Source organism: Peromyscus eremicus, chromosome 7 (assembly GCF_949786415.1).
Source record: "Peromyscus eremicus chromosome 7, PerEre_H2_v1, whole genome shotgun sequence".
Lineage (NCBI taxonomy): Eukaryota > Metazoa > Chordata > Mammalia > Rodentia > Cricetidae > Peromyscus > Peromyscus eremicus.
In genome coordinates, this window is record NC_081422.1 from 2,791,077 (window position 1) to 2,863,165 (window position 72,089).

Below are 72,089 nucleotides of genomic sequence, written 5' to 3' on the forward strand. Positions count from 1 at the left end.
TATCACAATTTTTGGAAGTTGCTTGCTTGCACTTCCTACTTGCTCAGTTAATATTATTTCTTTCTCAGGTCTCTGGTGTTGAAGACTAGATAGTTATAATTACAGTTTTCCTTGTTAACAAATTCAGAAAAGAAATTCACTAAAGATGTGTGAAGTATATAAGGTTGACAGACATCAAAAGATAGTTTTAGATGGTAATACAAGTGAGGATAGATAGAAAGTGAATTAGGCACAACACTTTGGACTCACCAAAATAGGATAAATAAATGCAGTATTTTCTCTGAATTTATCAAGTGTTAATGGACTAGACATTTTTGATGAAATTATTGCCTATTATGTATATAGCTACTGTACTTACTGTACATAGTTTAGTATTAAGGTAAAGAGAGATAAACTTCTGCTGAAATCCTGAATTAGTGGTCTCCTGGCAGTAATATTAATTTTTCTACATACATAATGTGAATAGAGACAGTTTATATTTTTATCCTTGGAACTATCTTAAATGTGGCTCCATGAACATCTGGTTATTGCCTACTATGGTGTCCCCTTCAGTGTACTCCACAAACTACACTTTTGGTGGTTGGGTTGTTTTGTGGCTGCTATCATTTTTATGTGTTTGTTTTTATTTGAGACTAATTTAAGATTCAAAACAACCCATACATCTCAATGAGAATTCTCCATGAATGAACATGTCCTGTTAAGCATGTGCCATATTCCTATGGAATAGGTAATTTATTTAACAGTCCCTTCATCATGTACCCCTAGTGTTTCCACACTTACTTTGTTTTAAAAAAATGCTAAAATTAAAAGATATAGGTATGCACAGTTCATTTAATCTGATGAAAATGTGTGATGAAGTTTTATGGACTGGAAGTGATGACAAAAATTAGGTAGCTTAAAAAGAATTTACCTTTTATCTTTAATTTCTTTACGATACTAATTTATATTGCTGTTAACAGAGTAGTTTCTCTTAGTAGAACAGGAATCTAGAGCTTAGACATCAAACACAGTGTCCTGTAAACAACTGTGAAACTGTGTCTCTTATCTGCTAGTCTCATGAATATTTGTCTTAATCGAGTCCTTAAGCTTTCATATTACCTCGAGACACTGTTCTTTTTTATTTAAATACATTCTCACATTATCTAACCATACCCTATCCCTGCTTAAATGTCTTCTCTCTTCCCTCTGAAGCATATGCACAAACATAAACACCTGTGTAGTTGTGTATGTACACACATAGGGAGAGAGAGAGAGAGAGAGAGAGAGAGAGAGAGAGAGAAACACACACACACACACACACACACACATACATAAAGATATTGGAAATTTTATTTATTATGCTATCATGACTAGCAAACTATTTAAGTAGATGTGATTGTATTTTAAATAATCATTTCAAAATGTTATCATTAATAGGTATATCAAACACATAGCAAAAAGTAATATATAAAAATTAGACATGGATACTGTATGTTTAGCAACTTATTAGAGATGTTGTATCCATTGTTTTATTTAATTATAAAACAATCAAGCTGACTCCATAGAATGGCCATGATTGTTTTTCCAATGAAAAATTTATATCAAAGTTAGCCTTTCCCCAAAACAGTTTGTACCCTAATTGAATTGGAAAGATTGGAATCCATCTCTTGTACTTCTCAGCATTATTTTCTCCTACTTACTAATTTATGCAATACTGAATTCCTTAATAAACCAAACACTCTGGTTTTTCTGAATACAAGTATTCTGGAGTACAATGTTAAAGAAAACCATAGTGTACGTACATTACTACATGTTTAAATAGATATAATATGTATTATTAATGAAAATTAGTGGGTGATGTGCATATGAGAAATAAATCTTTTTTTCTAGGATTAGTTAGTACATTTTTTTAATTAAGAATTTGTTTTCATTCATTTTACATACCAATCAAAAATCCCCCTCTTCCCTCCTCCCACCCTACCAGCCTCCCCCTCCCAACCCATCCCACACTCCCCTCCCACCCCTCACGCCCCTTCCCACAAAAAGGCAAGGCCTCCCATGGGGAGACACATCCAGTACAGGCAAGTCCAAGCCCTTCCCCCTGCCTCATCATAGGTAGTGGGCTCCACAAAGCCTGCTCATGTACCAGGGATGGATTCTGATCCTACCACCAGGGGGCACCCAACAGATCAAGCTATACAATTGTCTCACCATGCAGAGAGCCTAGTCCAGTCCCATGTAGACTCCACAGTCATTGATCCAACTTTCATGATTTCCCACTAGTGTGGTTTGGTTGTCTCTGCAGGCTTCCCCAAATCTTAGAAGTAAAGTTTTCAGGCAAAGTCTTCATCATTGTCCTACTATTAAAAAAAGTCTACATCTACAACACCACTTTTACCCTCAAGGACCAGAGAACATTGAAAAAGAGGAGCTGGAAAGATTGTAAGAGCCATGAAATCTGCTTTGAGACAGTGTCTTCTAGATATGACAGGAAAGTTACATCCATGGGCTTTCAAAACAAAGTAAAACCAAACAAAACAAAACAACACAAAAACTACAACAAAACCAAAAAAAAAAAACAAAAACAAAAACAAAAACAAAAAGTCATGCCTAAAAAGACGAGAACAATGACAATACATGAAGGGGAAAAATCTCATGGGAATCCACCCCTCTATGAAGAACTACAGGCAATCAATGACTGCTGTGAGAGGGAGAATCAGTCTTCTTCAGAGATGAGCCTAATTAGCTATCCAATAACAATTAGTCAGCTCTAAAAACATATACATAGAGGAAACACAAACTCAGCAGCTTGTATGTATGTATTTATACATATATTGTAATAAAAAAATTAAAGAGCTCATGAATTAGAAAAGGAGTGAGAAATGATGAGAGGGAAGAAGCAAAGTGATGGGGAAATTATATAATTATAGCACACACACACACACACACACACACACACACATATATATATATATATATATATATATATATATATATATACATGTATATATATATATGAAAACAAGATTAATTTAATGGACAGAAAGAAGCAAAACAAAAAAAAAGTGTTTCCACTATAACAAGTTCACCAGACAAATGGCCTGAGAACAATGCCCTGTTAAGGAACATCAGCTGCTGTGGGACATTTGTATATTGTGTGAAGATGTATTGCTCAAATTGGTATAATAAAAAACTGAACAGCCAATAGCTAGGTATAGGCAAGATTTCCAGGAGGAGAAAGGAAGAAGAGGAGGAATCTAGGCATGCAGGAGATTCCAATGAGACATGGAAGGAATCAGACATACAGAAAGAAAGGTAGTAGGCCATACGATAAAATGTAGATTAATAACAGCAGGTTAATTTATAAGAGCTAGTGGAACAAGTCTAAGTTAAAGAACACACTTTCACAATTAACAAGAAATCTCCATGTCATTATTTGTGAACTGGCTGGCAGGACAGAAAAAAATATCATTATGTATGGCATCCATTGTAGATGCTCAAATATCCAATCATAGGGCCTGAGAAAGCTAAGAGAAGTTCTGGACAAGGAACCAGCTATGGCTTCCTAGTTCTGCAGGCAGGCCAGTGCTCAGCATACAGAGTCTCAGCTACCAGCCACTGCCTGCAGGCTGGAGCCACTCATCAGCACCATGTGCCAACACCATGTGCTAAGCTGGGCCACATGGCGGCTGATATGGAGGTTTAAGATTTGTCTCATATGGTCAGAGAATACTGCAAGTGTTAAGTAAAGCCAGGCCCAGACACAGAAAATCTCTAAAAAGGTACAGTATGTTTAAAAATGAGCTTAGATGCTGAAGAAAAACAGAAAGAAATGGATATAGTCATAGAAAAAAATAATTTAAAAATAATAAAATAAAGTCTTTAAAATAATATAAAAATATAAGTCATTTAAAGATGGAAAATACACAGGATGTCTGGATCCTGTGTGGTGCTTTGTTGACTTTGAATCTTTTAAATGCTAATGTACAAAAACAAGAGCTGCTGAGAGACATTATATTGTGGTAATTACTAAATTAAAACAACCTATATATTTTAAAAAGTGTCTTAACTTCAAAATGGAAGTCAAAAAATATATTGTTTTGGTGGAGAGGTTATATCTTTGTTTCCACAGTAAATAAAAATGTATGATTATCTTCAGAATTAATGAAAATCAGATTTGATTGGTGAAGACATCCTGAAAATCTTGACTACAGACAAGAAAAAAGAAACAAAAAAAGACTACAGTACAGATGACGTGTATGGTGATCCCTCTACATGGGAACAGCTCTGAGACTGGTAAAACATGATGAATCTTGTTGGCTACAGAGTCTTCATGATTTATTATTACACACCATTCTTTTATATAACATGGATAGAGGTTTGGGTATGCAGTTCAAACAGACTCATAAAGTTGACAAATACTTTTTACCTGATCAAACATACAAAAAAATCTTTAGCTGACTTGTACACTGTACATTCCATTCTTGTGTTATCACAGATATATATGTTACCTTTAAAAGTATGTGTGTTTTCAGAAAAAAAAAAAAAGACCAGGCAACAATGAAAACAAGTAGCCCAGGTGATACAGCCCCTCAGAATTCCTCTGTTGCAGTTTCCTCAACATTCCATATCCAAAACAACTTCAAAGCTACTAGTTGAGATAGTCCAACCTCAGAAATTACTCCAGCCAGGATTTCAGATAAGCTCTATACTTTCTCATTACACAGAGACCATACAATTATTGTTACAGCTAGTTTCCCTAGGAGTTGGCCACTATCTCAATTTTCTCAGGGTCCCCTAAAGATGCTATCACCCCCAGACAAGAAGGAGTAATTTTAAGAATATAATACCCACGTTTCCAGGAAATAGGGTGGGTGGATTTTGGTTGTTTGGTGGGTTATGGATTGTTTGTCATCATTTAGGGGGGTTGGTTACAAACTGTTATTGGTCATGGTCAGGGGAAAAGTTGAACAAGGTAAAATAGATTCAGGAATCTTGTTCTGAAAAGAAAAAGGGGGGGATATAGAAATGATAGGATAAAAGAGCAGTTATTGAATCAATAAAATCACTAAAAAAGATAACTACTAGTCTCATGGGAGGGATTTGAAGACTTCCATGTTCTGTCTATGTATTTGTGAATTCTTAAATAAGCTGGATAGCTGTGGGATGGTCTATATGTCAAGTGTGTTGCTGATTGGTCAGTAAATAAATCACTGATTGGCCAGTGGCCAGGCAGAAAGTATAGGTGGGACAAGGAGGAGAATAAAGCTGGGAAGTGGAAGGCTGAGTCAGAGACACTGCCAGCCGCCATGATGACAAACAGCATGTGAAGATGCTGGTAAGCCACGAGCCACGTGGCAAAGTATAGATTTATAGAAATAGATTTATAGAAATGGATTAGTTTAAGATATAAGAACAATTAGCAAGAAGCCTGCCACGGCCATACAGTTTGTAACCAATATAAGTCTCTGTGTTTACTTGGTTGGGTCTGAGCGGCTGTGGGACTGGCAGGTGAGAGAGATTTGTCCTGACTGTGGGCCACACAGGAAAACTCTAGCTACAAATGGCGCCCAACGTGGGGCAAGAGTTTCCACCTAAAACCTGAGAAAAGATTCTAAAACAGAGCTAAAAATAGCTTCCTAATTGTCTCTCTTAAATGAGCGGCAGCCTGCCAGTTTGAGCTACTGGTGGGTTCCTGGTGTATGCACTCGACCTGCAGTATGGTGGAAATGAGGCCTCTGTAAGTGGCACATTAAGCTGCATGGTGGATTTAGCCTTTGCTAGTACAAAACAAAAAAAGACATCTTGCCGGGCGGTGGTGGCACACGCCTTTAATCCCAGCACTCGGGAGGCAGAGCCAGGTGGATCTTTGTGAGTTCGAGGCCAACCTGGTCTACCAAGTGAGATCCAGGAAAGGCGCAAAGCTACACAGAGAAACCCTGTCTCGAAAAACCAAAAAAAAAAAAAAAAAAAAAAAAAGACATCTTGTTCAATTTCTTTCTTCAGAGACTTAAAGTTCTTATCATACAGGTCGTTCACTTGCTTAGTTAGAGTTACCCCAAAGTATTTTATATTATTTGTAACTATTGTAAAGGGTGGTGTTCCTCTGATTTCTTTCTCAGCTCCTTTTTCATTTGTATATAGGAGGGCTTCTAATTTTTTTTGAGTTAATCTTGTATCCTGCCACCTTGCTGAAGGAGTTTATCAGCTGTAGGAGTTCCCTGGTAGAATTTTTGGGGTCACTTATATATACTTTCATATCATCTGCAAATAATGAAAGTTTGACTTCTTCCGTTCCAATTTGTATCCCCTTCATCTCCTTTTGTTGTCTTATTGCTCTAGCTAGAACTTCAAGTACAATATTGAATAAGTATGGGGAGAGTGGACAGCCTTGTCTTCTTCCTGATTTTAGTGGAATTGTTTTGAGTTTCTCTCCGTTTAATTTGAGTTTGGCTGTTGGCTTGCTGTAAATTGCCTTTATTATATTTAGGTATGCTCCTTGTGTTTCTAATCTCTCTAGAACCTTTATCATGAAGGGGTGTTGGATTTTGTAAGGGGTTTTTCAGCATTCAATGAGATGATCATGTGAGTTTTTTTTTAATTTCAGTTTGCTTATATGTTATTACATTGACAGATATTTATATGTTGAACAATCCTTGCATCCTTGGGATGAAGCCTTCTTGGTCATGGTGGATAATTTTTTTTTGATGTGTTCCTGGATTTGGTTAGCCAGTATTTTATTGAGTATTTTGCATTGATGTTCATGAGGGAGGCTGGTCTGTAATTCTTTCTTTGTTGCATCTTTGTGTGGTTTGGGTATCAGGGTAACTGTTGCCTCATAAAAAGAATTTGGTAATGTTTCTTCTGTTTCTATGGTGTGAAACAATTTGAAGAGTATTCATATTAGCTCTTCTTTGAAAATCTGGTAGAATTCTGTGCTGAAACCATCTAGTCCTGAGCTGTTTTTTGGTTGGGAGACTTTTAATGACCATTTTTATTTCCTTAGGGGTTATTGGTCTATTTATATAGTGTATCTGGTCTTGATTTAACTTTGGTATGGGGTACCTATCCAGAAAATTGTCTATTTCTTTCAGATTTTCTAATTTTGTGGAGTACAGGTTTTTGAAGTATGACCTGATGATTCTTTGGATTTTCTCACTGTCTGTTGTTATGTACCCCTTTTCATTTCTGATTTTATTAATTTGGATGCTCTCTCTCTGCTTTTGGGTAATTTGGATAAGGGCTTGTTTATCTTGTTGATTTTCTCAAAGAAGCAACTCTTTGTTTCATTGATTCTTTGTATTGTTCTCTTTGTTTCTATTTTATTGATTTCAGCCCTCAATTTGATTATTTCCTGGCATCTGTTTCTCCTGGGTGAGTTTGCTTCTTCTTGTTCTAGAGCTTTCAGTTGTGATGTTAAGTCACTAGTGTGAGATTTCTCCAACTACTTTATGTGGGCATTTAGCGCTATGAATTTTCCTCTTAGCACTGCTTTCATGGTGTCCCATAAGTTTGGGTATGTTGTACATTCATTTTCATTGAATTCTAGGAAATCTTTAATTTCTTTATTTCTTCCTTAACCCATTGATGATTCAATTGGGCATTATTCAGTTTCCATGAGATCGTAGGCTTTCTACAATTTTTGTTGTTGAAATCTAACTTTAAGCTTTAGTGGTCTGATAAGACACAGGAGGTTATTTCAATTTTTTGTATCTGTTGAGATTTGCTTTGTGACCAAGCATGTGGTCGATTTTGGAGAAGGTTCCATGGGGTGCTGAAAAGAGGGTATATTCTTTTGTGTTAGGGTGAAATATTCTGTCAATATCTATTAAGTCTATTTGAGTCATAATGTCTGTTAGTTCCCTTATTTCTGCCTGACAGACCTGTCCATTGATGAGATTGGGGTGTTGAAGTCTCCCACTACTAGTGTACGGGGTTTGATGTGCAATTTAAGCTTTAGTAATGTTTCTTTTATGAATGTCGGTGCCCTTGTATTTGGGGCATAAATATTCAGAATTGAGACTTCATCTTGTTGGATTTTCCCTGTGATAAATATGTAGTGTCCTTCCCAGTCTCTTTCAATTGATTTTAGTTTAAAGTCTATTTTATTAAATATTAGGATAGCTACACCAGCTTGCTTCTTAAATCCATTTGATTGGAATGTCTTTCCCCAGCCTTTTATTCTGAGGTGGTGTCTGTCTTTGAAGTTGAGGTGTGTTTCTTGTATGCAACAAATGGATGGATCTTGTTTTTGTATCCATTCCGTTAGCCTGTGTCTTTTTATAGGTGAATTGAGACCATTGATATTGATGGATATTAATGACCAGTTATTGTTAATTCCTGTTATTTTTTGGTGGTAGTGTTGTATGTTTCCCTTCTTTGGTATTTCTTGGTTTGGGGTTATCTATTGCCTGTGTTTTCATGGGTGTATCTAACTTCCTTAGGTTGGATTTTTCCTTCAAGTGCTTTCTGTAGGCCTGGATTTGTGGAGAGATATTGTTTAAATCTGGTTTTATCATGGAATATTTTATTTACTCTGTCTATGTTGACTGAGAGTTTTTCTGGGTATAATAGGCTGGGTTGGCATCCATGGTCTCTTAGTATCTGCATAACATCTGTCCAGGACCTTCTGGCTTTTAAAGTCTCCATTGAGAAGTCAGGTGTTATTCATATGGGTCTGCCTTTATATGTCACTTGGCCTTTTTCCTTTGCAGCTCTTAATATTTTTTCTTTATTCTGTATGTTCATGGTTTGATTATTATGTGGTGAGGAGACTTTTTTTTGGATCCAGTCTATTTGGTGTTCTGTAACCCTCCTGTATTTTTATAGGCATTTTCTTCTTTAGGTTGGGAAAGTTTTCTTCTTTGATTTTGTTGAATATATATTCTGTGCCCTTGAGTTGGTTTTCTTCTCCTTCTCTATCTTTATTATTCTTAGGTTTGGTCTTTTCATGGTGTCCCAAATTTCTTGGACATTTTGGGTCATGACTTTTTTGGCTTTAGTGTTTTCTTTGACTGATGAATCTATTTCTTCTATTGTATCTTCAATGCCAGAGATCCTCTCTTCCATCTCTTGCATTCTGTTGGTTATACTTGCATCTGTAGTTCCTGTTCATTTGCTCAGATTTTCCACTTCCAGCATTACCTCAATTTGTGTCTTCTTTATTGACTCCATTTCAGTTTTGAAATCTTGAACTGTTTCCCGCACTTGTTTAATTGCTTTCTCTTGGCATTCAAGGGATTTACTGATTTCTTCCCATTTTTGTTTGACATTTCCTCTATTTCTTTAAGGGAATTTTTCATTTCCTCTTTTAAGATCTCTAATATCTTCTTAAAGTCATTTTTATGGTAGATATCTTCTATTTCTTCTGTGTTGGTATGTTCATGTCTCCCTTATGTAGGTTCTGATGGAGCCATCTTGGTTTTTATGTTGTTTACTGTATTTTTGCACTGGAGTCTACTCATTTCTTTCTCCACTTGGTGCAAGCAGTGCCTGTGTCTGAGGGAGCCTCTCTAGGTCTGATTGATACTCTTGATCCAGTGAGAGCTCTTGGTCTAGTCGATTCTGATGGACTTTTTGTCTTAGGGAGCAGCTCTTAGTCCAATTGGTGCTAGTCAGCTCTGTCTCAGGGTGTAGCTGCAGTCTTAGTGTGTGGTAGATGGTGGTAATCTGACCTGTCTGCAGGAGGTCTGCCTGCCAACTGGCCTCTTAGTCCAGGTGGGTGCTGGCAGGCTCTGTCTCAGGGAACAGTTGCAGCCTCAGAGTCTGGGTGGGATTTGGGGGAGGTGGGGCTTGGGTTACAGGGTCTGATGGGGATGGGGGTAGTCTGACCTGTGTGCAGGAGGTCTGGCTGCCAACTGGCCTGAAATTGAAACTGCAGTGGGTGGTGGTGCAGGGCACAGGGTTGTGCCCCTGGGCCCAAAGCCTAGGGGCTATGGTGTTCAGGTATGAGGATAAAGACTCACCTCTTAGTCCAGTGAGGTGCTGGCAGGCTCTGTCTCAGGGAACAGTTGCAGTCTCAGAGAGGTTATTTATTTTTAATGTCATTCTTTCTGAAAGCTGGGTAGTACTCATATTTTCTCTACATACTTATATAATCATGCCCTCACCAACTGGCTTTTCATCTGCCATACACAATGGTAATTAAAACTGTTTCTCTCCAGGTTTCAGTGACAAAATATTTTTGGTTGAAACTTCTACATCTTGAAGTCAACAGGATATAGTCTGTCTCACTGGGAATGGCTCCAGCATTTATGAGACCTCCAAGTCTGCCTCCACAGTGACATACTTCCTCCAACAAGGCCACACTTACTAATAATGCCACTCGCTATGAGTTTATGGGGGCCAATTATATTCAAACTACCACACCCAACTACCTCACCCAGTGTAGCAGACAGCTACAGTGTGAGAACTGCGGCCAATTCTTCCACTCTCATAAATTCAAGGTAGGCTCTCCTTAGTTTCCTCCAATAAGGTCAGCTCTGGTGTGCTGCCCAGGCAAGGTACCATGCCCATTCTCCCATGTGCTACAGCTGATGATGAGCAGGACTAGTTCTCCCATTCTTGTGGCCTACTCTCTTACCTGCAGCAGATGACAAGGAGCGAGGGGAAGAAGGGTATTTTTTTTCCTCCCCCATGCCACTAAATGGCAGGTGGAGAAGGCAGAGCCAGTCCTCCTTCTCTCATGAAACCAGGGCCAACTCACCTGCACCCTGCCAACAGGGTCAGCTCTATTGTCCGACCTAGGTTGGTGAGGTGCAGGGCCTGTTCTCCCAAGTGCTGCTGCCAGTCGGGGACAGTGCCAACTCTCCCATCCTCATGAACTCAGGGCCAGCTCTCTCACCCACCACAGGGGGGGAGCAGTGGGAGATAGGGGAATCACTTCTTCCTCTCCCTTATGGTAGATTAAGGATGGGGCCAGATCACCTGAACCCCTGTCAATGGAGTCACCTCTACTGTGCTGCCCGGGTCAGGTTCAGGGCCCATTCTCCCAAGTGCTGCAGCCAGTGAGGGACAGGATTGCTTTTCCTGCACTTATGACACAAAGACCAGCTTTTCCTACCTGCAGTTGTGAGGGTTGAGGGGCCAGGGGCAAGGAGGCTATCTCTCCTTTGCCCAGGCCACTATATGACAGACCATGGGGCTAGCTCTCCCACACTTATGTCTTTAGGGCCAGCTTACCCACATCCCCTGCCATCAGGAATAGTTCTACTGTATTGCCCTGGGGAGGTGCAGGGCCTGCTCTCTTGAGGGCATGCAATTACTGTAGTTGGTGAGGGGCAAGGACAACTTTCTTTAGTGTTGCAGCCATTGAGGTGTGGGGCCAACTTTGTGCAGCCCTATCCTCACTGCTTTTGGTCATAACAGGAGACACCCACATCAACAGACATGGTCCCTGGCAGTAGACCTGGTACAGATAACACCATGACCCTGGGTCATGTCACTCAGGTCTGTGTGGGCCGAGCAGAGGCTCAACCCTCTAACACTAACCTGGCCCTAAGTGTTGGCTCTGACCCTTGACATTGACATGTCCCTTAGTGGCACTACAGGCCATTGGCATCAATACAGACTCCAGCTGTAGTTGGACCATGGGCCCAGACATGGTGTGTGGCAGCAGCCTAGACCTGGATGTTATCGTGGCTCCAGCTGGCAGTGCAGGTCATGCAGATTGGCATGGACCCAATAGCAGCATGGCCCTTGAAACCCCACATGGCCCCAGGTGTGGGCCTAGATCCCGGGCATATGCACAGCCTTCAATGGCAACACAGGCCACAGATAATAGCACAGACTCAGGCTGTGATAAGAATGGACCAAGACTGGAGCTTAAAGTTTTTCTGTATCCTGTCCAGTCTGCAGCCACTCATACCCAAGTAAACACACGGAGGCTCATATTAATTAAAACTGCTCTGGCATTAGCTCACACTTACTACTGATTAGCTCTTACACTTAAACTCAGCTCATTTCTGTTAATCTATATGCTGCCACGTTTTTCCCATGGCTTTACCTGTGTACCATTACATGCTGCTCCCTAGATGGCAGGATGGCATCTCCTGACTCAGCCTTCCTCTTCCCAGAATTCTCCTTGTCTGCTTATCTTGCGTATATTTCCTGCCTGGCTACTAGCCAATCAGTATTTTGTTGATCAACCAATCAGAGCAACATATATTCACAGCATACCGAATGACATTCCACAGCACTTCCCAAGTGCTCCTGGCAGCACCGATTTATTTCAAAGAGAAAGATGGGCATCAAAGACACTCCATATGGAGTTTATCTTCCTTTTGGCAAAAATAGCCATTTGAGCAAGAAACTGTTCTTGCCTGGACTGCTTGACAAAATTTATTGACTGGACATGCAGGACCCATAGGAAGGTGACCACTGAACTTTGCAAAGAGAGATGGTCCTTCAGGTTCCTGCTTTGCAGAAAAACTGCCAGACATTCTAAAGGACACAGAGAGAAGCAATTGAGAGACTCTAGGCCTATAGGCTGAAGAATGGATGCCCCAACATTACAGAAGAACTAGATTTTTGGAAGTTGTTTACAATGCTCTTTCTCTTTACTTAGGTAATATTATATCCTTCTGGGGTCTTTGATGTAGTGGAAGACTAGATAGTTACAATTTTAATTTTCCTTAGTCATGATAAAAGATAAATTAGATATGAAACTTTAGACTCACAAATATAGGATAGAAAGAATATATTCTTTAATTTTGCCAAATATAAATAGACTAGAAAATGTAACTATAATTCCTGCTTGATAACTGTTCTAGTATATATAATTTTACTATGTTAAAGTTAAAACCTTCCTTTTTGATTAGACAGAAAAGCAGAAATGCTGTGGTATGTCATTCTGTATGCTGTGAATGTGTGTTGCTCTGATTGGTTGATAAATAAAATACTAATTGGCCAGTAGCCAGGCAGGAAGTATAGGCAGGATAAGCAGACAAGGAGAATTCTGGGAAGAGGAAAGCTGAGTCAGAAGTCACCAGTCAGACACAGAGGAAGCAAGATGACAAGTCAGAACTGAGAAAAGGTACCAAGGCATGTGGTTAAACATAAATAAGAATTATGGGTTAATTTAAGTGTAAGAGCTAGTCAGTAATAAGTCTGAGCTAATGTCCAATCAGTTATGATTAATATAAGCCTCTGTTTACTTGGAGGATATAAGTAGGAGAGATTTGTTCTGATCACCAGCCAGAACTTCCAACTACACCAGATATGGTCCTTGGCAACTGTCCAGGCCAGATGTCATTGTGGCCCTAGTTGGCATGGCAGATGGCCCAGATCAGCATGGCCCCAGTGGCATGTGACCTCTAAATGTCAACATGTCCCTAGGTAGCAGTCCAGACATGGGACATCTGTTCAGCTTTTGATGGTAACAGGAGCCACAGACATTGACACAGAATCTGGCTTCAATAGGGCCACAGACCTAGACTGGCTCACGGCCAGTTAGGGACTCAATGATATCATGGCCACAGGTGGCAATATGGGTCATGCAGGTCAATATGACCCCAATGACAGCATGACATTCTAAGACCAACATTGCCTCAGATGTCAGCCCAGACTGCTTGCCTCTGCATGGTTCTCAGTGGCAACAGGAACCACTGGTCAACTCAGAGCCTAGCCACAGCAGGGTCATGGACACAGACATGGTCCCCAGCAGAAGTCTTTGCCTGATATCACTGTGGTTTTAGGTGGTGGCATAGGAATCCTGGATTGGCATGGCCCCTGTGGGGGCACACCCCTTGGACATCAACATGGTCACAGGTAGTGGCCCAGACTTCAGGACAGCACATGAATTATTCTGCCTCTCTCTGTCTCTCCCATTTCACCACCCTGTCCTCACTCACCATAGTGGTGCCAGGCTGCCCAGCACCAGAAGCACAGAGTGGTCTCCTGGGTGAATTCTTCCTGCCCCAGGTCTCTCAAGACCTGTGGTATTTTGTTTTGTTTGTTTGTTTTTTCTTGAAGATATAATTTGGTGGGATGGCATAGGGAGAGTTTCACAGAAGAAATAAATTATGCAGCTTTGTCGCTTATTAGCATAGCCAATTTTGAGCTAGCTGATGATGGATTAAATGTTCTCTGAATATATTTTGAATTTGTGTGATAAAAATATCTTTTTAACATTCATTGACTATCGAGTGAAAGGGGATATGTAGTTAGAGATCACATGGTGAATTTTAGGTCTTAGAGTGGTCTGAAACTCTTTTTTTTTCTCTCTCATACATTACATCCTGACTGCAGCCTCCCCTCTCTCCTCTCCTCCCAGTCATGCCTCACCTACATCCCTCCACCCTAGATCCATTCTTTCTCTTTTCCCCCCAGAAAATGGAAGACCTCCCAGGGATATTAAACAAATATAAAGTTATAATAAAACTAGATACATTCCCTCTTGTTAAGGCTTGTTGAGGCCACTCAGCAGCAGGAAACATGTTCCAAAAGCAGGCAGAAGAATGAGAAAAAGCCTTTGCTCCAACTCTAGAAGTACCACAAAAACCCCAAGCTACACTATCATAACATATATGGAGAGTACATAGGTCACACTCATGCAGGATCCCTGATTGTCAATTCAGTCCACGGGCCTGGGTTAGTTGATTCTGTGAGCCATTTTCTTGTTGTATCTTGATCCCTCTGGCTCCTACAATCTTTCCTTGTTCTCTTCTACATGACACCTCTAGATCTGCCTAATGATTTGCTGTGGGTCTCTGCATCTGCTCCCATCAATTCCTGGATGAAGCCTCTCTGATGAGAATTATGCTAGACATTGGTCTGGTTACATAAAATTGGTGGTTCAGGTTCTGTATCCCCCATTACTAGGAGTCTGCACTAGGGTCACCCTTGTGGATTCCTGTGGGTTTCCATTGCATTAATTTTCTATCTCATTCCCAAAATGCCCACCAATTCCAGTGTTCTCTCCCTCAATCCCAACAACCTCCTGTTCCCATTTCGACCTGCCCCCAGTCCATGCTCAAAATCTATTCTATTTCCCCTTCCCAAGAGATCCACACATTCCCCCTTGAACTTATTACTTAGCCTCTCTGGGTCTGTGGCTTGTAGCATGGTTATCCTTTACTTTAAAGCTAATATTCACTTAAGTGAATACATACCATGTTTGTCTTTCTGGATGTGGGTTAACTCATTTTTTTCTAGTTCTATCCATTTGCCTACAAATTTCATTATGTTATTTTTTAACAGCTGAATAATACTCCACTGTGAAAATGTACCACATTTTCTTTATGCATTCTTTGGTTTAGGGATGTCTAGGTTGCTTCCAGTTTCTGTTTATTATGAATAAAGCTGGTATGAACAGAGTTTAACAGGTGCCTGCTGTGTGACCATCTTCCTATATGTTGTGAATATGTGTTGCTATGATTGGTTACTAAAGAAGCTGCTATGGCCTATGGCAAGTCAGGTTATAGCTAGGTGAGAAATCCTAGAGAGAGACATGAAGAAGAAAGGCAGAGGCAGGAGAGACATCAGCCTGCCACCCAAGGAGCAACATGCCAGCAGACTGGTAATACCACAACCATGTGGCAAAACATAGATTAATAGAAATGAGTTTATTTAAGACTATAGAGCTAGCTAGCAAGAAACTTAAGCCATTGGCCATATAGTTTGTAACTAATATAAGCCTCTGGGTGATTATTTTATAAGCAGCTGTGGGACAATAAGACTGGGTGGGATTGCAGGGCTGGGTGAGACTGGAGAAACTTCTGGCTACAGGTGCCCTTGTGGTAGGATGTAGTATCCTTGGGATATATGCCTGGGAGTTGTATAGCTTGTCTTGAGGTACATTGAGTTTTAATTTTCTGAGAACCTGCCAGTGGTCTGAAACTTTTAATATTGCATTTAAAGTTATGAACTCAGCAAAGTAAACTGACATAGGTAAAAGAGGTAAGAATTAAAGTACTACAAATTGTCCTTCCCTTTCCTGAGCATATCCAGAGTCTTCTTTAAATTTTGGTCTATTTCTAAAAGCTGGTTTTTGGAGGCAAGCTGGAAAGATTCCTGGACTATGGTAGAAGAGCAGAAATATAAGTGGAAGGCAAGAGCTGCTTAAAGATGAGATTAATTAAGTGTTCAAAGTTCATCTTGTCTCTTTTAGTAAATTAGAAATACTATTACTGACATTACTATATGCATTTAACTATATATTTAAACTTGCCAAACATTGATGGAGCATGTTTTATGTAATGTGTGGCCAAACCTTCTTCTTGGAATGGAAGAAAATCAGATGTAGTCGATATCTGTTGGAGCTCATGCTTTAGTAGTGAGTTCAATAGTTACATAAATGGGCACCAGGAAATGGAATCAACCCAATGTGCTGTGGAATATCCCTTAACACTGTGTGAATATATGTCACTGTGATTGGTTTAATAAAGAATCTGACTTGCCAATAGCTGGACAGGATAGAGTTAGGCTGGAAAGACAAACTGAAAATGCCTGGTGGAAGAATGGTAGAGTCAGGGGAGTCAGAAGCAGATGCAGAGAGAAGCAAGATGGGCATGCCACACAGAGAAAAGGTACCAAGCTATGTGGCAAAGCACAGATGAGAAAGATAGGTTAAATTACTATGTAAGAGTTAGCTAGTAACAAACCTGAGCTATTGGCTGAACATTTATAATTTACATAAGCCTCTGTGTAGTTACTTGGGACTGGCAACTGGGAAAGAAAAGTCCACCTACAAATGACATTCCAACGTGGGGCTAGAATTTTTACATAAGACATGACAAAGCTTTAAAAAGGATTCAAAACATGAAAAAATGGAGTCAAACACAGCTTCTTGATAACCTAATTTTCTCAGATAAACTCTGTTTGCTAGTGGTAAGCAGAAACATGGCTCTTTTAAAAGATAACATTGTAGCTCAGTAGTATCAGAGAAAAATGAGCATGACTCTTTTAAGAGGCCCTGCTACCAAACACTTAAATGGGTTTATGAGCAGCAGGTAGCTCACTACTCAGTGGCAGCATGGACCCAAAAGCTCCCCAGAATTGGGGCACAAAATGTGGCTCACCAGCTGATACCTCCAGCAGGAAGCTAGTCTCTCAGAGAACCAATCAGGGTAGAGCTAGCTACCAAAACAGAGGTGGAGGTCCTAGCCATGCCCCTTAGCATTTTAAAGGTTCATGCAGTCAGAAAAAGATTGCACATATGCAGTCAGACAAACAACAACAACAACAACAACAACAACAAACACCTCTAAATGGGTTATAGTGTGCTTAAAAATGTACATAGGCTTGGGAGAAAAAAGAGAAAAGATAGAGACAGTCATAAATTAAACAATATTTTAAAAATAATAGTAAAATCCTTAAAAAGGAATAGAATAATAAAATAAGCCATGTAAAGATGGAAAATACACAGAAAGTCTAGATTCTGAGTGTTATTATATTGTCTTTGAATTTTTTTAATGCTGATGAATAAATGATTGCTAGGACACCTTGGAGTATAAAGGGTGCTAAATTAAACCAACTTTTATATTTTAAAAATGTATTGATTTCAAAATGGAGGTCAAAAGATATGTTACTTTGAGGAAGAGGCTATGCTTTTATTTCTACAGGAAATAATAGGTTGTGAATTCATTCAAGGTTAAAGATAATCAGATTTGATCAAGGAAGACCCCTTGAAAATCCTGGCTACAAATATAAAGAAATAAACCTGGAAGAATTACCAGATGTATGATGCATATTTTACCTGCTCAAGCATAAAACAAAAAAATCATCTTTGGCTGACTTGTGTGCAACAATCAATCTATACTTGTATTAATAAAGATATGTATATTACCTCTATAAGTTTATGTATTTTCAGAACAAGGGGACCGGACACCAATAAAAATGGAAGGCCCGGATGATGCAGCATTCAGACCAGTTTCAAGGCTGCTGGTTGAGATGGTCCAGCCTCACAAATCATTCTAGCCAACACCTAACAAATACCTTGATTTTCTCAAGGTTCCCCCAATGATTATCAGCACCTCCAAACAAAAGGAAGCATTCTAGAAAAAACAATGCCCACATTTTCAAAATATCAGTTGTGGATGTTTTGTTATCATTTAAAGTGGGGTGGTTATAAATTATTATTGGTCATAATAAAAAAAAAGCTTAACAAAGAAGTTAAATTCAAAGATATCTTTCTAAAAGAAAAAAGGGGATATAATATAGAAATGATAGGATAAAAGGGTAGCTTATTGAATCTACTTTAATTCAAAAATACAACAATTAATCTCAATATTTTACATTGGTGTGGATTTTGGTTAATTGATAGAAATTTAAAGTTATTTTGCTGTCCTATATGCATGTTATATTTAGATGGGTATATTTACATGAGTAGATGGAATTCAAATACTTCAAAGTTCTACAGAATATGGCATTTAAAATGTTTTAATAACATAAAGCTTTTGACAGTAAGACATGTCTGCTCCTGGCAGCATCAATTTACTTCAGAGAAGATAATAGGCACCAAAGAAACTCCATAAGGAGTTTGCCTTTCTCATGGCAAAAACTAGACATTTGGACAAAAAAAAAATGCCCTTGAATCAATTGCTGACAGTAGCCTGTACGAACTGGAACAATAGGAGGAAAAAGAAAGTGACTTCCAGACTTGGCCAAGACAAGGAAGGACAGTCCTTCTAAATTCCCCGTTTCTCGAAAAAGCCTGTCAGATATACTATACCTGTAGGTCAAAGATGGATACCCCAATATTACAGAATAACTTTGGTAGACTATCCAGGCAGTCAGATGTCCCTATTGTTAGGTAACATTTCACCCTTCTAGGGTCTTTGAAAGAGCTGAAGACTAGAGAGTCATAGTCAAAGTTTTCCCTATGTAATAAAAAAATGAATTAGGTATAAAACTTGAAAGTCACAAAGATAAAATAGATAATAGAATATTTCTCTTATTTGCTAAATAAAAAAGGAAGTAGATATTGTAACTGTAACTCTTACTTGACAATTGTTTGTTTTTTTATGTAATTTTACTATAAGTTAAAATCCTTCCTTTATTTATTTAGACAAAAGGGGAATTGCTATGGAATATTCCTTTGCACTATGTGAATATCTGTCATTGTGATTGGTTTAATGATGAAGTTGACTAGAAATAGCTGAACAGGTTAAGGTTAGGCCAGAAAGCCAAACTGAGAATCCTGGGAGGAAGAAGGGCAGAATTGGGGGAGCTGCAAGCAGACACAGAGAGAAGCAAGATGGGCAGGCCATACTGGGAAAAGGTACCAAGCCATGTGGCAAAGCATAGACAAGAAATATAGGTTAATTTAAAATGTAAGAGTTAGCTATTAACAAACCTGAGCTATTGGTTGAGCATTTGTAATTAATATAAGCCTCTATGTGGTTACTTGGGACTGGCAGCCAGGAAAGAAAGTCTGCTTACCCTACTTTCTGGTGAACACAATTAAGAGGGTATGTATAAATGCAGGAGACCTAGGAAGGATTTCATTCCAAATGACACAAATGTGTGGGCTGCTCCTTGGCAGGAAGGGGAGCTAATAAGGATATTTCATGGTAAGGACAAAGTACATAGTACATAGTATGACATCCTGTGTGATGTGAACAAATTAGAGGTGGCAATGGGAGAGGTAAGTGGAGTCTCCAAACGTATCAAAGCCTAAACATCATGATGAAAGCAGAACTTTCTTAGACTTACTTCAAACAAGTATTTGTGAATATTCATATTAAATGGACAGATGTGGAAACAATGCAAACATCTATAAGACAATTAATGGCTAAGTAAAATTAGGTATGTACATACACAGCAATATTATTTGACCGTAAAGATATGGTTAAAGAATAACAACATAAGGCTAAGTGGAAAAAAGTCAAATTTAAATGCTACATATTGTATGAATCTATTTATATTTAAAACATCCTGAATGAATAAGCCCATAGAGACAAGACACTGATTCTGGCTCTGGGTTTTTTATTAATAAGGCCATATAGCAATTCATGTTACACATGGTACCCCAATGTCTGTGGCGTGAATTCATGAAATAGCTGCTTGCTGTGGCTTTACAGGTCCCAGCTCAAGCCTGAGCTGCACATGGCTAGAGTCGCCTCCCCACATGGGCTGGAGTCCAGACGGCTGAATCTTTCACTTCTCTCCCAGTGGGTTGTGGGCTCTCTCTGGATCTCCATCTTGGGCTCATTCCACACTAATTACCTGTCTTGAAACAGGCTTGGACTTCTATTGTTCTACACATAGAAATAAGCCTCACATCTGAATTGTCATTGTTGGCAAATTTGGTGAGTCAAGTAAGATTTCTTAAAGGGAGAAATTAGTTAAAAGAGAATTTCTTTTAACACTTTTACAATGGAGGAAATTTGGTCTCTGTTTGATAACACATTAGGGAATTTGAAAATGGAACAATAAATTAGAGGATAATTAATGTTGATGGGATTTATATGATGTCAATTATGAATATTATTTGTATGGTTATTTCTGTTTTATCATTAAAAATGTTGGTTAATTTGAGTGCCAAGATAAAAGTTTTGGGAAAACTTGTTAAAACAGATCATAGAGAAATTTAAACCCAGAGAGAACAATTTAAAGGTGAACCTATCTCAGCATTAAATTATATGGTTACAGAGAAACAGCCTAAAGTTTTCAAACAGCCAACCATAATCTATCCAGTAAACTTACAGGAACTGCCAAATGCTCAAGGCTGTGTATGAGCTAACTGGACTCCTGTGGAAATGTTAGATTTGAGGAGATTTAAAGAAGCTATAGTCTCTTATGGTATGCATTCTCCATTTCTAAAGTAGAAGGTAAGTTTGTGGTCAACTTGTAATAGAATTATCCCTCAAGACTAGAAAGATTTGGTTATAGCAGTTTTGGAGGTTGGTCCTCAATTACAATGGAGAACCTCGTGGAAAGAGGAGGCTAAGACTATAGAACAATGATGTAGGGCTAGAAGCATGAAAATTTCCCAAGTTCAACTTTTCAGAGAAGGTGATTATGCTGATATACAAAAACAATCTTTATATGATGACCACAACCTAATTTTATGCTGCATGGCAGCCTTGAATACTTGGGACAGAATGGAAGAAGTAGGAAATAAAATTGAGTCAATTACAAAAGTTATACAGAGCCCAAAAGAAATCTTCACAGATTTCTTACAAAGACTGTCTTTAGCAGTAAATAGAAGGATACCAATTTCAGAAGCTAGACATTTAATAATTGAATCTCTGGCTTTTGAAAATGCTAATGCAGAATGAAAAGGGTAATTAGGCCAATAAAGGCAAGATCAGCATCTTTGGAGGGATGTATTTGAGATACAATTAATATTGAATCTCATGACCATGATGATACTTGGATAGGAGAGGTGATTTCCAGAGGTTTGAAGAAAAATAATAATGTCAGATGCTTTAATTGTGGTAAACAAGGTCACCTAAAAAGGGAGTATAAATGGCATTCCTAGAAATAATGTTTATTCAAGAAACAATAGCAACAGAATGCTCCTCCCTTCTGGATTATGAAGAAGGTGTCGTAAAGGCAAACATTGGAATAATGAATGCAGATAAACAAAGGAAAGGCAAGGTAACCCTCAGAGGGTAAAATAACCAAAATTCAATCAAGCTTTGTATCCACATGATCCACATGTACATCCTGTATTTTCTTTCAAAGGCCCCCATGGAAAATTCAGTTCAGTCCCTTCCTGCCATCATAGAAAAAAGCCCTTCTCAGAGCAATTAAATGACCAATTGCATATTGTAAAAAACTATACTGCTTCGGGTGATAAAGCAGCTATAGCAGAAAGAACAAAAAGTTCAGGAGAAACCATAAAGCGATTTTTTTTTGGCAAACTTCTATAAATGAACAAATAAGACCAAAATTAAAAACATGAATGAATGACATTCTCACTGAAGGTCTTGTAGACATAGGTGCAGATGTAAAAAAAAAAATTGCACCTGAATCTTGGAATCCAAATTGACCCCTTCAGAATGTAAATTTTCAGCTGTTAGGGATTGGAACATTATCCAAAGTGAAACATAGCACAAGATGGGTCAAATGTATAGGGCCAGAAGAACAGAAAGAAAAATTAAAGCCATATGTGGCTAATATAGCTGTGAATTAATGGGGTCATGATTTATTACAATAATGGAATACCTAGATTCACATTCCTCCAACCTCAGAAACAAACCGTAAACTAACACATGTTTCTGAGAAAAATATTAGAAGATGTTATGCAGAACAGTCACTGACCATTCAGATTGTATAAGAACAGGGCACAACAGCTGCTGATCTTTCAAAGACACCAACAGCTCTAAATTTAAAATGGTTAACAGAGAAGCCTGTATGGGTTAAGCAATGGCTTTTAACAACAGAGAAACTACAGGCTTTAGAAAAGCTGGTACAAGAGCAGTTAAATGCTCAGCATATTGAAGAATCAAACAGCCCTTGGAATTCTCCTGCATTTGTTATTAAAAAGAAATCTGATAAGTGGAGAATGGTAACAGACATAAAAGCAAATAACAAGGTAGTTCAGTCAATCGACTCTCTACAATCTGGAATTCCTTTGCCTACTCTGTTGCCTAAAGGATGGTCTCTTATAGTTATCCATTTAAAAAACTGTTTCTTCTCAATACCCTTACAAGAAAAAGAAAAAGATTTTCCTTCATAGTGCTTACTTATAATAATTCTCAGCTGGTTAAGAGATATCAATGGAGTGTTCTCCTACAGGGAGTGTTAAGTAGACCAACCCTGTGCAAATATTTTATACAATAGCCATTGTAAGTAATATGTAAACTATCTCTAAAATGTATAATTTATCATTACATGGAAGATATTTTACTAGCTGATTCAAGTTCTTTAGAAAGAATGTTTGAAGAAGAAAATTTTGCCATGTTGGGGATTACAAATTGCTCCTGAAAAGATACAAAGAGGAGATTCTATTAATTGTTTAGGATATAAAATAGGTCTACAAAAATTAGACCCCAAAAGGTGCAAATTAGGAGAGATCAATTACAGACTCTTAATGATTTTCAAGATTATTCAAAGACATTTCCTATCTACAGACTGCTGTTGGGATAAAAAAATGATGAAGTGAGTAATTTGTTCAAAACCTTAGTGGGTAACAAGGACTTAAATAGTCCAAGAGAATTATCAGCTGAAGTTGAGAGAGAACTGGCTTCAGTGGAAAAGAAAATACAAGATGCACATGTGGATTGTATGGATCCAAAGCTTGATTATATTTTGGTTATTTTACCCTTTAAGCATTCTCTTACAGGAATTTGAATGCAGTGGGAAGATATTATATTGGAATGGCTATTTCTACCCAATAAATTGAATAAAAAAATAAAAATTTATGTGGAAAAGATCTCTGAGTTGATTTTAAAAGGAAAATTAAGACTGTCAATTAGCAGGAATAGAGACAGCAAAAATTTTATTATCTTTAACTAATGATGAAATTGACAAATTGTGGGCAGAAAGTGAGCCTTGGTAAAGAGCTTGCAGTAGTTAGTTAAATTCTCTGATTTGTAACCTGCCTTTCCTTGTTTGTTTGCATCTGCATAAAATGTAGGGGCTGCAGATATTGGTGTTTCCCATACAATGTGAGACAGGATCCAGTTAACTCTCTTTATAAGTTGAATTCTATGGTTTGGGATATTTGTTGTTAACATCTCTCAAAAAATTACTGCAAGATCTTGAAAATGTAAAAAAGAAAATGTAAAATCTCTGTATCATGTCAGAAGAGCCACCTGATATGGGACAGAAGAAAAACTAAAAGTAAGGGACTATTCTATTGCCACTAATATCATAATTCTTTGATTCTATTTTGACTATTTAGAACTTTTTCTTTTAAGGATATGCTATAATTTAATCACCCATTTCCCACCTTTGAGAACATTTAGTTAGTTTCCAATCTTTTCCCATTACAAATAATGGTATAGTTTGTCTAATCTGTGTTTGTCTAATCTGTATGTATTGGCATTTGTAATATAAAAACTCCTAGAAGTAGAATTATCACAGTATGAGCAGATTAATTAATCTGTTTTGACTTTAATGAATATTGGCCAAGTGCTGCATATAGCAACTGTGCTATATCAAAATTCATGAGATTTATACTATAAAATTTTGCCATAATATTAATGGTCATATTGAGTAGTAATTCTAGAAAAAAAGCTTCATCTAGCTGCCTGTACATGTTTTCATGTTTGAGTCTCTATCAGTTTTCTATAGGGAATCATGATCAGACATAACAGCAAATTTGAAGTCTCCAAAAAGATAATGGGGCCCCACAACAATGATCCCATCAGGATGATGATAACTCCACTAAGCTGACAAATACCACACAAAGATTGGCTTTGGACTTCAAACTGCTCAGGATATTTTTGAGATGACTAGCTGGGATGATGGTCCAGCCTCCCAGACTACTCAATCAAGAACTGGAGACAAGCCCTGCATTTTTGCGTTATGCAGAGACTGGACAACAAATGATAGAGCTACCTCTCCCAGGACTTGACAATTAAGTCAAAATTTTGCTTTTCAGACTCCTCTAAAGATGCCTTTGCCCCCAAACAACAGGAAGTAATTTTAAGAACACTACACCCATATTTTCATAAGGTAGGGTGGGTGGGTTTTGGTCTGTCAATGTGTTTTGGATAATTGTCATTGTTTAGGAAGGTTGGTTACAAGTTATTATTGTTAATGGTCAGGAAAAAGGCTAAACAAAGGAAACTAGATTTGGGGTTCTCGTTTGAAAAAAATGAGGATATAAATAAGAGGCAGATTATTGAATCTACTCTGAAAAAAAGAGATATAGAAATAACAGCATAAAGTTTAGAATATTGAATCTATGCTGAAAAGAAAAAAGAGAGAATATAGACAAAATAAAAAGTAGATTATTGAATCTAATTTTAAAAGAACTACCTGTTTTAAATATTTTACATTGAATTGGATTTTTGTATATTGTACATAAATTATGTATATTGCTACAAATTTGAGATTGATTTTGTTAGAAAAATTTTCTACATACATTTCTAATCTTGTTCAAGATATTGTACCTATACAGTTCATTTAATAATGTAATGCAATTTCCTAGTCCTTGAAAGTTATTATTACCAACTATTTAGGATAATAAGAAATGCATGTTAGTAGTCATTACAATTGAACTTTTATCCATGTTAGGTATGTTTTCAAGGTCACAGGGATCTATAGAATATTGCATTTAAGATGTTTTAATAACATAGGGTTTTTTTTTTTTTTGTTTGTTTTTGTTTTTTTTTTTATGACTATGAGACATGTCTGCTCCTGGCAGCACCAATCTACTTCAAAGAAGATGATGGACACTGAAGAAACTGCATATGGAGTTTCATTGTGGCAAAAGTTAGTCAATGGGCAAGAAAGTGCCATTATATCAACTGCTGACAGTATGCTGTCTAAATGGACAAGCAGGACACAAAACATAGGACGGCTGATCCTTGCTAAGACAAGGTAGGAAGGCTCTTTGGAAAATCGTGCTTCACAGATGTTTGTCAGATATGCTAGGCCTGTGGGCCAAAGATCGGTGCCCCAGCATTGCAGAGAAACCTTGGATGACTGTCTAGGAAGCTAGCTATTTCTGTCATGCCTCATATATTTTGGAAGTCGCTTGTTTGCACTTCCTGTTTAACTAGATAATATTATTTCCTTCTTGGATCTTTGAGGGAGTTCAAGATTAAATAGTTATAGTTATTGTTTTCCTTGTTAACAAATTCAGAAAAGAAATTCACTAAAGAGTTCTAAAGTATATAAGTTTGAAAGACATCAAAAAATAGTTTTGATAATGTAAATTAGGATAGAAGGTAAATTATATACAATCCTTTGGATTCACAAAGATAGGTTAGATAATAGAATATTTTCTCTGAATTTGTCAAATGCAAATGGACCAGACATTTTTGATGTATTTATTGCCTATATATTATATATAGTTATTGTACTTATTGTATATAACTTTTCTTATATTAGTTATAAATTTTATTTTAGATTTGAAAAGGGAAATGTGATGATATTTTATTTGTGTACCCCAATAAAGCTTATCTGCAGATCAGAGAAAAAAAACACTATATTAAACATAGAGATAAGACAGTGGTAGTACATGCCTTTAATCTTAGCATTTGGGAGGCAGAGATCCATTTGGATCTCTGTGAATTCAAGGCTACACTGGGAACAGCCAGGCATGGTGGCACACGCCTTTAATCCCAGTGCTAGTTAACCATAGAGGTCTGGAGATCTGTACAGACAGGAACTGATAAAGCTGCAAGGAAAGAGGAAGTGATGTAGCTGGGCAGAGAGAGGAAGTTAGATGGCAGGGCACAGCAAGTTACATACGCATGAGTATATAGGAAGTAGCTTTCTCTGGAGGCTGAGGAGTTGGTAAGATGAGGTTGGTTGTGGTCTGATCTTTCAGTTTTCACCTCAATATCTGGCTCCAATTTTTTTATTAATAGGACTGTTTAGCAATTTGTGTTACAACTGATAGTGCACATGAGGAACTGAAGAGAGAAAGGAATAGTGAATGGGACTTGTAAGTATTTTGCTTTCAGAGTGAGGATCCAGTTCAACAAGTAGACAGCAGTAATGATTACATATCATTGTGAATCATCTAAATCATAGAACTTTACATCTGAAAGTGGTTAAAGCAATAATGTGAAGTTATTTTGTCAAAAAAGAGAACAATCGATATCTCACAGCTTACAATTAAAGCAAGTGGTAATGAGGCTTATGGCACAGAGTCATTTTGTTAAATGTATCAGTAGGCAAGAGACTGCTGTAAAAAACAAATGCTCCATGGGACCTCTGATGTCACAGAACCTAGTCAAGAGGTACCCACAGCCCTTTACTCAGATGGAACTTTGATTAGGGGTGTATTCCGTACTCACTAAAAGATAGTGTTGAGTTCAAAGTAGACATTTAAGAAGTGCTTTCACTATGCTCTTATTCAACTTCCTATTGCTTGTCAAATTCCTAAGAATCTGAGAGGAGAGAGAATTCATTTGCTTAAGGTTTAGAAATTCTACTCCATGGTCTCCTGGTTCAGTTTCTTCTAGGAAGTGATGGGGCAGAATATTGTGGTGGGTATGTGGAGTGAATGAAATCTACTTACTGCATAGTGTCAGGAAGAGGGACAGGCGCCAGGGAAAGGATACAGGTCCCAAGACATGCTCCCTCCCACACTCACTTTCTTTAACTAAGTCCTATTACTTCTTAGCACTTGTAATAGCCTGCTATGTAACAAACTCATCAATAGATTCATAAGATTAGAGTTCTCAAGTGCCAATCACTACTGAGCGTTGCTGCATTGGGGACCAGCTTTTAACACTGATCCTCTAGGCATAATTCAATTCTAAAGGGTATGGGTGAGCTGAGCTTCACTGTTGTGCTTGTCTTTAAAATCAATTCATTATAAATCTAAAACTTGAAGAGTGTTATTATCTTAAGTAGCCTCATTTCATTCTCTTAAGTGGTAATTCTTTATTTTAAAGTTAAAGTGAATCTATTTTCCTTTTTACATCATTAAGCAATGCACCTTTTCAGATTGCATCATTGTTTCTTTCACTTCAAGGGTAATGATTTGACTGTGAAGCCTTTCAGCCTTCTGTATTTCAATCCACTTCCAAAAAAATTTAACATTCACCATGGACTCTTACTAGCAACATGTGACAGCATACGAAATCAATCTGGTAAGTTAACCTAACTCTGCTGAAACTAGACATACAAGAATCACTTCTCAATATAACAAAGGCTACATTTCACAGAGCTGCAGCCAACACTGACTGACTCCAGGAAGCAAAATGCACCCCCTCTAAAATAAGAATGGGGACAAAGCTGCCTTATTCAGTATAAAACTTAAAACAGAAATTATGAAAGAGAAAGAAACAAAGGGGAAAAGAATAAAAATTAAGGTGTCAGATCATTCCTCATTTTAGATAATGTAATATCATGCATAAAATGTGCAGAAAAACAGATCCCCAAAAAGCCTATTAGGTCTGACAATGGCTGTCAGAAAAGTAATAGTATATAACATCAACACATAACAATCTATAACTTTTCCTTACACAAACAACAAAGTCTCTAAAAAGTAAGTCAGGTAAATAGTCTTCACAATAGCTTCAACAATGTTGAAAACCACCTGACATTCCTTGGTATAAACTTAAGGTAGTAAAGACCCTGCAAATGAAAACTATAAAGTACCAAAGAAGTTATTTATAAGAGACACTAGAAAATGGAAGAACATCATATGTTCATGGGTTAACAGATTTTAAATTTTCACAAGAGCCATTTACCAAAAGCAATGTGCAGGCCCAATGCAATCACCAACAAAGTGGTAATGCTGTAATATCAATCTTCATATAAGTAAAACATAAGAAATGGGCAATAAGCCCAAATAGCAACAATGATCTCATTTTAGAAAAGGGCTCCAAGACCATACCTTTGAAAAAAGAAAATCTCATTAACAAATGGTACTAGGCAATGAATATCCAGATACATAAGAATGAAATGATCACTATGTAAAAAAATTCATAAAAACAGATAAAAGACCTAAAAGATCTACAGCTTTGGGAATACCATAGATAAACAGAGCAGAAGCATGATTTAGGCATAGTTTAGGCTTTCTGAATTGGACTCTAACAACTCATAAACTCATAGCAAGAACTGATGAATGAGATTTTATGAAATTAAAAGGCTTTTACAGCCAAAAAAATCACTAACACAGTGAAGACACATTCTACAGAATAGGACAAAATATTAACCAAATACATTTAACAAGACTCTTTTAAACACATGGAGAGCTCAAAAAATTAAGTAACTAAAAAGTGAATACTCCAATAAATAAATAAGTGAACTGAAAAATATTTTTGCAATGAAGAAGTGAAAATGGCCAATAATTATATGAAAAGAGGTGCTTAGCACCTTTCGTCATCAGGGAAATACAAATTAAAAGTACCATGAGATTTCTTTTAGCTTCAGAATGACTATCATCAAGAAAACAGAAAAAAAAAGGATAGGACTACACACTTCAATATCAAGTTACACAAGTAAATTTCATAAAGACAAAAACGATATATTTTCTCTCATATATAGAACACAAAGGATAAAAACAGACATAAAATGAAAAGATTCCAAGAATCTGGAAGGAGAATGGGAAAGCGAGACTGGAGAGAGAAAAAGAGTATAATAGATGAAGCTGACATGCTAAAATGCATTCTACAAATTTATGGAATGGCAAAATAAACCCCTTCTTTTTGTACGTTATATATGGCAATTAAAGAAAGATCAAGCTGGGTGGTGGTGGTGCACGCCTTTAATCCCAGCACTCAGGAGGCAGAGCCATGTGGATCTCTGTGAGTTCGAGGCCAGCCTGGGCTACCAAGTGAGTTCCAGGAAAGGCGCAAAGCTACACAGAGAAACCCTGTCTCGAAAAACCAAAAAAAAAAAAAAAAAAAGATCAAATGAAAGATGTGCTGTGACAATGTCAAATGCCTTCATGATTACTCTCAATCTGATACTCCTAAAAGAAAATAAATAAATAGATAACTAGTTAAGTGATATATAGCTACATGGTTATATGATAAACAATCACTCAGGCTACTCTGGAAGTAGCTTCTCCACACAGAATTAGACAGAATGGAATATTTTGTTAAGGAATCTCTTATGGATGAATATAAATAATCATTAATAGAATGATTATTATTTATTCTACATATTTATAGGTTCAATGTGACAACAGCCCAATTATGAAGTCAGTCTAACTACTTACGGAGGAATGGACAGATAAAGAATATATATTTCAGTTCCATTCAGATGTAAAAGATTTAAAGTATGCTGCCTCCCATCCCAAATGAATGCTTACAATGTATAAATGTCAGATTAAAAATGATTGGACTAAGATGACACTGGTTGTGTCTATACCTGTTAAACATCTATAAACCATAGTTTCTAAATCAATTAAATCAAGTTTATTGTTTTCTATTAATAATCATGTTTTCAAATTCATGAGTCAAAGTGGAGCCCAGCTAATCTCTGAGCATCCTTTATGGTATAATTTCTTGCAGCTTCATCCCACAAAGCAAGAGTTTGGGTTATATAATTAATTTCAATAGGAACAATTAATTAGATGGTGTTTGTACACATTCTCATATACTTTGTTTAAACTATTGTTAGATGCATTATTAGAGTCATTATTTATTTCTTGAGACTACATCTCAAGGAGTTTATAATTGCCTTAAACTCATTATGTAGCTAAGAATGACCATGTGCTACCAGTCCTGCATACACTTATCAAGTGTTGGGATTATGGGTAAGGGCCATCAGACCGAGTTTATAGGTAGAGTTCAGGGCCTTTTACTTCCTAGATTGACACTCTACAAACCTGATTTTTGCTGCATTTTTGATGATTAAACACTACCAGGCTAGTTACCAAGATAATAAATAAATAAATAATTGGAGCTGTAAACTAGCACTGTTTGACTCCAAGGTCAATTTTCTTCTTAACAAAAGTTTATTTTATTTTTAAATGTATGTGTGCATTTATGTATCTGTGCAAGTCTGTGCACATGGCTGCAGATGCCACATAGTCCAGAGCAGGGTGCCAGATCTCCCTTAGCTGGAGTTACAGACAGTTGAGAACTTCCTGACTGTGTTCTAAATTAGGAACTTGGATCCTCTGAAAGTGTGTGCTTTTACTCTTAACTGCTGAGGAATTGCTATAGCCCCTAAAATCAGTTTTCTTTAACATTACTACACATAAGTGTATTTACATTCATATTCCACATGTTTAATTAATTTATCAAATAAGTATAAAATTATGAGACTATTCAGCATTCTCAAATATTGTTTCAATACCACCTAGTGGAGTCCTTTCCTCTGTTCCTTGCTGGTTCTCCTTTTAATGTTCTTTGCCTTTGGAAAAATTCCAAGTCTGTGAACAGATAAAGTTCCTCTCCCATGCAGCTACTAAGAGTTGACACTTTTACTTTTTCTGTGTGCATGACTGGAGTTTAAGTACACTATAAAATTCTAAAGGATGACTTATAGCTATCCCAAAAGTCCAACTCTCCTCTAAAATATCACAATAGGAAAACACTCCAGTATGAAATGATGACCTGTGGGTACATCCATCTCCTTCATCCAGTTCCCCTGAGGCACATGGACTCTCCCAATAGATCTTCAAGGACCAAGTCTTCTGTATATGTATGAGTTTAGGGAAAGCACTTATAAGAAAGTCTTTATCCTCACTCATCTCGGGGGAAGTCCTCTTGTAAGGAATGTGGCTACTTAGTGTTCTCAACTAATACATCATCTGTTGGCCAAATCTTGTCGCTTCAGTGACAGCACTTCCGGAATACACAGCCACTCTATAAATCCACTGATATTTTTCTATATATCATATCTAGTTTTCATGTAATGAAATCAGCTACTAACTCTGTGTTGTTAGTATTCTGATGTGTACTGTCCATGATTTAAAACCATCGTCTGAAGTAAAAATTCAACCTTATCTCATTAAGATGGCCCACATCTGTCCACATATGTGACTGAGCAGTCATAAATGTGACTGTTCTCTATTTTTTCCTTTATTTAAAAGGTTTGGATTGAACATAACTATTAAAATTATAGGGTCTCAATTAGTTACTTTGCCGCTTTCATCCTGGGAAAAGTGGGAAATCACACATGACTAAATACACACACACACATACATACACACACACACACACAAACATACACACCTAAACACACACACCTAAGTGCACATATACCACATACAAACACATACACACACAACACACACATACCACATACACACACATATACCACACACACATATACACACATCACATGTACATAAACACACATGTACACATGTGCACACAAACACATACATATATACACACAGTATACATATTTTATTAAGGAGAATTTAAGGTGTAATCAAAGAGAAATATTCTTACTAGAAGTAAAAATGGATTTAAAGTGTTTTTTATACATGTCTGAAATTTTAATATGTAAGCTTAGAAACATAATTTTTAGAATTTTACAATATTAATTATTTGTAAAAAGTTAATATATCCAGACAACTTCCTCTTATTTTTTTAAAAAATGATAGTCATAAACAGTAAACATAACTGGCCCTGTGTTTTTTTACCTAGATTTGCCTCATGAACTTTGAGATTACTAAGAGATGGATAGCTCTAGGGGTGCTAGAAAGTTCTTCTGAGGAACATTCTTCAAAAGTTCCATAGCAAAGGCTCTTTTGAGAGCACATTACCAGCCTTGGTCTCCCTTTCAGAATTTCTCAGTTGGTTCTGAGTCACTGCTTGGGAAAACATCAGGAAATACCATCATCTCTGCAGACAGTAATTTTACTAACATTATTTTTATTATCTTCACAAAGATGACTTTGACTAATTTTCTAGCATGAGTAATATAACAAGGTAGAAAAGTTCAAGTGAATCATTTTATCTGAAACCCATTTTATGGGCCTAATGTTTAAATAATATTTCATAGAGTATTATCAGCAAATTGAATGGAATCACAGATCATGCTTCTGTATCTGAAATATTTCCAATATGATTAACATTAAGAAATGTATTTTATATTGAAACTGAGCATATTCAAATGGAAAATATAGTTTCATGAAACAATAGCTGTTATTTCATGACTACCGCACTAATACTTAACCTGTATTATGTATTTTTACCCTGTTCACAATTCTTGATGTGGTTTAAATATTGACAGGCTCACAGCATTCAACGCATTAGCCTATAACAGTCTGTATTAGAAATAGTGGCACTTGGCCTTAGTAAAGCCAAAGCTGCTTCTGGATAGCTGCTGTGGTAAGAAAAAGAACAAGAGGCTGGGGGTAAAGCATTTCTTTGACAGTTCTGATTCCTTTTGCTGTGACTGATCTACATTTTTGGAAAGACAGTGTATCTTATGCTTCGCTCATCCTAAGCAAGCCTTTCACTGCTGTATGACATTATTAGCACTTGCCCTAGCTTTTCCACTGATATTAGGAATTTTTTACTTGAAGAAAATTATGCTCTGATTTGAGAAATGTTGGAAAGAAGTTCATTCATATTAACATGCAAAAATTAATTTTAATTATATTTGTTGTAAAAGGGAGAGTTTCCTTCTCCAAAGTTTGATTTGTATATCCCCTTTACTGTTTTACCTTAATGTCTTCAGAAATATCTGATAGAATTCCCATATTTGTTGAATAACTATACAATTTTCTTCTCTTCACAGACAATATAATAATGACAAAATAAGTCACTTTCATCTGATTATTAAAAGAAAAAGTGAATAGTTTATCTCAATTTTGGTTTATCTCAATCTCAAAATCTTGTCAATACCTGAAGTTAAATAGAGGGGAAAAACTCAAATGAGACCATCTGGAGAATGAAACAAGATACAATGTTTTATAATTTGCTAAAGTTCAGTCAGTTGGCACATTTTTCTTAACCTAGGCCCATAATAGAATACCATCTAAAGTGTAAAGAGAAAATCTTCAAAATAAATTAAACAGCACTTAGTACTGCCACCTCAGCCTTTTTAAGTTCCTCTCTCATTTATTTTTGCTTTGCTTATGTAACCTGAAGGTGTAAGCTAGATAGAACAGAAGAGATCATGCTTTGTTGATTTAATATTCCAAGTTTAAGGAAAGGTGACTTATATGAGATATTAACAGACAATGTTTAAACCAGAAAACAAAGAAAGATGCATTCCTGGACAAAGTGAAGAAAAATATGATCATATATATATGATATATATATATATATTATTTATATCACTTCTCATACATAATTTAGACCTTTTCTATATAGGAACATCTCATTCACCTTAATTGCTCTAAGGATTGTGGGACACATGTGACTTGCTTAGAGACAACAGTTACATCATTTTTATCTGCTCAGATGATTGAGTTTCCAACCTTAGAAATAGTGTTTGACCTACTTTATTAGTTCTTCTTGAATTCAGCCTGAACTCCTGTCAGAATATCCATGGCATTATATAGAAGATAAATTTTTATATAACAAATTAAATTAGCTCATTTGAAATAGACTTCAAGGAGATTATTGACTGGTTGAGATTATTTTAATCATATATGTCACTTATAATATAACAATTTAAGAAAACAAAATAGGTAAGTATATGAATTTCATAATAAATGAGGAACTAACAACTGGGTTTTATTCATTCATTTTTAGTTCTTGGGAATTTTTTATGAGTTTTGACCATATTTACTCCAGTTACCCAAATACACTCTTTTTTCCTACCCTCTCTACCTTGCATCCTCTTTTTATTTTCACTCATCAAGTCCAATTTGTGCTGCCTATGTGCTCATAGAAGTGTGGTCTTCCACTGGAGTATAATGGACCTGCCAGGGACAACACTTCTAAAGAAAACTGACTCTCCCTCTCCCGCAGCTATTAGGTGCCAATAGAACCTCTGCTATGGGTAGACTGTATGTCTAACTCCTTTCTACATGCTGGTATTCAGTCTGGCTTGAGCTTGAATGGAGCTTGCACAAGTTATCCTAACCACTGAAAGTTCATGTGTGCAGCTGCCCTGTTGTGTCCTGAAGACACTTGTATCCTTGGATTCTGGCTCTCACAGTCTTCTTCTAACATATTTTATAATAATCCCTAAGGCTTGAGTTCTACATGTTCTTATACTCTATATCTTTGAAAGTTGTGGGTCTCCATGTTAATTACCATCCACTGTAAAGAGAACTTTCTTAATAAAAATTGAGGAATGCATTAATCTATGTTTATAATAATAAGTCATTGGATGTCAGTTTAATATTATATTCATTTAGTAGAATAATAGTAAGTAGTACATTTAATTCCAATGTCCTATGACTTGTCTTGTTATGGGTTCTTAGTGTAAAATTGGTGTTAAGTATGGATTTCTTCTTGTAGAACAGGACTTAAACACAGTCAGAAAGTGGTTGGTTTCTCCCATGATATCCATGCCACTATTGCACCAGTAGACATGTCCTAACATGCCTTTTTTGTTCTTTGCTAGTAATTATAGAGAATCTTATTTGGTTATATAAAATACATATGAATTCTTAAATACTCAACAGTCACAACTATATACCCAACAAATACAACACTTAAAAATTCATTCACTAAAAAATATTCTGCAAGATTTGAAAAAAAGTCCAAGTGTTTATAAATCACTTGAATAAATAACATTTTTAAAATGGGAGAGGTCACAGAAGGTTTTCATCATAAATTTATTTAGATAGAAAAAAATTCTGTGAAATGTGGTAAGAACCTAGTTTTCCTTATTAGAAATCAGAGTTGTTGTCAACATTTTCTGTTTTCTTATGTTTTTAAGTCTTTTTCCCAATGTATTTAAAATGTTTGGAATAAACTAATACCAAAAATCAGATATATGTTAATAATGAGGAGAAAATAATTCAGCCTGTACTTGTAAAGGGGAAAGGAGCCTGAGAAAGACTTACAAAAACAAGTAAATTTTGTCTATACATGTTAGAAACAACAAAGTCTGATATGTTTGAAGTTGATGCAGTCATTGTATTTTGTATTAAATATTAAGCTGCTTGAATTTTAAATATCTTTAGGCTCCTTATCTAATGAAACAAGCATTGTGCCTATTCTAGGAAGGAAAATTATGGCTTTTGAAATGATGGCCTAACTCATGTGCTATTAGAGTAGATTTATGAGCATCTCTCTGCTGTAAGATTCTTGAAATTTCTCACTGTTTAAAAATAAAACTGAGGGAAAATAATATATAGTGTGATTTCTGTGAATTAAGCCTATTTTAAGGCAATTATTTATAAATGTCTATATTTAATATGTATGTAATTTTTTATTTCACTAAAGTTTATTATTTTTATTTCTTTCTGTTTTTGTTTACTTTATATAGATTCATTTTAGCAGTGCATATAGAAGTTTCATATTATTGTTCACTATTGTGCTATACTTTGTATTATGGCTTTTAACAATTTTTGAGATTTGATTAAGTATAAAAGTGATAATGAGAATTCATCACACTCTATACTGAAAACTAGTAATTCTGTATGGATGTCTTGTCATAACTCTAAAGACATGACAAGCCAAGGGCTTACCTGTAATGCTTTTTACCAGAGGTCTTGATTTCCATCTTTGCTAAATCAACCTGTTGCCCATGCTGAACAAGACACCATTATATTCTTAGTCGCTAAAGTATCTTCCATTCATCCATCCTCTCTACTGTCTCATCAATTCCATCACATGCATGTGGGTGAGGCAGAGGAGAAGAGGTAATTTAGATACTAGCTCTCCTATTATATCTCTTGTTCATTGGGTCACAAAGGGATGTTCAAAGCTCTCTCATCTTACAACACCCCAAGGGCTGGGTGGCAGATACAGCTATCTTCTGGTTTAAAATTGGAGAAATAACTTGTTCAAGGTTAAGGAAGGAAATGTTTGCCCCAAACCTCAGGCTTCTCATGACATGTCTCCACCTGTGTCCTCTAGATGATTGTTTGAGGGAAACTGATTAATGCTGAGATGCTGAAGGCACAGAAGGACTTATGAGTTACATATTTTAAAAGAATTAGGAAAGAAACAAATTATTTTTGCAAGTAATTTTTGTGCTAGTGGGCCATAAACATTTCTGTCACCCTGCAAAGTTATATTAATTCTTAACATATTTTCAGCTAGTATCAGGTAGCTCTTTTTACTGTCTTCAGCTTCTGTCATTTTTCTTTGGAGGTGAAATAATCTGCATACCTCTCCCAGAAAAAGCAACCTTGAGGAACAGGTAATGAGGCTCTTCTAGATGACAATGTGAAAAAATGAAAGAAGTAACTTATACACACACACACACACACACACACACACACACACACACACACACACACACGTGGAATCGACCTGCACAGAGTTTTGCAAATTTGATATCATTTGGGATTTTAGAATGATGAGTTAAAAGCAGAGGATATCACAAATAATCAATAAATTCTTATGTGTTGAAATTTATTAAGTGGTAGACATGAAACCAAATGTATATCATGCTGCATTTCTTACATAAGGTTGAACTTGGCTTTAATGTTATAACACAAATATAAGATTTTAAATTATTATCGGAAAGTCACCTTCCAAGCACTATTTTGGTCATGAAAGCTGTTCTTATCAAGTAAATCATTTCATTTTTAATACTAGTGTAATATAGACATGTTCTCTCCAATAACAATCTTACATCCAAAAACCTATGTATGTTAAAAATAAACCCTTAATTCAGTGTATAATAACATGATTGTTTGGATCTATACAACAGTCACCAATATTTATCATTTATATATTAAAGAAAAATTATTCTCCCTCTCCCCGCATGGCTCCTGGGTTCCTGGGACAGAAAAAGTAAATCTTCTTTATCTCCAAAGCACCATGCTCCTGGGCAGGTCTCACATCTATGAGTATTTAGGCAGTACAAATTGTACTCCAGGGTTTAAAAGTGGAGGGAGAAGGATGGTCAGAAGAGGGAGGAAGGGAAAAATAGACAGAGAATAGACAGAGGGAGGGAGAGAAAGAGAGAGGAAGGAAGGAAGGTGGGATGGATATGGAAAGAGTTGAGGATAAGGGAGTGAATGTGATCAAAATACATTGTATTAATTCCCAAAGAATTAATAACATAATACTTATAATCCAGCTAGTCTAATGATTACCAAATTTAAAATAAATTCACAAGTTAAAATTGTTGATAATGTCTACCCTTTGAAAATTATTGGAACTGAGCATTTACTTTAAAATAGAGTTATTTCTTCAAAAATTTAAGGCTTAATGATGGATAAGGTTATCTTGTGCATGTAAGTGCAAACTGTCATTGAGTATATATTCATGAGTATATGAATATATCTTCAGTACAGAGGCTTACACAAAACTTAAAATAGAACTACCATGTCAACACATAGAAATGGTAAGTAAAATGAGCCAGACTCACACAAACATATCATGATTTTCTTCTGATATATGGAATTCATAATATAAACTACAGACCAATATCCATGATAAACATACAAGCAAAAATCTTCAATAAAATATTTGCAAAATACAGGCACATAAAAAATGATCATCTACAACAATCAAATTGGCTTTTCCCAGAGACGCATGGTTTGTCCACCATATGTAAGCCAATTAATTCAATAAATCATATAAAAAGAATTAGAAGATAAATCCACATGATCCATCTCAAAATATGAAAAAAGGCTGTGACAAAGATCCAACATAAATTTATAATAAAAGTCCTAAAGAGAATAGGACTGGAGGGAACATAATAAAGACTATATATGACAACCCAACTTATAGTGAACATCCTCTGAAATGTAGAAAGACTCAAAGCAACACCATTAAAATCAGGAAAATACATTTATGTGTATGTACACACACACACACACACACACACACACACACACACACATATTCCGAATACACAAGTGCAACCTGGCCAGTTATATGCATGTTTTCAGGACTGACGATTTGGTATTAGATAACCGATGGTGAATAGTGTGTTCTTCCCTGTGGAAGACTATTTTTATGCAACAACCTTTAATTGTTAAAAAGATATGAATTTGAAAAAGAGGTATATGGAAGAGTTTGTTGGGAGGAAAAGAAAGATGAAAATGATGTAATTACATTGTAATCTCAAAAAAATGAAATAATAAATTTAAAAATCAGAAACAAGACAAGGATGTTCACTATTCCCAATTCTTTGTGATACAGTGCCTGAAGCACTAGCTAGAGCAATAGGAAAGGAGATGGAAATTAAAGGATACAAATAGGAAAAGAAGTCAAGTTATCCCTATTTGCAGATGATATATTGTACATGAGAGGCCAAAATTCCACCAGAATACTTCTGCAAACTATCAACAAGTTGAATAACGTGGCAGGATAAAACAAAAATCAGTAGCCTTTCTAAATTTTAACAACAAACAGGCTGAGAAAGAGCTCATGCACACTCTCTCATTTACAATAGCCTGAAAAATATCTAGGAATAAACCTAATTAAAGAGGTGAAAACCTCTACAAAAAAATTACACACATACACACACATACACACACACACACACACACACACACACACACACACACACACAGAATGAGGAGGGGAGGAGAGATGGGGAGAGAAGAATGTACATACATACGTTTTATGATAGTAGAAGGAGGGATATTTGGGAAGAGCAAAAATGTCCGAATGAGTGGTGTTGGGAATACAGAGAACTCAAGTGTTAATCACATGTATGTGTATGAAAATATAATTAAACCAAATATAACATAGTATAATTAAATGCATAAAATTATAAAAATCAATACATATCAAATATAAGAAATTTCTACAGAATGATGATATAATTCAGGAAAAAGTAAACACATCTTTTATTTTGAATATGTAAATGTAAGAAATACTTATATGTTAGAATCTCTCAGCTTGGCATTTTGGATACAATGATTAACATGACTTTTTCCCTTTTGCTGATTACATGTCTTTTTAAGCTGTGCATGTGTGTTTGTTGGCCTTGTTTGTAATACTTTAGAAGTGCAGGATTACTGTTGAGATTTTCTTCCACTAAGAAATGATATTACATCTACTCAGAAAGCTGGCATTTTCTAGAGAATATAGCAACACACAGGATCTGGCAATTACCTAGACACCTATGTATCTCTCCAGTTTTCTGAAGTTTAATAGGGAAAGAGTATGAAATTTCTTTAAACAATAATAGAGCTTACACAAAAAAAAAATTGTTCATCACTTTGGCAACATTTTACTCTTCCTTATGCTTTGTGTGCATGTGCGTGTGCGTGCATGTGTGAGTGTGTGTGTGTGTGTGTGTGTGTGTGTGTGTGTGTGTGTGTGTTGGTATGTATGTGTGTGGTATGTATATATACATGGTGATACATGCTGTGGGATGTCTTTCTGTGTGTTGTGATTATATGTGGCTCCCATTGGATAATAAATAAAGCTGCATTGGCCTATGCCAGGGCAGGATGGAACCAGGTGGGAAAATCCAAAAGAGACCATGAGGGAAGAAAGGTAGAGGGGGGAGATGCCAGTTTATAGTCCAAGAAGAAACATGCAATGGCACATAGGTAAAGCCACACAACATGTGGCAATACATAGATTAACAGAAGTGAGTTGTGTTAAGTTACAAGAGATAGCTAGCAAGATCCTTGAGCCATAGGCCATAATTAATTAATATTAAGCCTCTGAGTAATTATAAGTGGCTGTGGGACCATGGGAGGGAGAGATTCGTCCAGACCTTGGGGGTGAGCAGAACTGGAGAAATGTTTGTCTACAGGTGCATGCATATATGTGTAGTCCATTGGGAATCCTTCTTCAATTGCTTTCCATGTCTTGTTTAGAACCTGAAACTCATAGATTGGACTAGACAGGCTAGCCACGGAGTCTGCATGGCTGGAGTTTCAGGTGTGTGCAACTGTGATAGGCTTTGTACCTGAGTGTCATATATCTGAACTGAGTGCTTTGTGTCATGTGCTTGTGCACTAGGCCTTTTATTTACTGTGCCATGGCCCCAGCCGCTGTACGTGCATTTCTTTTCCTACATTCTAAAGACCAGTGGATGATTTACAAAACTAACATCATGATTTTTAGTGATTTGCTGAGAGACAAAACTGCCTCTGTGATTTGCTGGCCGCAGTGCCATAAACCTTGCTATAGCAAGTGTTTCCAAGTTACTTGGTGTGCTGGCTCTTTTCTGTTGTCAACTTGATTATATCTGGAATGAACTATAATCCAGAAATGTAGGGTACACTTGAATCCAAACTTTGAGGTAAGAAAACACCATGTCTTTGATCCAGACCTTGAGGCCACACATGTTTAATCCAGGCCTTGAGGCTGGAAGGTACACTTTTAATCTGGGCCACACTTTCTGCTGGAAGAACAATGGCAGAAAGAAGGGGGTGTGTTCACCCTTCACCTGCTTGCCTTGCCTTATCAGCATGTCCATTCTTTCACTAGCTTTGGAGCCTACTCTTTCAGGATTCCTGAATATACAGAAGACCAGCTGAGACACTATCCTCATGGCATTGAGCATCTACTGGATTACTGGACTTTTTATTCCCAGCTAGCATTGTTAGGCTACAACCTGTAAGTCATTCTAATAAATTTTCTCTCTCTCTCTCTCTCTCTCTCTCTCTCTCTCTCTCTCTCTCTCTCTCTCTCTCTCTCTCTCTTTCACACACACACACACACACACACACACACACATATATATATATGTGGAGAGAGAAAGAGAGAGGGAGAGAGAAAGAGAGCGAGAGGGAGAGAGAGAGGGAGAGATTGAGAGAGATTCATTCTATAAATTCTGTGACTCTAGAGAACTCTGACTGATAGGCTTGGAAAATGTATCGATTTGGTATCTAAAAATTTATATTCCACATGTGTCCTATCTCATTAGGAATTTGCAGATCTTGGAGGCTTCTTCATGGAGGACAGGAGGGGATATTGACAAAAGTATCATTTCCTATAATACTTAACTAACAGGATCATCACAAGTCACAAAAAAAAAAAAAAAAAAACATACATACCTACATCACCTGCAAGTGTTGACAGGTGCAAACAGTGTGATTTGTTTCACTGTCAGTGTCAGAAACAGCCCTGTTTCAGAGAGAGTGGTTGATGCTTGGCCCCCTTTGATACAGTCTGCACATTTCCATCTGTGTATATTTTTGTGTCTCTTTTCACTTGGTGGTATTTCCCTCAGTTTTCCCATCTGTCTATTCTAACCCTGTGCTCATTCTACCTAGAGTTCCAATTTTGCTTATGCAGAATAACATACTTTGTACAGTATAAAGACTATTTGGGTCTTAATTTAGTGACTTAAGCTTCTGAGCCTTAGTTTGCTTGTGTTTAATGAACAGAGACACAGTTCTATTGTTTCTATTACAAGGGATCAAATACCAGTATGTGGAAACCACTGGCATTCAAACACAGCAATTCCTTCTTGCTTTTTCCTCTTCACCTACATCAGGATTTTACTCTGCCTACTATTTTTATAAAACACTGACTTAAAACAAAGCAGAGCTGTGGGCTTGTGCTTTGAGTTACTTTATGCATCTCTTTAATAAACAGAACATCCTGAAGAACAGACACTCTGATGACAGATGGGTATAATCTTCAACAGCTTTAATCACTATGGACTGAATGTTTATATACCCCACATGGCTCACTGTCATGAACCACTAAGCTGTATGAGAGGTATTAGGATGTGAGGACTTTGACAGGCATTATGCTACATGATGGATCCCTGTCCCTGTAAATAGAGCTAGAACCAGACTTTTTCTGCTTTATAAGGGTATACTAAGAAGGTGTTATCTACACAGGGAGGGTTTTGGTGCAATCTTCTAATGGCAGCCTGGTCTTGGATTTCCAGACATCACAATTATAAGAAAAACTTTTATTAAGGTGTATAGTCTGTGGTACTCTTATAGCAGACTAAGATGTGATAGTAACGCTAAAAGGTAGAAAATGCTTGGCACCACAACTGGCTTATCTTGCTTAACTTCATTCTGCTTTAGGAATTATCTTCTTACTAAAATTAGGAACAACTTATCAACTCTGTTTCAGTAGTGAGCTTATGTTCTCCATGTTCCGGAAAAGACCATGGTTCCAAAGGGACTCTTAGGGGACATGAGGCTTACATAAATACCAGTATTAAGTAATGGACGCAGCCTGACACTCTTACTGAGGCCATTTCAGGAGCGTGTATGTAAAAGGAGAGTGATAGCTGAAAGTGATGACACATACCATTGGAATGGGGTATAACTTGCAGAGGTAAACTGAGAAGCATTAGCCTTCTTTCTGTGGCTTGGCATTCACCAATGTGATATTAATGGAATAATAGCATGCTTTTCTGCAGGAAAACCATCAATAGGTTTACCCCCTTCTTAAAAGACACAACTCTAAACTATACATGAGGGGAAGACCTTTCTCATAAATGAAGCACTTGCTGTCTGAAAAAACTATGTCTATCTGCCCCTATTTATCTGTGGTTGTACAATTCTTCTTAAATTCAAGGGCCAAAAGGATAAAGACAATTTTCCTGCTTTTTTTCTTAATAATTTATACCTATCAAGAGTTTGTGTCATTAGATAAAGCTTAAGACCTGAGGACCATATATAGAGTGGTGCTGCCTGTAAACAAAAGACCAAAAAAAAATCTGTATTTCTTAGTACCATAAAATAGTTCTCATATAAAATAATTCTGATGGGTCATTTTTTGCAGATAATTTCTAGTGACAAAAAACAGATCAAAGACAGAAAGAATGTCTTTCTGCACTCTCCCTAGAGATGCTTAAAGTGATTTGCAGCACTCAGAACTGCTGGAAACAGATTAGAGAGCTGAAAGACTCCATACAAAACCTGATTTCATTAAAAACTCTGCTTTATTAATCTTGTTGTCTGTCATTGTTTAAGTCAGGAGCCACAGAGTAGAAGGGTGAGAAAGAGAGAATAACAAAATGGAAGAGGCTTTTAAGTACTCTCTGTGGTCACCATAGAAACCTGAGACAGCCAATTAGATGCAGGTTTCCTCTATCCACAAATATATTATCTATTCTGTTTTACATTATGCCCACTTCTGAAATATCCCCACTGTGGTGGTCTGGATGAGAATGGCCCCCATAAGCTCACATATAGGAATGCTTGTTGGTAGAACTGTTTGGGAAGGATTAGGAGGCACGACCTTGGATTAGGTACTTCACTGGGGGCAGGCTTGAAGGTTTCAAAAGCCCACAAAATTCCCAGTTGGCTCCCTCCTTCTCTCTTTTTCTATCTCTCTGTCTCTGTGTCTCTGTCTCTCCATGTCTCTGTCTCTCCATGTCTCTGTCTCTCCATGTCTCTGTCTCTGTCTCTCTGTCTCTCTGTCTCTGTCTCTGTCTCTGTCTCTCTCTCTCTCTCTCGTTCTCCCTTTCTGTATGTGTATAATGCTTGGTGAAGAATATCAGCTCTTTCTGGAGCAGTAGCTGACAGCCATGCCTGCCTGCCTGCTGCCATGCTCCCTGCCATGATAGTCATAGACTAATACTCTAAAGTTTTAAGCCCACAATACTTTCTTCTAAATTTGTTTTGATTATGGTATCTCTTCATAGCAATAGTAAAGTAACTAAGACATCCCCAAATTTGTAAACTCCATAGAAACTCACACATAGTGCTTGTATTTTATAAGTAGAGTGTAACATTTTCTTAGAAATAAAGAAAATGTCACATATGCAAACAAAAACTTAAGTGTCACACTAATATTACACTCAATATTATTATTGAATATATAGTGACATATACTTGGGTTCTTCAATGATCATAAGGAAAACAAGACATCCCTCCCCTGGACAATTTGAACTACTGAATGAAGGGATACTAGCCCATTCAAGCATGTGACACTGACAGGACATTCCTTTCTCTCTCACTCCCTCTTCCTTGCTAAAAACTATTGGATTACATTCTTAAAGTTAGCCACCAAGGTATGTTTCCTTATTTGGCCACTTCTCCTAAGGCTGACTACCAAGGTCCAACTATAAAAGTATTAAAGTCCAGCAATCAAAAACCCCCTTTGACTCAACTTACTAACATACCCAATTAAAATTAAACACCTCACCCTAAAACAGGGTATTTTGTTCCTTTTATACCTTTATAAACTGTCATTTTCCTATGTGCCACATCTGTCTCCTCTCTATCCAGAGGCAGAATATCCCTGCCCTCTTTCCCTTTTTCTCTTCCCATTTTCTCTCTTCCTCTATCTCCTGTCTTTGTCTCTTATCCTTGATCTCTGTCCTTTTGAGGCAAATAAGTCTTCTTTGTCCTGAGAACTTGGTTTTGGGCTGTCTTGAGCTGACTTTGAGGTTCCCTACACTGTCTGTGAATGCTTTCCTAAGAATTTCAGTCTACAATGGGAAAGAGACAGAAGCAAGCAAAAGTCATCCCTATTAATAGCTGCAGATATCTAGGCACTAAACCAGGCTCTAAAAAAATGTCACCTAGAAAAATTTTGAGGAGCACCAGATTCGGTTCCTCTCTGATTCAGCCGCTTGGTTAGAGTGGGCTGTCGTTGCACTTTCTGGATCATTTTACTATAGAGGCCAATTTAAGGCACAAGGCTGTGTTGAAATGTTTCTGCTCTGTGCTGGAAGAGGCTCAACCTTTCTAAATGTCAATGCTGTAGTTGCCTTAGGTTGCCATTCCTTCTCTTTAGGCTGTGAATTCTGTAGTACATTTAAATTTCCTTTGTTTGTTTTATATTTGTGCCTTTTAAAGATTTATTTTAATACTCATTTATGGATATGTATGTAGGGTGTGGGTGTATATGTACACGTAAGCTCTGATTTTAATCTCACTCAGTCCACTAAGTGCTTCTTGTATGCTGAATAGCAATTTTCTTCAAGATTAATTCTCCATTTTAGAGGAAAATTCATTAAGATGCAGAATATTCCAAGAGGAGGCAACATATCTTGTCATTGTACACTCTACAAGGAGCTCAACAACTTTCCAGGACTTCCTTAAGCTTAGGAAGTAAAAACCTCAAAGGCTTCAGGAGAGACACTCTCAGAGCTAGCTGAGCTGCCTGAAAGAGGCTCAGACCCACTAACCAACCCTAGGAAGCTCACCCTGCAGCCTGGTGGGCTGTCCTCTGGCTCCCAGCATAGCCCAGACTCCCTGTTTTCCTGAGCTGTCAGCCATGTGGGGGTGGAGCTTTGGAAATGCAGGTGCCACTGAGTTTTTTCTAATAAGCCCTTTACCCATATTTCTATAAGAAACCCCAATGAAACTCATTGGTTCATAAAAACAAAACAAAGCAAAACATCAATCCTTAAACAAGTGTTAGTCATTGGTAAAAGAAGATCAGGGAGCCTCAACTCACAGTTCCATTCACATATCCTTTAGAAACCATGGATAATGCAAGGACACAAAAGAAATGCATTGACAATAAAGAAATAAGGCAGATTTTTTATTTGTTTTATTTTCCTTTGCAGGTGATGAGATTTTTTTTTTAATTCCAAAGCAAGAGAATAACTTTGGGGGATGAATATACAATTATAGAAAAGACAGAGGAAAACATGGCTATTTGTTGCTGGAGTTTTCCTGCCTGGCCCACAATCAGGACAAAGCTCTGTCACCTGCCAGTCCCACAGCCGCTCAGACCCAACCAAGTAAACACAGAGACTTATATTGCTTACACTGTTTGGCCTAATGGCTCAGTCTTCTAGCTATCTAGTTCTTACATCTTAAATTAATCTATTTCTATAAATCTATACCTTGCCACGTGGCTCGTGGCTTACCGGCATCTTCACATGCTGTTTGTCGTGGTGGTGGCTGGCAGTGTTTCTCTCACTCAGCCTTCCACTTCCCAGCTTTATTCTCCCCCTTGTCCCGCCTATACTTCCTGCCTGGCCACTGGAGAATCAGTGATTTATTTATTGACCAATCAGCAACACACTTGACATACAGAATATCCCACAGCAGCTATTCACTTTTACTCATGCGTTCATCTAGCTTTTGTGTCTTAAAACAGGGTCTCACTATGCAGCTCAGGTTGGTCTTGGTCTCATGGCAATCCTTCAACCACAGACTTCAAATTCTGAGATTACAATCATTAACCCAGCACTTGGATACAACAAATGCTTAGTACACAAAAGCAGTCACTTTCTCATACAGTATCAATAAACAAGTAGTATTTGAAATTAAAAATACTGTAGCAGTTACATCAGTATCTTCCATAATGAATTTTTTAAAGATAAGCCAATTGAAACATGTTCACAGCCTATAATAGAAAATACTCCTGAGTGAAATCAAATGATAAAATGTATGACACAATTGGGATTTTTGATAATTTTTTTAAAAATGGAAAATTTCATTATATTCATGGATTAAGACACCTCAGTGCTTTCCATAAGTCACATCCACTGACTTCATCAACAGATTTAATGTAACTTGACTCAATATCTCAGAAACTTTTTATTGAATAAAAAGTTAATAAATTGATTTTAAGGTAAAATTGAGAAGAGAGAAGAATAATATAATATTGAAGATGTATCCTTAATCAAAGCAGTATGGAACTGATAAAAAGCTGATTGATGGAGGGGAAGTGAACACCCATTGAGGGGAGGAGGTATAGGCAGACAGAGTAGGACATCTCCACTCCCACTTGCTCCCCTTGCCTCCTCATGCATGTGAATAGTATAATGAACACCAAGGGGATGCAGTTGTGTACAGACACACACGTGCACACACACAAATAAGATTTATGCCACCATCAGCTTGTTTCAATAGTTATCAACTCAAATAATTGTATTTCACTAAAATTAGTTCCAACCTATATTTTTCTATCCCCTGTTATTTTTCAAAATAAAAATTAGTTATACTGTTTTATAAAAATATATTAAATTCAATTTTAATGCAAAGCTCATAATTTTCAATAATACAAATAACATATAATACTAATTAATAGATGTTATGTTTTTAATCTTTTATTATAATGTACATATGCTGTAATATTATAATAATCTAAGTAAAACATTATTTTTAAATGCCAAAAATAGTTGTTAACAGATCTATGATGCCATAAAATTTCTAAATTGCATATTTTATATAAAAAAGTGAAAGATAATATGGATATTGTGACAAATGTCAGAAAAAGACATTGGATTTTACAAATCAATGGAAGTACATAATGTTAGGAAACGGTGATTTGTGTGGAAACAACAGGCGGTATGAAGAAGAAATATTTGCAAGAAGAATTTTCTAAAATGCTTATATTTTTATGCCTGTCTTAAGTAGCTTGGTTAGACATTTTAAGATATACCAGGAAACTTCTTATGACAAATTTATGCCTCCCCCTTTTAAAAAAAGGTCACAATTTCTTTTCTTCAGAACAGTGTGATAGGAATAAGTCCTACATAGAGAATTTACATGTTCTCTGACCCCTAGTTTTGAAATTCAATGTAAGAAAAGATAGTTTGTTTGCCTCTGAAATCATATGCCTAAGTCTATTCTATGTAGTAGTAATTCAATAAAACCTTCCTCTTAAAATATTAAAAACTGAGTTAGAGGAGATTGGGAAAGCATCATTAAAAGGAGACACTTGGCTGCATATTAAAGTAGAACATAACCTTTGATATTGTTCTTTAACAGATTGAGAGAAGGATGAAAAAGTAGGGTGGGGCTGTCAGAATCCCTTGGGGCCTGATATGTGTGCAACTGCTCTGACCACACCTGTATTTGTGAATCAGAACTTCCAGAATTATGAGTGACAGTTGAAATTTGACAATTAACTGTCCAACTCATTATACTGGCCTCATTTATAATAGACTTTGGCCTCTATCAGTTGCAATAAGGAAGGCACAGCCTTCTATTTTTTTTTTTTTTTGTTTTTGTTTTTTTGTTTTTTTTTTTTTTGGTTTTTTGAGACAGGGTTTCTCTGTGTAGCTTTGTGCCTTTCCTGGAACTTGCTTGGGAGAAGACCAGGCTGACCTCGAACTCACAGAGATCCGTCTGGCTCTGCCTCCCGAGTGCTGGGATTAAAGGCGTGCGCCACCACCGCCCGGCTTTCTATGCTTTTTAATTTCCCTCTTTTGTTGGTTCCAATTCAGCATTAGTCTGACTTGAGGCCCAAAGGAAGAGACCACTCCATTTATTTTCTTTTTCTGTGCTGTGTTTCCTGGCCTGTCTGGAAATGTGAATGTTTGTACCCTTGGCTGGGGAATTAGAACGGAACACATTTGAATTGTCATTGTCAGCAAAAAGGGTGGCTCTTTTTTGACATTTCATTTTGATATTGCAAAGATATGGAACTAATTTCTTTCTTTCTTCCTTTCTTTCTTTCCTTTCTTTCTTTCCTTTCTTTCTTTCTTTCTTTCTTTCTTTCTTTCTTTCTTTCTTTCTTTCTTTCTTTTTCAAGATAGGGCTTGTCTGTGTAGCTTTTGGAGCCTGTCCTGAAACTTGCTTTGTAGACCAGACTAACCTTGAACTCACAGGGATCTGCCTGCTTTTGCCTCCTGAGTGCTTGGATTAAATGCATGTGCCAACGCTGCCTGGACAATGGAACTAATTTCAAATCTCTGAAATAAAGCATACATATTGTTAGGTGCAACACAGCAGACTACTAAACTAGGGACTAGTAAGCAACAGTATGTGCATATAGCTATTCATCTATCATGATGTATGTCTATGCATTAAGAAATGTAAAGCCTGTCATATATTATGGAGAGAATAATTATCTTTATGGTAGTGTCCCATTTCTGCCTTACCTCAAGGCTTTAGCATATGAAATGGCAGGAAAGGGTATTTAAAGAGGACTTTTCTATTTTCATAATGGAGATTTAAGCTCATGCCTTTCTTCTGCATATTAATTATAGTTATATCTATCATTCCTTTGTCTAAAAATGAGAGAGCAAAGTGCTTGTTGTAAACGTGGACCATAAAAAGCCAAGATGGAAATGCTGTTTTGTTTCCTCATGGGGAAATCATGTCTGGCTAGCTTTGACAGGAAACTTTTTCTTCCAGAAATTAAAGGGGCAGAATGCAATGCTCTGAGTATTTACTGCAGAGATGCACAGAACAAAAAAGATCCAAGAAGCAAGGAATGACATTGTTCTCAGGAAAATTTAACAAACCTCCGTCTTAGAAACTCTGGAATGGAGGACAGAGCTTCATATCTAAGGAACAGCTGAAAACTTCCTGGTATTATTTCTGCACAGAATTCTGTTGCTTTTGAGAACATGAACGATGAGAATGAGTGTAAACAGCAAAGACTTCATCTAAAGCAAAGAAAAGGTGAACAGAATGAAAAAGGTATATACAACATCAAATAACACAGGGAAGAAGGCCTTGTCTTCATGATTCAGAGGTATAGCAGTGTATAATAAGGGGTGGATAGGCAAAGAGTCAATAAAACAATGATATTTAAAGAGAAATACATTCATAAAACTTTGTAATTTATAACTGGTTTATTATTTCTATTGAGATTTAGGGAGATCATGCTGTGATCATTAAAGACAGTACAACATCAAAACAAAGAGTGAGTAATGGAAGAAAAGGTTTAAAGACGGACTGCAGAGAGGTATAACTAAATTAAAGACTGAAAATCCCATATAGAAATCTACTGCTTGTGTGGGCCCACAAAATCTTCCTAGTGAGATCTGAGAATGATTTACACAGCAGGGCTGCATTAGGGGATGGCTTGACCATGTACATAGTCACTAGGTGGTTGGGATGGTCTACATTTGGCTGTGCTGGGGGGAGGTTTTTTGCTCCACCCTTTGGCATTCCTCTAAAAGTCCATTAGTAGAGACAGAAGGGGCTGGTGGGTTTTGACCCAGGCCTTCCCAAGGCTAACCTGTGTTTTCTGTCTCTCACCTCTGTTTCTATCTACATATTCCTTAATTCTCCCTACTCAAGAGTTGGCCTGGGGGGAATAGAGGGAGCTGCTCCCCTTCAAATGGCACTGGAAACAGGGACAAAAACAGGAACTTGGTGAAAGCCTCATGAGAAGCAGTTGGACCAGTCTGGTTTTGTAGTGAAAGTGAGGATGATGGTTTTTATTTGCAAGAGAAAGAATGAGGGGTGGAAAGATGCCCGAGTAAGGCTGCAGCATAGATTTCTTTCTATCTAGGTTTCTTTCCTTCTTTCTCTCTCTTAAGTTCTATCTATGAAAATTAAAGAAGGTAGAGTGTAGTAATATGATGTAGAAAAAATTAAAGTAAGGCAGAGTAGAAATATCTGGAAGAAAGCTTAGAATAAGATAAGCAACAAGACAGAGGAACTATGTCAGATTTCTAACTATGGGGCTAGGAATGAAAAATCAGAAGAAAAAAATTATTGAAGAGGAAAAACGGGAAGAAAAAGATTCCTGTGGGAAGCTTTTGAAGAATTTTCCCTGAAGTGAATGTGGATGAAATATAACTGTCACTCTGCAGACGCTGCCACTTTACGGAAATACCATACCAACAGAATTAAGTTTCCTCTTGGCCATGAATCCAAAATTTAGAGAACAGGAGTTCTGAGAAAATTTGGTGGTCTTTCTCTGTAAAAAACAGAAAGCTTTCTTGGGAAAAACTTAACAATCTCCCTCTCTCTAAAAAGCTAAACAGCCTTTTAGATCTTTGTTTCTCAGATTCTGTTTCTGTAAAGGCATAATAAGATTCACTTGGAGATAATTAGTACGGGAGAATCACCTGTAATGGTTTCAGAAACAACAAACCTCTTCGAAAATGGCAAATTCTCTCTGCTAGGAAAAACAGCCAGAAGTTCCCTATGGTTAGAGCCTAGCAAGTAAGTGCAGGCAAAAAACCAAGGCAGGGACAGCCTCCCCCACGGTGAAGCCAAAACAGGTGATACAGGACCTGGGGAGGGTCTACTGGCAAGGAGAGGCAGTAAAGCTGAGCCTTGGCTCCAGCTGCTGCTGCAGCATCAGGGACTTTGTGTTTGGGGAGGTGACAAGGGGGACTTGACAAAGATCCATCAGGAAAAAAAGTCTCTCTGAAAGAGCTGTGAAAAAGCTTTGTTTCAAGTTTCACTTTCTTTTCCTGACCCCCTAACTCAGAAGAGCAAGCCCCAAGGGAGTTTTGCTTTGGGCATAAAAGTACCTGCTCAAATAAGCACAGTGTGCTACTCAGCTCTGGGAACAATGTCAGGAAAGAAAAACACCCAGCAATGCCAGGTCACATAGAAAAGAAATCTCCTGATCTCCCATGGTGAAAAAGCAAAAATCTTGACTCAAATCTCCCATGCTAAAAGCAGAAACTTGACTTTAGCTGTGTAAAGGGAAAGGGAAGTGGTGTATTTGAGAGGCATTATGGGAAAGGTAGTTTGTAGCAGTGTGCCAATAAGAAAAAGACAACTTGGGAAATCAAGTCCAAAACATAGTGATGCTATAGAGAAAGGCATTCTGGGAAATGTAGTGCCTAGAAGCAAGACAGTATAGGCAAGCCAGTATGGAGAAAAGGCAGACAAACTGGGTCAAAACTTTCAAATGCTCAGCTTAAAACTTTGCTTTTTTCCAAGCACTGCTAAAAAGCTTTACTTCTCAAAAAACAAAGAGGTGATCAAAAGCTTGCCTCTCAGGAGACATTTAACATACTAAGCCACTTTGAACTGCTTAAAGCAAAGGAAAGTGATTCCTACACTGGGAAATTACTTTGGACATAGAAAATTTTATGGGCAAGTAAAAATAAAAAACTTGGGTTGTGTTATGAGATACTAGAGAAGACAAATGAAAATAATCAGAAAATCTACAGTGAGTGAATCTATAGCAAATCTAATATGGGAACAAGAAAACTTATATTCAGAAAGGAATGACTGCATTATAGATGGGGATCAAACTCCAAAAAATCTAGCTGTCTTACTAAAAGTCTGAGTTAAATAACTTGTGGTCAGAGTATATCTCAGCTTCTAATAAAAATAACCTCAGGGGTTAAGAAGTTAATGAATGAAGTGAAATCATGAAAATGTTCTTCCTCAGAGAAAGCTAATGAAGAATGTGTTTCATGAAACATCTATGTTCTTGACTCCTTTGAATTAGTAGCAGTTTTGGTGAACAAATAACCTTGCCAGAAATATTGGGCTAATAAAAATCTATCAGAAACATCAGCATTGCTAAAAGAACTCATAGCAAATTCAGCTTTAAAAAATTAAGAAGGGGGAAAATTGTTTGAGAGTTTGGTTATGAGTGTGGAACAGAGGAATGTCAGCTCCAATGACACTCCTCTAGAGAAATTGGAGTGACAAGCAGCTAAATCAATTTTCCTGATATTGAAGTTTCATCTCACTGTCTGGAGTAGTAGGAGAATGAGGCCTCCAGACTACTAAAGAGTTTGGGATGAAGTTTCAGCAATGTTTCTGGTACACAGGGGAAACTGCTGAAGACTGCAGGTCTGGATCTGACTCCAATTACGTTCTCCTGAAGGGAAACTGTCTGTTGTGGAGTTGCCAGCTGAGCAATTCAGGAACAGAACGTTCCTTAGGAGGGGTTTCTCCTCATCTCTTTTCCCTTTTTGGGTTTGCTGTAAACTGAGATAGCTCTTAATAGAGTTTTTATAAAAGATCTGGAATGCATAAAATATTATTTAGCAATAACACTCAATAAATCCCAGGGTTGAGGGAGAGCCATTGGTGAATTAGGCTCTTATTTCCAACTGTCAGGAGGACTTTCAGAATATCAAAGCTGACTATAAACTCTGAACTTTACTCTAAACTGAATTTTAGAAATGATTTGTATACTTCCTGTCTTGTTAATAGTTTAGCTAAAAAATCTTTTCTAGGAACTAAGAACTCTTCTAAATATTAAGAAAGCTTTTTTAGATGCTTGCTAGTTTAAGTTAGTTCTAGATATGTATATAGTTCTATAGAGTTTCCTCTTAAACATTAGGTGGTAAATAGTTCTTCTATAAGTTTATAAGATAGTTATATAGAGTTTGTAAGAAGCAAGCTTGTGAAGAGTTATAAATATGTTTAGTGATGTAAGTTTGTAAGAAGTATAAATACATATAGTAAATGACCATGCTAGCTGTAAATACATATAGTAAATAGTCATGATAGTTGTAAATATGTATAGTAATATTTATACTAAAATTATGTTGACGGCAATAAACCAGAGTTTGGTAAAACTAAGGAAATCTTTAAGTATTATGTAATTAATCTGATGCCATTTGCATCCAGAGCATATTGATTTAAAAAGGGGCTTGGCTGTTATAGACATCTTAAGACCCATTCAAAAAAAGATATGCCATCTCTGTCATGCTCTACTCCTGTACTGGGAGGTGTGGCAGCTATGGAGATCCCTGTGGAGGTTGTAAGCTCAATAGGAACATGGGCCATAGATGAGTTAAGCTCAGTACTCCCTCCTACCAGAGGCTGAGAGTCAATAATGGGCAACTTTCTCTTGCCAGCTTCCCAACATAAGCCAGAGAGCACTTGGTAGAATGTGTACCAACCAAGATGGGTAAGGGTTGTCTGGCTGAAGGGGATGACCTAAAACAGACCTCAGTCTATCTGAAGGGGCCTGAGGGGCTCTTTAAAAAATTAAGAGGAGGGACCTGTAGGGGCCCACAAAAGCTTCCTAGTGAGATGTGAGCTTGCTTTACACATCAGGGGTGCATTTGGGAATGGCTTGACAATGTGCATGGTTACCAGGTGGTTTGGATGGTCTACACTTGGTTGTGCTGGGGGGGAGGTCTTTTGCTCCCCCCTTAGCATTCCTTTAAAACCATTTAGTAGAGACAGAAGGGGATGATGGGTTTTGACCCAGGCCCTTCTGAGGCTATCCTGTATTTTTGAACTATCTCTCTCCTCTATATTTCTATATATATATTTTCTATTTCTCCCTGCTCAAGAGTTACCCTGGAAAGGAAAAGAGGGAGCTGATCTCCCTCAAAGGGAGCTGATCTCCCTCAATTGCTGTAGAAACTTCCTATGATACATACATATACATATATATATATATATATATATATATATATATATATATACAAAATGAGTTTACATGACCTTACACTACAATGGGGGAACAATGCCTTTCCCAGAAACCATGAACTATCAAATAAAAAATACCTAGTGCTAGATATGGTTTACCTCTTCTCAAGTTGATGGTCAGTGGATTCCTATATAACCCTCCATACCTAAACAATACAGGCTATTAACATTGATCTTGGTTATGCTTCCAAACTTGAAAATAAGACCCTACTGATGAGTCACCACATGTAAGAGTCATATAATCAACAGTCTTATCCAGCTACAAAACCTGTCAGCTACAATAGGGCTAGCCTGGCAAGATGTGTCCATTCATATAATAATGGCATGAAGGTTGTGGGAATAACTAACTACTTTCTGACTGATTCTGTTTTTCTTTACCACAACAGAAAAAATGAGGATTCTTTGGTTTCTTCTGCTGAAGCCCTCATCTAGTGTATACCTAGATGGGCTTGGGCAAGGTTAACTTAAAGATCAGAAAAACTTCTGAACAAAGGATTTTCTGTGCTTTTTGCTCATGATCCAGGTTCATCCATTTTTTATTCATGATTTCTTCTAGAACTCTTCCAGCTGAGAAGGAATAGAGCAATGTGGAGGTGTGAGCATGGGATTTAATTTCTGCATTTACTTGAGTACATTATGCAAAAATTTGTACCTAAATATCATTGATCCTCATTACAATAACAATTTCTCAAACTTGATTTTTATTAAATATTCCCAAAATCAACCCCAAAGTTTTAACAGTTAGGAAAAGCATGAGACTACACCACTGTAGCTGAAGTTTTCTCCAGTCCTGCCTGGCCCACGGTCAGGACAAATCTCTCTCACCCGCCAGTCCTGCAGTTGCTCAGACCCAACTGAGTAAACACACAGAGACTTATATTGCTTACAAACTGTATGGCCATGGCAGGCTTCTTGTTATCTAGTTCTTCTATCTTAAATTGACCCATATCTATTAGCTTATAAGTTGCCACGTGGCTCGTGGCTTACCGGTACCTTAAATCTGGCTTTTCATGGCAGCGGCTGGCAGCATCTCCCTGTAGATTGAATTAAAGCCATATTCTGGGCTGTCCAGTAAATGCAAGGCAGCAGTAGGTATTTGTGAAGTCTAGTTATTTAAACATGTTGCAAGGTTTAAACTTGCCTTATCCGGTCTCTATTGCATTTATACTAAGATTGTTGTTCCCTTGGTTGTTCTGCTCATCTCAGATGCTGGCCAGGAGACAAAAATTAAGATCCAGCATCCCTAATAAAGGATGCATTTGTATTTGTGGACAAGAGATCATAGGATGCCTTCATCTTGATCACGATGGAAGGAAGTAGTCAGGTCAGATAAACAGGCTTGGGACCAGCTACTGGGCTGGTTTGCTATCTGGATCTAAGGAATTAGGACAGATGCATATTGTTAAAAGTTCATGAGACTGTTCCTAGTCAAGAATTCAATTTAGAGTTGGTAAGAATTTCATTTGAGTATACCTTATTGACTTATTGTCATTGTGTTTTGTGAAAAGGAGTCTACAACTTGAACACAACTGGGCAAAGATCATGTATTACTGACTGCAGAATGGATTTCCAGTGTGTGAATGTATTTGCTCAAATGTGAAGCTAAAAACACCATGTTGTATGCTTCTTATATGAAATTATAGATTTCTAGAAGTCCTGAATCTGAATTCTATTAAGTCTTTGGACCATTATGTGACACAAAATGTAACAAACAAACAAATAACATATCTTTATGGTGGTTAAAAAGAAAACACTATCATTATGCAAAAATCTACACTTAAAAAGGTGTGTGCCCACTCTTGGGCATATTCTCAAGGAATGCTCAATCATACCACAAGGGCACATGCTCAGCTATGTTCATAGCAGCATTATTTGTAATAGTCAGAACCTGGAAACAACCTAGATGCCCTTCAACTGAAGAATGGATAAATAAAATGTGGTACATATACACAGTGGAGTACTACTCAGCAGAGAAAAACAATGACATCATGAGGTTTATAGGCAAATGGATGGAACTAGAAAATATAATCTTGAGTGAGGTAACCCAGACTCAGAAAGACAAACATGGTATGTACTCACTCATAGGAGGATACTAGATGTAAAACAAAGGATGACTAGACTGCTACTCACAACTCCAGGGAGACTACCTAGTAAAGAGGACCCTAAGAAAGACACAGGGATCACCCAATGACAGAGAAATGGATGAGATCTACATGAGCAAACTAGATGTGAGCGGGGTTAATAAAGGACAAGGGTTTTAGGAAAGAGAGCTTAGGAGAGCAGGAGATCCCAGCTGGATCAAGAACAGAGAGGGAGAACAAGGAAAAAGAGACCATGATAAATGAAGACCCCATGGGAATAGGAAGAAGCAAAGTGCTAGAGAGGTCCCCAGAAATCCACAAAGATACCTCCACAATAGACTACTGGCAATGGTTGAGAGAAAGCCCGAACTGACCTACTCTGATGATCGAATGGCCAAACACCCTAACTGTCGTGGTAGAACTCTCACCCAATGACTGATGGAAGCAGATGCAGAGATCCACGGCCAGGCCCCAGGTGGAGCTCCAGGAGTCCAATCGGCAAGAAAGAGGAGGGATTGTATGAGCAAGAGATGTTGAGACCATGATTGGAAAAAGCACAGGGACAAATAGCCAAACTAGTGGAAACACATGAACTATGAACCAATAGCTGAGGAGCTCCCAACTGGATCAGGCCCTCTGGATGAGTAGACAGTTGATTAGCTTGAACTGTTTGGGAGGCACCCAGGCAGTGGGACCAGGACCTGTCCTTAGTGCATGAGCTGGCTGTTTGGAACCTGGGGCCTATGCAGGGACACTTTGCTCAGCCTAGGTGAAGGGAGGAGGGGACTGGACCTGCCTCGACTGAATCTACCAGGCTAAGCTGAATCCCCAGAGGAGTCCTTGCCCTGGAGAAGATGGGAATGGGGGGTAGTTTGGGGAGAGAGCAGGGAAGGGGGCGGGAGGAGGGAGGACAGGGGAATCTTTGGCTGACATGTAAAATTAAATTAAATTATAAAATAAAAACAGTGTGCCCAGATCACTGCCTGCTGTGTGTAGTGAAGCCTCTGCTTAGCTGTTTTCTCTTTCTCCTTTGTTTCCTTTCTGCCATTTCACTTGACCTTCAATTTTAATATTTCAAAATTATTTCCAGTTAAATCCATTTAAAATATCTTAAAAAACCAGTATTCTTACACAGAATATTTTTTTGCAGCATATCCTTGAGAAGTTATTTAGAGTTTGGAGTAAATGCAAACACAGAGAGCTTGCCACCATTTCCTTTAGAAGAACCTGTTTGAGGAGTTTCCCATTGACATCTGTCCATAATTCATTGTATTGTATTGACTGTACAGCTGCTAAAGAGTGCTTTTCTTCAAGACTTTGCATTCTTTAGGAAAGCAGACAAACTTCTCATCACATATGTCATAGGCAGTTAATTCCTTGGATTACCTTTAATTTTTAACACACATGATGCCATGCCTTATTGACACATTTCTTCAGGCTAACACCTGCTTATGTGATGTCTTGAGAGGTACTCTATAAACTATTTATAATAGCTTTTCAGTTTTATAAATTACTAAAATTTGACATTTTTGTTTCTTATTTTTCCTTTCTAAATTGTTGTTCTTATTCTAAAGCTCAATGTTTTCTTCTACTTCTCTAGTCTACCAGTATTTCTGACTTGTTCTGTCTCTGCTGTTACTTCTCAGCCAGCTGTGATGTCTGTAAATACTAATACTGTGGCATTGTGTTCATCCTTAGCTCACTAATAAAGTGCCGGGTAGGTTGAAGAATTAATTAACTTCATAGAGATGTTATGGTGTAATTTTTCATGTTTCATTTTATATCTGAACTTCTTTACCTAAACTTGAGAATCTAATGTTCTCAAAGAGACTATGATTATATTAACCTGTCCACATATTTTTAATTCTACAGACACAATTGTCGTAAGCACGGAAATATTTTTCTTTATGCTTCAGTGCTCATTCTTTGTTTAATTATCTATTGCACTTGCTAAATCCCCTTTTACTATCTTTTTGTATCCTGCTCCTGTTTCCCCAGAGAGTGACACACTCTCCTTGTATTCCAGTCTCTCCTGCATTTCACTTAAAACTTGGTTGTCACATTTGTCATGCAGTAGAATGTCTCTCGTATTTACATGTCTGTCATCATTTTGGGCTATGAACATCTGAAGGGCAGACATCTTGTTGTATTTATCTTCATTCCTTAGTGCTCAGAATAAAGTAGGTACTCAGTCAATGTTTGCCGACTAAAAGAGTGAATTAATAACTTGCTTATCAGTGCATCCATGGAGGCATTAATTTGAATAAATCAACTTTTTATAAACAATTTATATCAGAGCAGTCCTTATGCAAACATTGTCTAATTTATTTTACTATACCAGAAAATTCCAAGTTACTTCAGCTTCTTGACATATTTCAGTACTTTTAATCACTCACAAAGAAAGCTAATAATTAATTTATTTTTATTTATTTTTAACAATTTATTTTTTGGACTTTTGGTTCTCAGTATCCTAATTATTGAAAAAGAATCGATTTGTCTCAGTAGTATCCTAACTATTCTTCATAGCTTAAATATTAATAATTGTTTAAGGGAAAAAGCATCTAGCACCAGCTGTGCTCATTACAAAGGCATACACTGTTGATACACCCAAAAAATATGCACATAGCCAAAGTATGTGGGGTCATTTCCTCTGTACTATTGATGAAGCTGATCACTCTGAACTGTATTACACTCCATGACTGCTGATGGTAGATTTGAGCTAAGACACAAATTAACACTAGTTATATTGGTGCTTTTGATAAATTAGAGACTACAGGGCTGGAGAGGTAGCTTCATAGAAAAAAAACATACCTGCTGCCAAAACTGAAGAGCTTAGTTCAATCCCCAGTTGACAGGAGGGAACTGACTACTATAAATTGTCCTCTGACTACCGTATGCATAGGCTTTACACGGCCACCCAACCACATACACACAAAGTTCCCCAAAGAAATTCTAGAATTAGCAATGATTTGTTTTTAAACAGTTAACTTATTTTCTGCAAGATTATGACTTATTTGCCCAGTAATATTGATCAGTATGATACAAGGTAAGGATAGGGATTTTGGTGTCAAGTAAAATGCTTATGTGTAATAAAAGAAAATGGGGTACAGAAAGTAGCAAATAAGAGTTTCTAATTAAAAGCCTGGACAAGTATAGGGCAGAGGTTCAGGGAAGAAGAGCTCAACATGAGAACTGAATTCAGGAAAAGGTTGATTTATTTATAATTTCCTTTGATTAAAAACTGTGGAGCAAACTCAAAGCATACATGACTTTCTACAGTCCTCCAAATATTGTTCATTGCTTGTGGATATTTTTTTATATGTCTGGTTCCTTATCTTTAAATTAAATATAATTATATATTTCTCACTTATTAATGAGAAAGGTAACAATTGTCAGGCTAAGAATCAATTTCTATAATATTCTTCCTAGATTTATTGGTGCCTGCAAAAATGTGAGTTTCTGAGAATGAAAAGGAAAAAGTCTATGTTTATTTGCAGCAAGCCTGCATAGGAGTCCGGGGGAAGTATTAAACAGCCATGAGAACCTGCTCCAAGCCCAAGCCTTCTTCCAGGAAGATTCCTGTCACTACACTATCCATAGAAACAAACTAAAAACAAAAGTGTAATATCTTCTAACTGGAAAGAGGTTTCGGACACATGTGTCTCTGTTCGGATGGGCCTACCATGGAGGAAACTGTGACCTTTCTAAAAATTCAAAGAAAGGCAGATGGGGGAGATTTTAATACTTAGGCTCCTCCCTCAAGTAAACACTTTATCAATTCTAAAATACATTATTTGTCCACTGACATTTTATTAGTCTTCTCACAAGAGAAAAACAAAAACAAAATAGGTCCACCCAGAAGTATTTTATTGTTCTGTTTTCTTTACTATGTTGAATAAATAACATGACATCTGGCATATTTATATTATTTATGCCAATGTAGTTACTGGTAAAAATAGTTCACTGAGATGAGCTTGTCTCATGCCACTTCAGAGATAAAAAGAAAAAAATAGAATTCTTTCAATACAGTTCAAAATTTAAATACTTACATAATGTTGAATGTGAACATCAATATGGGTATAAACATTAAATATTACATTGCTTTTCAAATATTGTTTGTTTTTAAAAGTGTGTGTGTGTGTATGTACACACTCGTGTGCAGTTATGTGCATGTGACTATAGTGGCCCTGGTGACCAGAAGAGGCATTTCAGATCTCCTGGAGCTGGAGTTGGAGAGAGTTGTGAGTTGTGTGAGGAGGGTATTGTGGACCAAATTTAGGTCTTTTAAAAAAGCAGTAATGTTTTAAATTTTTGAGCATACCTCCAACCTCTAACATTGTATTACTAAGCATACATAAAAATGTTTCTGAATTCCATAACATTGCATTATTAAGCATATATAATAATGTTTCTGCATTAAATTATAGGCTGAAGAATGCATGCATGGCAAGTGAGCTTAATTGCTGGGCTGTCAAGGTAGATTATGAATTAGAGACTGACAAAGAGAAAGTACACAATTAAGATCATAGTGAACTCTGGTAAAGGAGGGTGGGAAGGAAAAGGAGAAGTGAGATTAAATTACAATTTCAAAAATGAACAAACAAACAAAAAATAAGGCAGGCATGACTTAGATTAAGTGTGCTGGGATTGGTGAGTATGACAGGACAGCAAATGAGAGAAGTGAAGTGCTGTAGCCCATTCAGGTTCCTAGTGCCTTTACCCAGCAGGTCTCATAAAGAGGATGATTGGACCACAGGCCTGAGTGCAGGTGTCTGAGATGGTCTGCACTTGGCTGTGCAGAGGGGCAGGGTCCGGATGATGACAGATCTTTTGCTCCACCCCTTGGCATTCTTTTAAAAGCCCTTTGGCAGAGACAGGGCCCAATAGATTAGGATCCAGGCCCTCTCGAGGCTATCCCATATTTTCTATCTGTTTCTCTCCCCTCTATACTTCTATCCGGGAAAAAAGCTATCTTTTTTTAATCAGAGAAAGGACCATTCTGAGTGTTTGAAAGGAGTCTGGTAGAAGATCCACCTCAACTCCTCTCCCCTATCTTTTTCCCTAAACCCATCCCTTCAATGCCCGCCAAACACAGCTCCTCCCACAGAGAGGTTCACATCAAACATGTGTATAGTAATATTTATGAGTTATTATGTTAACCTATTGATATTGATGCACCATGGTTTGGGGAAGTCAAGGAAGCATTGATGTTTGATGTAAATACAACAGAAGTTTATCCTATATTTTGTTAGCAAGTAATTCAAATGGTTCTATTAAGAGTTTGATTTTGTATGTAAGTTTGAGAGAATTGTAACTATGTATAGCAATATTTATGTTATAATTATGTTAATCTGTTATGTTAATAATGAAGCTATGGTAGTCTTTAAGTTTGATGCAGTTTTTTTGTTTGTTTGTTTGTTTTATTTAGATAGGGCTTGATGCAGCTAAGACTGCTGTAGTCACCTTAGACCAATTCCAAAAAGGACATTCCATCTTTACCATTCTCTACTCCTTCACTGGAAGGTGTGAGAGCTATAGAGATTGCTATAAGCTCTTAATGGGGAGTTGTTATATATATATATATATATATATATATATATATATATATATATAATATATATATATATATTAAGAAGGGGAGACCTGTTGGAGCCCATTTAGATTTCCTAGTGGCTTTACCCAGCAGGTCTGCATAAAGATGATTGGACCACGGGCCTGAGTACCAGGTGTCTGAGATGGTCTGCACTTGGCTGTGCTGGGGGGAGGTCTTTTGCTCCACCCCTTAGCATTTATTTAAAAGCCCTTTGGCAGAGACAGCCAGGGCCCAATGGATTAGGATTCACGTCCTCTTGAGGCTATCCTGTATGTTTTATCTGTTTCTCTCCCCTCTATACTTCTATTTAATATTTCCTGCTGCTCTTGCTCAAGAATACCCTGGGAAAAAGTGGGGGTGGGATGCCCCCCCACAGTGAAGGTGTCCTTGAGATGACCTTGGAGTCCAGAACTAATAGGAAGAGATCATGTATGTGCAGGGATTAGAAAAGAGCCTTCCAAGTAAATGAAATATTGAGTCTATCTTATTCACTCTTCTGTTGCTGTAAAGAGACACCATGACCAAGGCAACTCTTATGAAAGCATTTAGTTGGCGTTTGCTTACAGTTTCAGAGGCTTAGTCCTTTGTCATCATGGCAGTGAGGATGGTGGCACATATGGCACTGGAGCAGTAGCAGAAAGCTATATGCTGATCTGCAGGCAAAGAGAAAAAGGAGATTATACTAGGTCTGGCTTGGGCTTTTGAAATCTCAAAGCCCACCTCATTGACACACTTCCACCAACAAAGCCATACCTATTCCAACAAGACCACCCTTCTAATCCTTTCAAATAGTGCCACTCCTGAGTAACTATATGTTTAAACATATGAACCTGTTGGGGGAGTTCTTATGCAAGCTATCACAGAGTACAAGGAATGTAAAAAGTGGAGGCGTTTAGGATTTAATGACCAGAAGGAAAACAGATTTTCCTCAAATTGATTGACAGGTGTATGTGTAGAAATAGGTAAGAACCTGATTCCAAAAAGTATTGGAATCCTAAATATAAATTTAGCACTCATCCCATATACAATGGAAACTGATACTTTAAATTAATTTCAGATAGTACATAAAATAATATTTCATTATGACATTTTCTCACATTTATGTTATTGTACTTTGTCCATATTTATTCCCCATCCAATTTCTTGTCCCTATGTCTGCTAGTCTCTTTCCCTCTCTCAAAGATTTCCTTTTATTTATGCTTTCATAATACATATGTGTTATACATAATCCACAAAAATAGTGCTCTATTTCTCATTTTACATGAAGTGAAACTCTATCTTTTTTCTTTTTGCAAATATTTGTTGAGAAATTACTATTTGTCCAGTGTTTCTCTAGGGTTCAGGAACATAATAATGACTAGAATGATGGAAGCTTTGCTTCTCATACTCACCTCCAGTGCCCCCTCTTTGTTAATATGCTGCCACTCTAACTGTGTGTACAAAGCTTTATGTGTAATATCTATAATTCTACATATTAGCAGTTCACTCTATATTAATGACTTATTGTTGCTATGAAAAAAAATCTGATAACAAGCCACATAAGGGAGGCACGATCTATTTACAATTTGAGAGGCTAGCGTCCATCGTGACAGGGAAGGGTATTGTGATGAAATCATGAGGTGGCTTGTCACATTGCAACAAGTCATGAAGCAGAGAACAGATGAGATGTAGGACCTGGATATAAATAAAATCTTAGGTTTAATTCTAGTGATCCACTTATTCCAATTAGGCGCCACCTTCTAAAGATTCCACAATCTTCCAAAGTGGTACCACCAGCCATGAACCAAGTACTTAAACACATGGTTTCATGGGGACATTTCTCATTCAAGCTGCACTACTATTTTATAAAAGAGGAGTGATATTTCCTCTAATGAAGTCAAATATTGGCCTTTTAAAAAGAGTTATTTTTTGATAAATATTAGAAAACAATAATGAAGTACATTGTCATTATTTTAGGTTACATATGATTGCTTATGATTGTTGTTCTACAAAGTAGACTGAGCTAATTCCATCCCTTTCTGGATGGGTGACTATTCACTAAATCCTTTCTGTTATTTAATATGGATGTTTAATATTTTGCATAATCATTTTACATAAAACATTACTTGAAGTCTCAATTCTTGCTGGCCAGCAGGGCTGTTGTGAAAAAAAGGACTAAGAATTTAGAGGTTATTTTTAAAAGCTTATTACATGTGCACAGAACACAAACCCTATGGGAAGAGCTGGAAAGGGCCTTGAAAACGACATCTATTTGATATCAGTTAACATTTTAAATAACTCAAGCTAATACAAAATAAACATATAACGGGATTAAATTACAAAACAGTTTCTTTCTCTCACCATGTTGGTACATTAAAACTATACAGATTTTTTTTTCACCACTGCACATCACACTGACTGCTGAAAAATCAGTTCAAATGAAGGTCTATTCTTTCTACTATATCTAAGTATTAGATAAAAAGTATAACAGGTTTCATTTAGAGAATAATTATAGGTTATGATATTAACATACATGGAATTAAATTTGGCAATGTCATCAGGTACAATGTACCAAAAACAAACAAACAAGGGTATCTTGTAGGAGGTATTTTTTAATAAATTGCTTCATAAGTGCCCATGTTGTTCATGATAGCTTTCACTTCATTTCTCTGTATTCATTTGTTGTGTTTTGTAGAGAACATAAGAAATCACAATAAGTGAAGCTTTAAAGATTATTTGATTTTTAATTCAACTACTGTACTATCAACAGGGTGAAATTAAGTGTGTTTATAAGGGCATACTTCAGTAGACTGACTTGAATAATTTAGTTAGGGCTATTACATCAGGCTGTGAATTTGAACAGCTTTTATTCCACAAAGCTGTCCTTACTCAATTCTCCACCTATTTAGAATTCCCATCTCAACTTTTGCATAATATACTGAGAAAATTATATCTATTTGTATAATTATGCCAATCTATTAAATAATGGCCTCTTGCAACTTACTTTTGTTGCCACTTACATGCTCGGCAAAATATTGTACCACATAATATTATGAAATCTCAAAAACAAAGAAGCCTGTTGGCTTGTAATATCTATGATTTCACAACTCATTTTTTTCTAGAGATTCCCGAGAAAAACATAGAAAATAAAATGATTAGCCACAGAAAGGACTCCAATGTAATGGCAGAGCCTAGAAGATGCTCTAAATTCTGGGCCCTGTTACATAGAGTAAGTATGAATTAGGACATACATGGATTTGCAAATCTGTTGGCGCTTAGGGTATGCCAAAGTACAGATACTGCCTTTCACACTTTTAATCCTTTTTTTAAACAGATACACAATTGAATGTCAGAACATTCCTTCTAGCTGCACAAATAAAAGGCTATGCAATCATCATCTCTAATTCCACAATATTTTCACACTCTAACTTAAAGTGACTTCATAGTCATTAGCAGCTGTAACTTCCCACTATTGCCTCCCTCCAGCTTTTGGCCCCCACTAACTTGCCTTCTGTCTCTGTAGACTTAGTTGCACTTGATTTGAATTCATTACACATGCTTTTCCATGTACCTAGAACTCTAAACTTCAAACTCTTGTCACTTCTTCAATGTGTTTTGATAGGAGATTCATATATCTTATTTAATCAATAATGATTTACAATCTTCATTCTATATAGAAGAAAATAGAGACCAAGCAAGATCACTATGTTGGTCCAAGGTCACATAGCTAAAATAATTTTATGAAAAAACTATAAAATTAACTCTTTTGTTTTAAAGTTTAACAGTTCCTGTGTTTCTAGTGACTCATATATCTCAGATTCAGAAAGCAAGCTCTGTATTTTTGACTCCAGAGCTGAAAACTTTTCAGCACTGTCCATTTTCACACATTTGTATAAATGCCAAATGATATATACAATTCATAGTCTACATTTGGATATCTAAAAGAAACAGGTAATCATTTTATTTTTCAATTTGGCTTAGGTATCCTTCTCTTAAGAGTTTCTTTGAAGGTAAATTTGAAGCTACATTACTGCCACACTTGTCTCATGACCTCAAATGGCATTGTCAATGGAGTGATTATATTTTTATCCTTCATTTCTCAACCCAAACATGTCCTCTGTGAAGTAGGAAGGATTTTATGCACAAATTTAGAACAATGACTTTGGATTTTTCATATTCTGTAGTGTAACTCCCTCAATCAAAGTAGTGAAGTATGGTTGAATGGCAGAAAGCATAACCTTGGGAGTTGACTCCTAGTTCAAAATAAGTCACATGATCTGTGTGACCTTGAGCCAGTATTCCAAATACTTTTTGCTTCAGTGTTCTCACCTTCAAAATGCCAGTAGTAAGGAATAGTATCCTTATATTATAATCAGTGTGAGACTTTTAAAACACTTAAAGCAATTCTTGGCAACTGTAAAATTATAACTCCCTCATTTTATTATGTAAATGTGACATAATAAATTTAAGAATATGTATTTATGTCTAAGCATTAAACATTCCTATCAGTCAGATTGTTTATTTTTAATGAAAATAAAGTAGATGTACTTTGCTTTTTTGAAACCTGGATATTTTCTTCTTACATATAAAAGTTAAATGAAAAATATGAATAACTGTTTCAATCACCAGCTATGAAGAATTAAATGAATGAAAGTTTTCATAATTGTATAAAAGGTTATGTTATAAAAGTGGGATTCATTCTGTTTTTCAATCAAAATCTTTGGTAAATTAAGAAAAGTGTTCTAGAAGACATCTCAAAGATGTCATTTGTTTACACACATGTATCTATACAATCTTACATGAGTATGTACATGTAAGTATTTGTGTGCATATATTTATATTCTACACTACCTAGAGTTTTTGTTTTAATAAACACACATGAGTAAATTTGTGTGCTTAACTTGATTGCCACAGTTTCTTCCTTTGCTTGCAGGACTGTGCAGCAGGTTTGAATGAACCCATGAATTACATTTTATTAAACTGACTTCCACTGAGTTATAAAGAGCTACACTAATGTTTATTAATCATAGAATGGAGTTAAGGTTACATATAGTGATGATGAAGAGAACATCCTGGTTATCTTTTCTCTGCTTTTGTTCTGCTCGCAGCTTGTCTTCTTGATTATTGACCCTGCTGATGAACCATGATCTCAGGACCCTCAGACCATCCAGGACCATGAGCCCAGATATTTAGTACCTACCTAAAAAGATAAAAAAAAAAAAAGTTCCTTCCTACATTTGAGTTTCCCTTAGACAGTCTTACTTTAATGAATCTCTGTGGTTTATTTCTTTTTTTTTTTTTTTTTTTGGTTTTTCGAGACAGGGTTTCTCTGTGTAGCTTTGCGCCTCTCCTAGAACTCACTTGGTAGCCCAAGCTGGCCTTGAACTCACAGAGATCCGCCAGGCTCTGCCTCCCGAGTGCTGGGACTAAAGGCGTGCGCCACCACCGCCCGGCTCTGTGGTTTATTTCTTACACTTCATCTGAACTTCATTTTAATCACCTGTACAAAATTTCCCGGATGACAGGTCAGGTACTCTCTTAACCTCCATCCCATTTTTACAGTCTTTCTATAATAAACCTTTCATTTTCCTAATACGGGTGATGCTGAGCATCTCCAAATTTATCTGATTTATTGATACCAAAATTTTATTTTGCAAATGTACAGTCTCTGAAGTTTCATTTCTTTTCAACAGACTTGAAGTGGTGAAGCCTTGACAAGATGAGGCTCATAAGGGGCTTATGAGTCTCTTTAATGCACTGACCCTATGGAGATGAGGACAGCATACAGAGGAGGTAAGGAGAAGGAAAATGGGCAGTTTCATCCCATAACAGGATGGCATAGCAGCCTGCAACTGAAGGGATCTCCTTTCTTGTTCATGTTAAACTCAGGGATGTACGTTAGAGGTTGTTTCAAACATTATCTCCTCTAATGTTTTTATGGGAAGAGGGAGAATTCTAATGTCACTTTCAAGCAGAGATACATTATACTTATTTGCTAGTAATGGGCTCATCTGGACCTTAACTGGGATTTAAAAACTGTCTTTATAATTTATCTCTGTTCCTCCAAATAAATAGCATTTTTTCTTAAATGAGCCATTGACTGCATAAGCAAAGGCTAACTATTGCAATTTTCCTCATGAAATCAGATCTACTCTTCCTTTTCTTCTGTTTCACTTGACCTGTTAGTAAACTCTGAGATCATTTTACATTTAGCTACGTGCTTCAAACATCCATTCTTTCTTGAATGTGGTTCTCTGTGTATATGTCTCTGAGTTCTGTTTATTTTATAGTGATTTTGAAGATAGGTGTAATCATATACATTGAATATAAGTCCTGAAAGAAAGAAGAAATATCTACAACAAATATGATAAGATTACTGGTCAAAGAGAGAGTGTTTCTCTTGAAAAATAAAAATATTTCTAGTTTAATGTATATGCATGTCTATGTATGTATATTTTGAAGTAAAATATTAGTAAAATTTTATTTTTATCTAAATAGAAACTTTTCTAATAAAAAATTTTCTAGTAAAAAAATTTATTGCCATGGAAAATAAAATTATAGACATAAAATTCTTAAATTCTTTGTCGTTTCTGTATTTAATGTTCTACAATAAATTTTGCTTCCAGATTTAAACATACAGGTATCTAAGAATATTAAAAACAATTTAGGAATTTAAGAAATTTTATGAGATTCTATTATGCAAATGATTTATAAAAAAAAGCCGTCTTCTGTGTTTGGGGAAGTAGTACCATGTATCCTACTTTTTTCTATGAAAGCTATAATTAATGGTAATTAGTAGAACATTTGTATCATGACTGTGGTAGACTGAATGAGAATGGCTCCCATAAGCTCATATATATGAATGCTTGGAACAGTTTGAGAAAGGTTAGAGTGTGTATGTGCTTGTTGGCAGTGTGTCACTGGGTGTGGACTTTGAGGTTTCCAAAGCCCATATCTGGCTCACTCTTCTCTCTTCTTGCTGCCTACAGGTCAGAATGGAAAGCCTCTATCTACCCTGCTCCAGTTCTATGACTGCCTGCTTCGAACTCTGATGATAATGGACTAATGCTAAAACTGTGAACAAGATCTGCCAGATTAAAGTACCACTTAATCTTGTTATGGTTGGACTATTGCACACTAGCTCGACTTGGGGTAGGGTTAGGGATGGAGGCGGATGGGGGTAATACAGCCTACCAAAGGATGATCCTGAGCAGCATTGAATACAATGGGAAAGAACACCCAGGACTGTGTTGGAGGACAGCTTGTTTATTAGGAGGGGGCAGGGGATAGTTATACCCCAGGAAGAATAGCTGGTTGGATCCATGTGGTGGTATGTTATAGGTTGGGGGCAAGAATATCAAGGATGCTTCATTTATATACCCAGGAACAACAGGGGCAAGGAGAAGGAATCTTATAAAGTCATATAGAAAAGAAAGGAAGTCTGGCCTGGGATGTTACAGTGGTCAGATAAACAGCAACCAGTCCTGTTAGCCTTCTTGGAGGCACATGAGCTTATCAGTTGCCACATGCACAGGAGCACATTGAACCCCTGGAAGTCTATCTGCTGGGGTCTGTTGGTGCTCTAGCAAGGCAGGGGGAGCAATCAAACTCCCGCCTCACTCAGAATAAGGAAATCTGGGGTTTTAGGCATGCTTCGATCCCTTCTTAGCTTCAGGCCATCCCCGCAATGGCCCCAGGTAAATGTTTTCATTTGTAAGAGTTGCCTTCGTCATGGTGTCTCTTCACAACAATAGAGCAATGAATAAGACAATGATGAACAGAGAATTCTGAAGAGGGATAATGTAGCTTAGTTGGAGACATAAGGATCGATTTTGAACACAAATTCTAGTGCTTGCATTTAGGGAATGGTTTAAACTTTGCCAGATTTATGTTTCCACCATTAAAAGATGGCTTCACCCCCAGAATATTAAATAAATATTGTTTTGCTAGGGTTTCCACTTCAAAATACAATGAAGAAACTGAAATTTATTATCTCATAATTTTAGAACTTAGAAACCCAAAAGTAAGGTGCTCATGTTTTGTGGATTTGGGGGAATATTGTTGCCTCTGTCTTTTCTGAGGTCATCTGCCTTGATTTTGGGTAACCAGCATCTCCCTCCAGGTAGCTTTTTCTTCCCTGTATATATAAATTTATAGTTCTTGAGCAGACACAGTCAAACGGAATCAGAGCCTATATTAATTCTGCACTCTCCTCTCTTACTGTTCTTTGTCTCCTGACCCTGTTATAGCCCCACGGTGAAAGAGCTTTGGAGTGAATATTAGGAGGATGTAGCTTTGCTTGTAGCTGTCCACCAACCACTGGTGTCTTATTCTTGTCCACCAGTGACTGGGATTGCAGATGAGGACCCCACGGCCCGACTTGATGTCATTTTCTGCTCCTGGAGGCCATCCTCCTCGGTCTTCCTTAGGCTGCTGCTCCATTCTCATTCCCCTGACAGCTCTGTTTCCCTTTTTGCTGCCTGTGAGGGAAATTGTTTTGTTTGTTTTAGATTTCTGTTATTAGATCAAAACTCTATAACACTCCTCCTAGTGTAAGGGCATTTAAAGTAATCCTTGGAGTAGTGTTTTACTGTGTGCATGGATTCTTTGAATATTAGAGTGAAACATATTTTGGGAGCATTTTTAAAATTTCTGCTTACCACAATCAAAATATAAGACAACTCTTTTTCAATGTAGTTTTTGAATTCATATAGAATGAGCTGTTTTATTCTTTCATCTCATGGAATATTTCCTGTTTAAAAAGTTTGTATAACAATATAGAATCGATTGAAATGAGGCTAACACATTCTTGATTCACACGCTATACACTTAATAGCGTAAGCTATATAAATGGTCTTCATCACAAATGCTGTTAGTACTGTAAGTTCAGTCTAGTACTAACTAGTACAACTGTGTTTATTGCTCCTACTACAGGCACATGGCAAAGGAATTCAATACAAAGAAAGAAATTGTTCTAAATATATCATTCTTTCTCATCCAAAGTCTTTAAAGATAAAAAACATAAAATTAACACATCTTTCCCTGCTAAGTGGAATTAGCAAATGCTAATAAACTGTTGTAATTATTCTTGCTTGTTTTAAGTTCTTCCGACATCTGACCACACAGACCAGAGTGGCCTCAAACTCATGGCCATCTTGCCTCTTCCTCCACAGTGCCAGATTATACCATAACACTCAGCTGTTACATTTCCTTAAAGAAATTAAACAATGTGGAGTTTCTTTTCCTTCCAGTACCAAGACCTGTCTGACTTTCTGTTGCTTTAGAGAAAGCAGCAATCATTCTTTCAATATGTATATTCTGGATATTTGTTAGTAGTTTTACTTAAAGACTACTACATTCTCTAGCTGTTAAAAGACTTGTAAGCAATGATATTCCTACAGTTATCATTTTCAGCTTCTTTTATAAATGGAACAAGAGTTTTAATCTATCTCTAAAGTAATAAAATGCTTATTAGATATCATAAAACATGTTGAGAGTAGTAAGAAATATTTTAAATGTGATATTAAGAACATAAATAATGAAATGAAATATTAATAAGTTGGATAAAATATGAGTCAAAATATTTTATAGACTATAATAAATCAGACTAGACTTTTGAAAAATTTATAACTGAGAATATATGTATGTGAATATATATGTATACTAACATTTGTACTTGACTATATATGCATATATTTATATGTATATGTATATATATATACACATATATATACATATTCATACACATACAGATGTGTCATAATATTAGGACCAGCTTGTCCACAAGTGCTCTTGGGTAGATTATTTAAGAACATTTTCATACACTAAAGCTTAGAAGGATAAATTTCCCTTCAAATGAAAACCACGAAGGTCAGCATACTTCCAGAAGACAAGCATCCTTGCCAGGGTTGAGCACTTAGTAGGTTTGTGGGGTGCTTGGTAGCAGAGTCAGGAGATAAAAGAGGCAGGGTTAAGAGAACAATAT

The 72,089-nt window shown here is 36.8% G+C and overlaps 1 non-coding gene across 1 annotated transcript; it reads left to right on the top strand.

Annotated features, from left to right (window-relative positions):
* The first annotated feature begins 32,753 nt into the window (after positions 1-32,753).
* Positions 32,754-32,892, top strand: LOC131915742 (small nucleolar RNA SNORA16B/SNORA16A family). Its single transcript, XR_009380398.1, has one exon. It is a non-coding gene; the product is annotated as a small nucleolar RNA SNORA16B/SNORA16A family (small nucleolar RNA).
* The last annotated feature ends 39,197 nt before the right edge of the window (positions 32,893-72,089 follow it).